The sequence below is a fragment of the Quercus lobata genome, chromosome 1 (genome assembly GCF_001633185.2).
Source record: "Quercus lobata isolate SW786 chromosome 1, ValleyOak3.0 Primary Assembly, whole genome shotgun sequence".
NCBI lineage: Eukaryota > Viridiplantae > Streptophyta > Magnoliopsida > Fagales > Fagaceae > Quercus > Quercus lobata.
In genome coordinates this window covers 49,200,238-49,272,326 of record NC_044904.1, presented here as the reverse complement: position 1 = coordinate 49,272,326, position 72,089 = coordinate 49,200,238, and the positions used below count along the sequence as shown (strand labels likewise).

The 72,089-nt window shown below is 38.0% G+C and overlaps 2 protein-coding genes across 2 annotated transcripts; one reads left to right on the top strand and one right to left on the bottom strand.

Moving 5' to 3' along the window:
- Positions 1 to 32,042: 32,042 nt before the first annotated feature.
- On the bottom strand, positions 32,043 to 33,628 carry LOC115958811. Its single transcript, XM_031077095.1, has 3 exons — positions 33,555 to 33,628; positions 32,647 to 33,478; positions 32,043 to 32,561 (listed from the first exon to the last, which is right to left on the bottom strand). The coding sequence occupies exons 2-3, from the start codon at positions 32,692 to 32,694 to the stop codon at positions 32,280 to 32,282; spliced, it is 330 nt and encodes a 109-aa protein (XP_030932955.1). The 5' UTR covers positions 32,695 to 33,478; positions 33,555 to 33,628; the 3' UTR covers positions 32,043 to 32,279.
- A 2,812-nt stretch (positions 33,629 to 36,440) lies between these two features.
- Positions 36,441 to 54,883, top strand: LOC115991550 (CBS domain-containing protein CBSX6). The gene is made up of 3 exons (XM_031115332.1): positions 36,441 to 37,041; positions 37,133 to 37,503; positions 53,751 to 54,883. Exons 2-3 carry the CDS (start codon positions 37,154 to 37,156, stop codon positions 54,691 to 54,693), a joined length of 1,293 nt encoding a protein of 430 aa, XP_030971192.1. The 5' UTR covers positions 36,441 to 37,041; positions 37,133 to 37,153; the 3' UTR covers positions 54,694 to 54,883.
- The last annotated feature ends 17,206 nt before the right edge of the window (positions 54,884 to 72,089 follow it).

The following is a 72,089-nucleotide window of genomic DNA, read 5'->3' as shown; positions in this document are numbered from 1 at the left end:
CATTTCAAGAGCTAAGACAGAGGAAACAAGGATGCTAAGGATGGCAGTCGATACACTATTCCCTTTAGACCAAAGTGCTTTGAATGTCAAGATTTTGGACACATGAAACAAGAATGTCCAACATATCTTAAGTCAGTTGGTAAAAGCAAGGCTCTTGCTACTACCTTGAGTGACAGCGAGCCTGAGATTGAGTCAGGTGACAGTGATGATGAGGGAATTTTAAATGCCTTCACTGCTATAGTTGATCCTACTAAAGGGGTTACAAAAATGGTAGATGATGAAAAGGACTTGGCGGATTCTAAGTTTGAGAAAATGGACGATCAAGATAACATTCATACAGCCTATGCAAAATTGTAAAAGGTTTCTGAGAAGCATGAGAAACTGCATAGGATAGCCACCAAAAAGCTGAGTGATATTGAGCTAGATTGAGAGGAGCTTTACCAAGGTTGATAAAGCCAATCAAACCATTAAAGCACTGCAGTTTGAAAACAACTTCCTTGCTAAAAGGACAAAGAAGCTTGAAGCAGAACTATTCCAGGTCAGAGGACTTCCAGTGCAAAGCTCAATTAGATGCTAAGCTTTTAGAAAGCTGCTTCTGATAAAACCGGTTTGGGGTATGATTTCTCTTCTCCTAATATTGCCTCATTTAGTACAATTGTGTTTGTCTCATCTGTTGATAATGATAATTCTAAGAATGATGAAGCTAAAAATGAAATAGCTAATGAGAACATAGATAAAGACAAATCTATTTTAGGAGCACCCCCTAAGGTTGAAAAGAAAGAGGATAGAAACCCTAGGAAAAAAAGAGAAAACAATAAAAAGTCTCAACAAAAGAAGCCACATTTCTGTCATCACTGTGGAGCTTCAGGACATACTCGTCCAAATAGCTACAAGTGGTTAGCCACTCAACAAAGCAATAGTATGCTTTCGTCTGGAAATCAGAATTAGTTTCCATCCTCTTTTGCTCCTCTTAGAGATCTTCTCAAGGCCCTCATGTTCCTTTCGAACTTGAATGGTTTCTTACCCCTCACCATTGCATCAAAGGTTCGCTCAAAGGAAAGGTTCTTCCAAGGTGTGGAAGGAAAAAGGCTCAAAGTGATTTAGTCACTTTTTCTCTCTCTCCCCTTATGGTTATGCATTACTTGTTTGTTTTGTTTTTTGGTTTTTTTTTTAGTTAGTCTAGTTTTATGATTTGTTTTGTTTAACATGTTTTTGTTTGTTTGTTTTTCAGTTTTGCTATATTTTGTTTTTCAAAAAAATAAATAAATAAATTGAAAAATTAGAAAAATACAAAACAGTGTGTGTTTGTGTATATTGGTACTTGTGTACCTTGGATGGCCATTGAAACAAAGTTTTCTAAACTTTGAATCTCTTGTAGCTCAGATGAGCATCTCAATGCACAACTAACCAAGTGAGCTTTATAGCTCGTGTTTGTGATGAGTATAATTAAGTAATCTCTTATACTTAACACTCATATCACTCTTTTTTACGGGAATGAATAAAAAGGTCCTAAGAGAAAGACATAAATAACCATCACACCACTAAAACCCGCCAATCATGAATAACATCTATGTGCTTCGGCATAGCATAATAGTGATGTTTAAGCTTACATAATTAGGTATTCCTTCTCTCTCCCTTATAAGCCCATACATGATATGCTCAAAAAGAAAAATATGCAAAGAAAATCAAAAGAAAAAAAGAATCAAAATGCTTTTAAATATGGTTGCAAGTGTGTTTCTAGGAGATGTGGGAGTTGTATGATGTATCTCAAAGGTGATAGTCCTCATCAAGTAGTTATGATTATGTGTGAATGTATTTGATTTTCTCATATCTCAAATTGTCATAATAGGAGACACCTATGCACTCTTGCTATGTTTTCACACACAACATGAAAATTCTTTGCTACTTTTGATACATATGCAGGTACAATATGATTTGGCCATCACAAGGAATACATGTGTTAATATATGCTCACTAAACTATCTTAACTTGTTTTTGAAATATAAAATTGGTTAGACTTGTTTTGTGTGTGTGTGTGTTTTGGATCTTGATTGCTTTGCATATATGTTAAGAGACGTTTTGGGAGCTACATATATTGATTAGATCTATGTTTGAGTACCTTGCTTGTTGCATTCATCTCTTTGTGTTTTTCCCCTTGAAAAACTCCTTTTCTTCAAGCTCGACAACTTCTCAACAAATCCTCGACAGATTCTCTTCTATCGAGCCTATCCTTCTTCTTGTCTTGACAGATCTTACCGCAATCTCAATCCATCGAGGTTTATGGATTTCTTCACAATAGATGCCCAACAGCTTCTTCGATCCATCAAGCAACTTTCTGTCTGGCCGATAGATTCTCAACAGCTTTTCGAACCATCGAGGTATTTTTGCCGTCGACAGATCCTTGACAACACCTTGACAGATTCACTTCTGTCAAGATTTAGTGCTCGACAGGTCTCGATAGCTCCTCGATCCATCGAGCTGCAATTTCTATTTAAAGTCAGAGCGCAAAATCAGATTTCATTTTCTCACCTCTCTCTCGATAGAAAACCTTTTCTCTTGCCCCAAACACTTCTCCCTCACTTAAAAGCTTCTTCCCTTGTGGTCTTTAGCCTAGATCAAGATCAAAACACTTGGTAACTGTTCTAATCTTCTCTCTTTTCATGCATTCATGCATTTTAGACCTAGGTTTTGGGATTTTTGAGTATTTCCTGAAATCTTTGGGTTGGGCTCTGTGAAATTATCATTATATGCTCATGCATTGCCTTCTCATTGCATTTTAACAATGTTTCATGCATTTAGATGTGTGCTTGATTATTAGAATGTGTGCTGGTAGGTTTGGATTAGGTTTTACCCATGATACAATTTATACTTTTGCACATCACATGTTCATGCATATTTCATGCATACTTATCCTTTCTTTTTCTCTTTTTCTAGTTATGATGTTGTTCTCTCTCTCTCTCTCTCTCTCTCTCTCTCTCTCTCTCACACACACACACACACACACGCACACACACACAGATAGACTACACATGGCACCTAAGTGCAAATCCACTCCGGCTCGGAACCCTCTTGGTTCTAGGTCTTCTTCTTCTGATCCTCCTATTCCCCCTTTTCATGTTTGGTTCCATGATGGGAAGGCCCAACAAGACTTCTTTGAGAACTTTCAGAAATGTGGCGTTCATTCGGAGCGTCATGTTATTCTGTCGGACTTTTCCGACACTCCTCTCTGTGCAGTCATTCGGACTCGAGGCTGGGAATCTCTTTGTGAGAGACCCTTGAGGTGTCCCGTTGTGTTTATACAAGAGTTTTACTCCAACATACACGGCAATGATACCTCTATACCTTGTTTTGCCACGACATTTCAAGGTACATGTATCATAGTTACCTCGGATCTTATATCCAAGGTACTACATGTCCTGAGGGTATCGCATCTTGATTACCCCGATTGTCAGTGTCTTCGGACTGTGTCCAAAGACAAGCTTCTATCTCACTTCTATGAGACATCTTCCATATGGGGTAGGAAGCAAAACACCCCATGCTCGGGCTTTGCAAGAGGTCCAAGATTCCTAAACATGGTGATGACTTTTGTTCTTACTCCACTGTCTCACTATAACTCTATCACTGAGCCTCGTGCTTGCTTTCTTTTGTCCCTCTTAGAGGACCTCTCATAGACTTCCCCTCTCACTTCATCACTTCTATCCTTGATGTCTATCAGGATACGGCGACCCGTGATAAGCTCATCTTTCCTTCAGCTATCGTGCGGATCCTTCACCATTTTTCCATCCCCATTCCTGATTTTCCCTACTTCACCACCATGGGTGCCATCGACGCCAATTTCATTCAATGGGTGAGGCTCAACTTCAACCACAATGGCCACATGTGGAGTCTACTGGTCCTACAACTTCAGCTGTTCCTTCCTCTTCCACTCCTTCTTCCTCGGCTGGTGATGTGACCCTCAAGGCAATCATGGTGTAACTTCAGTGCATGGATGCTCGCCTTGACACTCTTTCTGATGAGTTATGTCAGGTGAACACCCATGTCAGTTGTATTGCATGACAACAAGCTTACCTTGGTGGTTTTACCACTTCTCCCTCTCCTTTTCCAAAGGCTTCGGCAGATAAGGATGGTGAGGATAGTGATGATGGTGATGATGCGAATACTAGCTCCTTCAGTAATGATGAGATGACGACCTCTCGGTGACTCACCCTTTGTCATTCATGACAAAAAGAGGGAGTAGTTTTGGGTTAAGAGTAGTCTTGTATTTAGGGGGAAAGGTAGTATAGGACTTTTTTTTTGTTAGAGGGAGTGTTTATATTCTTAAGGGATGTAGTGAGGATTTTATGTATTTTTCTTTTCTTTCTTTTTTAGTTACATTATCCTCTTGTACACTGGTCTTGTGACCATTTATTTATGACATACATTGTATTTATTTTCATTTATATGTGATAATGTATGCTGTTCTTCACCTATCTCTCCATGTGTTGTTTATTTTCCCTCTTTATACACATGTTTCATTATGTATGCATTCTTTATTTTTGCTTCACACTAAGATGCCTTGATGAGTTTTGTTTAAAGTGTTTCAAAAAAACAAGTTGTGGAAACCTATTATGTCATGAACTCTCTTCTTGCAAAGTTTTTCAAGAGTTTATGTTAGGATTAGATTTGTTTTGTATTCCAACAAGTGGTTATGAGTTTAGTGATTTAAGACTTCTCTCATGGTTCATTTATTTGTTATGGTTTTGTCACGAATTACCAAAGGGGGAGATTGTTAGGACATATATGGGAATTGTTAGAAACATATGTGATGTTAATTGGTTAATCCTTTAACAAAATGCACTTTACTTGTAATTGGATAGATCTATAATGGGTTTAGTACTTCAAGAAACAAGTGTTCAAGTTTAGTATTGAAACCATGCAAGTCTGACCAAGAAACAAGTGAAGAAGTGCTATTCATTAAAGCTCGACAGATGTCTTGATAGAATCATATCTATCAAGGATTAATGTTGAAGCTCAACAGAAGCTATATCTATCAAGAATTATGAAATTAGAATTTCTAGATCTGATTTCATGCATATATATGAGTATTTGTGTAGGGTTTCTTTTTTCACAACCCTAGACATATATAAGGATTATTTTAAGGGCCATCACATGGGATGCAACTTGATGCAAAATGATTATACATGCATATTGTGACCGGAAACAATTTGCCCTAGCTCATCATATTCACTCTAGAAGCACATCTTTGGGCCAAGGGTTTTGTAACCAACGAGCTTCCTAATCTTCATTGTTGGATGAACTGAAGAACTTTGCAGCCAACATCTTCCTCAATTTAGTGTGTTAGCCACGTACTGGGATTTGTGCATCATTGGTTAGTCATGTACTAGGAGCCGTGCATTAAAAGGAGAGATTGCCACTACAATACAAGTCCAATTGGATATTGGGGTAAGGATTCAACTATAGGTTGGTATTAGGTATTAAGATTACCTTTACTTGTAACCGCTTATTTTGATAATAGTGGATTCTTGAGAGTGGTGACCTTAAATTCACCTTGTGGAGTTTTGCCTCGGTGGTTTTCCCCATTCATAAACAAATCACCTATGTCAAATTTAATTTCTGCTGCATTTAGTTATTTGGAGCTTTATTTGTGCTACCACACTATTGCATGTTGAATTGACTTAATTAATTCACTTAGGTAATTAATTAATTAATTTGCCAAAGGGGACAATATATTTTTGGCCTATCAATGGCCTGTAATATGCCAACCTTAGCAATGCCAACCCTTAGTGCCTTCTCCTTCTTTGCTAGCTCAGCCTAGAGATGATGAAATGCCAATTGTAGCTCACTGGGTTCGTCAATCGGCCAATAATCAAAACTCAAGGCAAAATGAATGTAGGTTGTGGCCTGCACTAGTCTTACTGCAAGATCATTAGCTCTGCAACTTACCTCAGCACAGCTAGCCTCTACTATAGGCTAGTCCTTATCTCTAGTTTGGCTTAGAGTAGTAAACCGCTGGCTAAGATCTGCAAGCTCACACTTCAAGCTAGTAACTCGAGACCTCAACTAAGTATACTTAACCTCTATAGTTGAAGGGCGCTAACACCTCTATGAGAGCTCTGCTCAAAGTACGACTAGCTCAACCTTATATGTCACTCCCATCTTGTCGAAATCCTTTAAGACGACATCGAATGCCCCCTTACAATAGTCCCTGTCTCTAACCACCTCTACCAGGCACTCCCTCAAACTTCTAAGAGCACTCTCAACTCTAACCTCAAACTCGAAGGTATAATCCCTCAGTACATCAACTGGAAGCCTAAGATTAAGTGGGTTAGATAATGATAAGTCAATGATGAAGCATGGGTATATATTAGCCCTCCACTCTTTGAACTCAACAATAGACCACTCATAGTCATATCCAAGACAAGTGTGATAATCAATAGACGACTTGTGAGTCACCCATAAGCTAGAAGCATGCCTTATCATTTTTGTGTCTCTACTCCTATCTCTATACTCACAAGTGATTTTAGAAAGGTCACTAAGATGAGGAACAAGCTGAGTACCTCCAAATTGCCTCATGGCCATGCTTAGGTAGTATCCTGTACACCCCTAGATGCCCCATTAATGGAATGCCAAGTAAACTGGTGTAGTGAGTCCAACACTGCCCTCTGGTAATCCCCCACTTGACTCTCCATACCTAGTCAGTAGGGCCCAAGCCAAACAAGTACCCTATCCAAGCGGTAATATCACCTATAAAAGGAAGGTTAATGGATATAGTAATCTTAACCCTATTTCTATTCATGAACCTTATGGGCTGAACCCTAAAGAACGCACCCATATGATTGAAAAACCACAACTATAGCATGTGCACATAGAAGCAAAGCCTACCTCTACCCACCTCCTGACACAAAAAACAAAAACAAAAAAAACAAACAAAAAAAAAAACAAAAAAACAAAAAAACAAACAAAAAAAAAAAAAAAAAAAAAAAAAAAAAAAAAAAAAAACAAACAAACAAACAAACAAACAAACAAATAAACAAACAAACAATCTCAAAGAGAAAAGCAGGGATAAAGGAAATATTATGGGGAAGAGTATTTGTAGACACTGCATTTTGTACCCCTTACAACTCGGCCCCCGTTCCTTAATGATGTTGGAATTCTAAAACCCAAGTTTGGTTTAGGGCCTAATCAGATTGAAATTGACTTGAGGAAAGTGTTTTTAGAAAAAAATATAACTCTTTTATAAACTTAATAAGCTATTTTTGGAAAAGAAATGCCACAAAAACTCTAAGGCATGTGTACGCATACACAAGCATGCGTGCGTATTCTAGGATTCCAGAAACTATGAAATGCAAGTTTTCTACATTAAAGATTGGCTTGGAATGAATCCTACATCATTTGGAAGCCGTACCAAACCCCTATTTTCTGACTATAAAAAGCCATACATTGTACCCTTTCAAAAGAGACAAAATATCCAAAGGGAAAAAACAAGATTCATTAGAAACAGTTGTTTGTTTTTAGAACCCTTAAAACATAACTAAATTAACCTAGTAAATTAGCCAAGTGATTACTTAGTCCAAATTTCAAATTTAGGTTAACATAATCATATAATCATATCAATGTAAAGTGCGGAATATAAAGAACACAAAGATATGATGACCTAGGAAACTAAATCGGTAAAAACCTAGGGAGGATTTAACCTAGCTATCCTCAAGGTAAACTTGAATCCACTATGAAATAATCGAAGTTTTACAATAGGACTTAGACCACTAACATCCTATTGCTACCCACCAGTAGAAACTTACTGACACGACCATGTGCAAGCTCCGAGACCACGGACTCCTTCTTTCTTGGATTCTCCAACAAATACAAGCACACCCACTTGTGTTTCTTTAAGCTCTTTAATGCAGCAACTGAATCGATCACCAAGTTCTTGACATAGTCTTGAATCTTGGAAACCCTAAGTATGTGTAAAGTCACCCACCTTTTGATCTCACAAAAGACTCACACACACAGCATAATGGACAACCAAAAGCGTGGCTAGGGTTTTCCCTTTTATACTTAAGACAAAACATAAAACCCTACACGTCAAACAGGCTTGGGCTGAGTTGGAAGAATTCTGCAGAAAAACATTATGTCCAAGTTTCGATCGATCGAGTCTAATTCTCGATCGATCGAGCCAGATAGAATTGCACAATAAATTCTGCATTATCTCGATTCCAACTTTACATAAAATGCATACACTTAGAGCAAGTCTAAACAAGACTAAAACTTGTTTTGATCATGGTTTGCCAACAATACAAATTAGAGTTCTAATACATTAGTTCCTAATCCTTAGAACCTAACAACAGTGAATCAAAGAGGGAGTTTTTCAAAAAAATCCTCAAGTCAATATTTTTCGTATTAAGACCATTTCTATTCTTGATCTTTGAATTTCAGGGTTTAACTAACCTATTTTAGTTTTGTTGTGACTAGATTAACTGAGAGGGACGTTCAAAATCAAGCCTTGGAGCCTTTGTTTTGGAGGTAAAGGTTCTAGCTCTTATTGTCTCCTTTTCTTTGAATAAATCAATTTTTCTCTTGTTTCTTTTGTTTTATATATGTTTAATATGTTTGTTTAGCTTAGGTTTGTTTTGTTTTATTGTTTTAAGCATGCTAGGCTACTAAATTTAGTTTCTGTGTTGCGATGTTCTTGTTTTCGAGATTAGGATTTAGGGTGTGATTGCATACACATGCTTATTGCATGCGCACGCATACTTGAAGTATGCGTAGGCATACTACTGGGCTACATACACAGGCCCTCTATTTCTTTGTTTTATTTGTTTAATATGTCTCAGTTTTGTCCTAGTTTTCTATATGTATATGGCTCTACCTCCATTTTTATATTTTTATTTTTTGTTCTTTACATGCTAGACTAGGGTTTAGTTTCAATCTTGTTGATGTGCCATGAACGTGCATATAACATGATCATTCATTAATGTATAGGTGCTATGGTGCAATGAGAGGTAAGTCATGCATTCATATAAACATGCATTTGTTTGGAATATGATTTTCTCTTAGGTTAATGAACATGAATAAGCTTGCTTGGATGCCATATTTTTTATGCTTAAAGTGCAATCACATGTTTGTTCGATGCTACCACGTCTATGTTTCTACCTTGGATGTAATACGATGCTATGTGTGATAGATGTCTGTTAGGATTTGGGATTAAAAATGTCATGTCGTTTGCTTAGATGTATGCTGGCTTGTGTGTGAGTCTAGAATGATGAATGTTAAATGTGCCTTTAATGAGATTAAGACGTAAGACACAATGAGTGGAAGCTGACCCACAGGTCAGGTGGGGTTGGCTGCCTAACACCTTTCAATCCCCATACCTAAACTTCGAACACGTACTCTGTACTAAAAGCCAAGCATGTGGCTCGATTCATAGAGAATAACATCATTTGCCGGTTTAGGGTACCACAAGAAATCATCTCAAACAATGGTTCCCATTTTAAGGAAGAGGTTCGAAGGATTATGGAGTCATACAACATTGAGCATCATAAGTCTTCACCATATCGACCACAAACCAATAGGATCGCAAAAGCAGCCAAAAAAAAACATCAAGAATATCCTAGCCAAGAAGGTAGGGACACAAAGGAATGTGGGGAGTCGCCACCTAGTTTTTGCAATGGTCTAGGAACCATATATATAACGTCCTCTCGAGGAAGGACCATTAATCTTACTACCAGAGATATGGATTTAGAGTTAAGGTACGGTCTTGGAAAGGTGTTGGGTACCCAAAACTGCCCTACCCTAAAGTTGGCTTCTTCTCATTATGTCTTATGTCTTAACACTACTAAAGGCACACTCAATATTGCATTTATAACCACACACACACTAGCATTCATCTAACAATCAACTATTAGGATTAGTGCCCTAAAATCCTATTGTATGCTATGTATGACATTATGTTATATGTAATAAAGTTATTTTATTATTATCTAAAATAATGGTAACATGAATATTTGGATATCATCATATAGTCCTTGAGATGCATAGTATGTGATTTATGTGATTTAGTCACAGAAGATATAAATCACAAGTTCTTTGTAAACTCAAAATCATAGTTCGTAGTCGGTGATGAAATTAGGCATTTCATCTGTGAAAATTATAACATGTCAATTAAGATGATTTGTCTTGATCATGGAAGTAAAGACTTCCAATTGATATGTTAATATGTTTTACGTGTATAAGACATATTGAACTGGACTGCTGTGAGATTTATTATTCTATTAACGACTGTCGAATGAATAATAAATCTCACAACTTTCATTTACATAAACTCTCAATCTTGAGGGAATAGTGAACCCGATCATGAAATGTAGGTTGCTTTAATATATCAAGAGTGAGATCTAAACATACGATCAAAATCTCAATATGTTTGGCAACCATAGGTAATGTTGAAAGAACACATATTCTCAAGATGAAATTCGTAGTCTCTTTATAGAGATGTAAAATATTCCCTTGAGATACGTTTAATGGGTTTAGTTATTCGGAGTGTTAGGCCTAACCACTTTAGTAAAGAGTTACCAAAGTTTATATTTTATAAAATTAGATTTCATAAAATATATATGAATAACTTAAAGGATTAAACCGGGTACTCAAAAATCAAGATGTAGTAATCTTCAAAGTGACAGTTATATATTATTACCTTGTACTACTACGAATATTTTCATGAAGGGGTTAAATGTTTAATAAAGTCCTGGGATATAATTTATTAATAATGTCTAGAATGCAATTATATTTATACAGTGGTATTAAATATAATTAATGGTAACTTTAAACTTGTCAAGAGTTGACAGATAAGTCCAAAACCCATTGGAGTTAGAGCTTTATTTGTCCCTTTTGGTCCCACTCCAAGCCACACACTAAAGCCCAATTGGGCTAGCCCAAAAGGGTAATTCAATTAAATAATCAGTTATTTATTTAATAAGAGTTATAAAATAAAGTAATTGCCAAGTGCAGAAAAATATACGTATGATTAAAAAGAGAAATATTAAGGTTTTTCTCAAGACACTTGGTTATTCTCTTGAACAAGTACATATAGAACTGATTGAGAGACTACACATCTTGGGCACATTGTGGAATTGGAGTGAAGATTGAAAGTCATCCTAAGTTCAATCTTCATTTGTTTTGAATTTCGCTGCACCATGGTACGCCTTCTTACTCTTTGTTTCTAAATTCAAATGTTGCATGTTATCTAACATGAATGAAGTAGATCCGTTTATACTCCGCTGTGTGTTTTTGTATAAGATATAGAACTGTATTTTTTCCATGTGTTTTTCCAACATCAACATGGCATCAATCACCCCCAAAAGACCAAAGCCTAACATTCCTTTATCATGACAATCAACCAAAGCCTAACATTCATCTGGTACAGCATATCCCAACCCAAACATACATGTCAAATAAACCTAGAATTCATCTAGCATGGCATCTCATGTCAACCTAACATTCACCTAATCATGCATATCATCACATCACAACCCCTAGCATACATCTAATCATGGCATCTCCTAACATATTACATCATCCAAGGCAGCAACAAAACAAGGCATAAAGATAGGCATGACAAACAAACATAGATCATCACATGTATTCCAGACTTTAGACATGAAATTAAACATCAAACAAATATATTACATCATTAAAATACATGTTCATACCAATGCATATGTGCACAAGAATCTGCCTACATGGGCATGATCATGGCTACGAGTGCAGGCTGATTCCTGTGTGCGCATGCTAAGGGTTTCCTTAGTTTATTTATCCAAAAATAGATTTATTTGCTCATAAGCCCCCAACTCCAAGAATTTCGTTATGTCATAATACCAAGGAACCCCTTCCTCTTCAATAACCAAGACTGAGGCTTCGACTTTCTCTTTGTGAACCATCCCATAACTTCGTTCAATCTCTAAGGGTTATGTCCATACTCCTTCAGGTATTTCAACCATGGAAGCTAAAGTAGCCAAGGCATCTGTAAACTAATTCTGAACTCTAGGGATGACTACATATTTAATCTTGTCAAAGGTTTTGGTCAACTCCTCTAAATATTGTTGATAGGGCTTTAAGTTCTCTTCCTTCACTTTCCACAACCTCTGTGCTTGAGCTATAACCAAAGTTGAATTTCCAAAGATCTCGGCCACTTTTACCCCCAATTCTCAGAGAACTTCCATTCCGATGGTACAAGCCTTATATTCTACCATGTTATTAGTTGCTTCGAAGTTCAACTTAACTGCAAAGGGTATGTGAGATCATTCGGGAGTGATCAAGAGTACTCCTATCTCATTTCCATATTAGTTCACGGCTTCATCGAAATACATCTTCAATGCCCCTAGCTCAATGTCTAAAATATCCTCATCCAGAAAATTTTCTCTACCATCCTGTCCTTCCATGGGGTTCTCGGCACAAAAATCTGATATGGTACTCCCTGTGATAGTTTTCCTTGCCACATACTTCAAGTCAAATTCTGCCAATAGGATCAACAATCTTGATAGTCTTCCACTCAATGCAGGTTTCTTAAACAAGTACTTCAATGGATCCATTCTGGCCACTACCCATATCTAGAAAGGTAGGATAATATGTCTCAACTTCTGTACGGCCCATAAGAGAGCAAAGCATGATTTTTCTATGGGTGTGTACCTAGTCTCGTAATCATGGAACCTTTTGCTCAAATAGTATATAACTCTCTCATTCTTATCATCGTCTTCTTGTGCTAGCATACTTCCAACCGCATCTTCCATGATGGAGAGATAAAGGAGTAATGGTTTTCCAAGCATCAAGGGTACCAAGATAGGTGGATGGAGGAAATATTCCTTAATGAGTTCATAATCTTTCTGACATTCATCATTCCATTCATGAGGTACATTCTTTCTTAGGAGCTTGAAGATGGGCTCACAAGTGGAAGTGAGTTTGGCAATGAATCGGCTAATGTATTGTATTCGGCCCAAAAATCTCCTTATCTCTTTCTCGCTCTGGGGTGGAGCATTTCTAATATGGCCTTGATCTTTAATAGGTCAACTTCTATTCCTCTATCACTTACCAAAAAGCCTAACAACTTCCCTGCGGTTACCCCAAAGGTGCATTTTTGTGGGTTCAATCTTAGCCTGTACTCTTTGATTCTCTCGAAGAAGTTCCTCAAGTTAACGATGTGACCCTCTTTCTCCTTGAATTTCACAATCATATCATCAACATACACTTCGGCCTCATTATGCATCATATCATGTAACAAGGCTGTGGCCATTCTTTAGTAAGTCCCTCCCACATTCTTGAGCCCAAATGGCATCATGGTGTAATAATAAATTCCCTATTCTATGGTGAAGGTAGTTTTAGTCATATTCTTAGAAGCCATCTTGATTGGTTATACCCCGAGAAACCATCCATGAAAGACATCAAGGCACTACCAGTTATCCACTAAAACATATAGGTGAGGAAGAGGGAAATCATCATTAGGGCAAGCTTTGTTCAAATCCCTAAAATCCATGCACATTCTTACCTTCCTATCTTTCTTGGGTACGAGCACAACATTGGCTATCCACTTGGCTTGGTGTACGGGTTTAATGAACCTTACCATCAATTGCTTGGTGACCTCTTCTTTGATCTTTAGAAGCCATTCGGTTCTCATACGTCTCAACTTCTGCTTGATGGATACCATGTGAGCATAAGTGTCAATGTGATGTTAGGCTATCTTGGGGTCAATGCTGGGCATGTCTTTATAGGACCATCCAAACACTTCTTGAAATTCTATGAGTAACCCTTTAAGATCTCTTCTTTCTTTTTCATTTAGGGTTGAACCAATTTTAATTAAGTGTGGATTCTCATCATTGCCCAAATTAAGAGTGTCAAAAGTTAGTTCCATAGGTTTAATTTTCCTTTCCAATTGTTTATTAATTTCATTTTCAAATTCATTAGAATCATTTAAGTTCAGAATTTCAATATTATGGAACACATCAAAATAAGCCAAATCAGAATTCATCTTATTAAAAAATTTGAAAAGTACATTGGGACTTGCATTACAATCTTTCTTTCCCACAGATTATCAAAAAAAAACTTTCTTTCCCACATTTATAGAAAACCTAACCCAAGTCCAATTATTAAGCTACCCTACAACAGGCACAATGAATTCTGTCTTTTTTCTTCTTGAGGGCTTGTCACTCTTCTTCTCGTCGTCCTTTACAAACAAAGTCTTCAGCTCAGTGGACCAATCCTCATCTTTCAAGGGTCCCCATATGCGCATAACCTTGGTTATGTCATACAGCACCTCACCCTCATTAGGGAAAACTCTCCCCCCCTAATGGTCGAAAAACCAGTCGCCATCATCTTCACTCCAATAGCTAATCACTTCATCATCTCCTTCTTCTTCTTTTTCATCTTGAGTCAGCACGAGGTACTGATCATCGTCGGAAGAAGGATCCATGTCGCGTTCAAGCATGAAGTGAGCTAGGGTGACTTAGGTTGCCCCTACTGTCGAGGTCCATTCTGGCTAGTCATGATCTTCCCAAGATCCCACATCTTCTGATTTAGAGAAGTTGTTGATGTAGGCTCTCTTGAAAGTCCATGTCTGGGGATGCTCCTTTGTTACGGCACGAATTTGGGTAGAAGTAGGTAGATCTTTCCTTTTGTCATCATCCGGTCGATGTCTTCTTGATTTAGCTTGCTTTGTTCATAGTCAGCCTTATCCTTTTCATCCCATTCTTCTCCTTCCTTTAGCTTATCTACTTACATCTTGGAGAGGCGGCTTATTATCTTCTTAAGGACTTCAACTTGTGCCTCCACATTCTCGAGTAGCTTTTACATGAGGGGCCTCTTCACTTGAAGCATTCATCCTTTCTTGGAATGTCTTGCCTTCCATTCTTCTCTTGGACTTGGATTGGAGTAGGGACTTAACCTTGACCTTGGTAGTGCAATGTTGCCTAAAAAAGAAGTCCCATCTTCATTAAGTCCATGTCCTAATTAAAGGATCCTTTTAGCTGTTCTTAGAAAGCCTTTAAGTCCATTTTAATGAAGGCCCAATTACAAAATCACTCCTTTTACTCTCATGAACCTTGCCCCTTATTTCATTGGACTTTGGTTCATTTACAATAATGCTCTCATCTTACCCTCATGGGCTTTCATTAGAATGTACTTTAGAGATTTTCAACCCTTCGTCTCAAACATGGGCTTGCAATGTATTCATCACTTTTGGGCTCTTCTCTTTTTCACTTCATCATCATTTTTTTTTTTTTTGAAATAGCCCTCTAGCTAGAATATATTGTAGTCTTCCTCTCAAGGTCCATGATGTTCTCATCATTTTGGATCTAGGCATACAACAAAGAGGCCTAAGATTAGGGAAATTCATATTGACTTTGTAGGATTTTGGATGCTAAATTCATAGCATAATTCTTATCTTAGGCCTAAAGTCCTCTTTTTCAAAAGGGCTTTTTGATTTGGGCTTATGATAGTAATTAGGCTATGATCTTATGAACATTTCAAGTTAAGATATACCTTTGGATTTAGGGACAAGCCTCTTACATTTGAGCAATTCTTTCCTTTTATCCCAATTGTCTTAAGGTATGCCATAACTTTAGGGTCATACTTCCACTTTTACATCTTTTATTCGTCCTTCAGAATTAGGTGATCACAAGATATATGGTTCAACAAACAAGAGATATATAAAAGTTATCCTCTTTTGATAGGATCTAGGATCTCTCTAAATGTAGGTAAGCTCCTTAAGGCTAAAGGGATAGATAAGTAGGTCACTCACAACTAGGTGGGCCATGATTCCAACTGAGGGCTTAAGAGGACCTTTGTGGATTGGTGGCAAACCTTTAACGTACTTATAGCCCATCATAAGCAATGGCACCGATTATGAGTTGGTGGGTTGAACTTTGAAAGACTTTGGCCCAAATGGAGCCTTCCATCTTTCCACTCATCACCAACCAAGGTAAAGGGACAAACGAACCAAATGATGTGTGTGCAAACAAGTATTGGATAGGCCTTTATTAAGGTTAAGACATAGGACACATAGGAATTAAACTCATAATCCCCAATGAAGTCGGCACTGTGGACATAATGGTGTGTGGAGAGTCGCCACCTAGATTTTGCAATGATCTAGGAACCACATAAATAGCATCCTCTCGAGGAAGGACCATTGATCTTACTACTAGAGGTATGGGTTCGAAGTTAAGGTATGGTCTTAGGAAGGTGTTAAGCACCAAAAACTACCCAACCTTAAGGTTGGCTTCCTCTCATTTTGTCTTATGTCTTAACCCTATTAAAGGCACACTCAATATTGCATATATACCTACACAAATACTAGCATTCATCTAACAATCAACATGGCATCAATCATCACAAAACGACTTAATCATACATCTATCATGGCAATCAACCAAAGCCTAACATTCATCTAGCATGGCATATCCCAACCCAAACATACATGTCATATTAACCTAGCATTCATCTAGCATGACATCTCTTGTCAACTTAACATTCATCTAATCATGCATATCTTCACATCACAAACCCTAGCATGCATCTAATCATGACATCTCCTAACATATTACATCAACCAAGGCAGCAACAAAACAAGGCATAAAGATAGGCATAATGGCAAACAAACATAGATTATCACATGTATTCCAAACTTTTAGACATGAAATCAAACATCAAACAAACATATTACATTATTAAAATGCATGTTCATACCAATGCATAACTTACCTCACTTATCTTGCAGCAACTCAGCACTTATAGCATTATGCATGGACATGTGAATGTGTGTTTATAGCATTGAAGCAAGAAAATACAAAATAAACCCTAATTCTAACATGTGAAAGGCAAACAAGCAATTAAACATGTGAAACAGAAGCTTAAAACCATAAATATATGAAAAAAGGGATCTAAAACAGAAGCAATACATGTGATAGAAGAAGCAAAATTAGATGAAATAAAATTAGGGTTTCTGGGGAGGACCATGCATACGTATGAACAACCTTGCGTGCGCATAATCAAGCCTGTGTGCATAGGCAAGATTATGCATATGTGGGTTTCGGCCTAGAAACCCTAGAAACACAACAAAACTTCAAAACACTAAATCTAACATCCTAACATGCTTTAAAACATACAACTATGTAAACCTAGACTACATAAACATATTAAAACATATAATAACTAAGAAACTAAAACAAACAGAAAGATTAAAGCACAAAAAGGAAAAGAAAGGAGAAAGAAAGTTAGACAAATACCTCAAACAAAAAGCTCTTTAAGCTTGATTTTGACCATTCCCATCAGTCAAATCTATTCATAATCAATAAGAAACATGATTAGTAATCTTAAACTCAAAGATTAAGGCTAGAAAATGCCATAATCAAAAGAAAATTGACTTAAAGATGTTTTGTGAAAAACTCCATCTTTGATTCACTATTTCAAATGAATCTTAGTGTTTTCCCATGGGATTTCTATGTGTTTTGAAAATATACCATGTAAGGCTACTTATATTGTGAAAATAGGGGTTTGGAATGACTCCTAGACGATGTGGGATTCATTCCAAACCTCAGCATTAATGTAGAAAACTTGTCTTATTTATGTTTCTGAAATCTGCCATGCGTGCACAAGATTATGCTTGCGTGCGCATGATCATGGCTGCGTGCCCATGCTGGTGCATGCCGAAGGTTCCCTTAGTTTATTTTTTCAAAAATAGGTTTATTTACTCATTATAAGTCATATTTTTCATTTTAACATTTCTTAACTCAATTTAACATCTAATTGGGCCCTAAACCAACCTTGGGACTCAGAATTTCAGCATCATTGGGGAACGAGGGCCCAAGTCATAAGGGGTACAAAATGCGGTGTCTACAAATGGTAGTGACATACAAGGATTGGGCTGAAAAGCTTCCATTTGCTTTATGGGGTTATAAAACTTCTATTCATGCATCAACTGAGGCAACCCCCTACACTTTGGTTTATGGGAGTGAAGAGATACTTCCCATTAAGGTGCAGATACAATCTTCGAGGGTGCTGGTAGAAATCAAGGTCCTAAAAGAAGACTGGATGAGAGAAAGATATGAACAGTTGGCTTTGATAAACGAGAAAAGAGCTAGAGCACAGAACCATGCATAAGGTTATCAAAAGAGGATTGCTAGAGCATTTAACAAAAAGGTGAATCTTAGAAATCTTAGGAAGGAGATCTATTCCTAATGGTACTTAGATATGAGACTTTCGATCTAAGAGGAAAGATGAAGCCAAGATGGTTTGGGCCTTTTATTATCAAGAAGATCATGTTAGGATGTACTACAAGAATTACAGATTTGGAAGGAGAAAAGATGCTTCACCCAATCAACATGGATTGTCACGACCCAAATCCATGAAATATGAATTTAGATACATGACTAACTTGCTAAACTTATATAACTTACTAAACATAATTAATCCAAAATAAATTAAAACTCCGAAGAAACAATACTCTTAAAAACCTCTTACAAAAATCCAAACTCCACAAATCTAGAATAATCTCCAAAATACAGTAAAATCTAAAGTGGAATAAAAAAAAAAAAAAAAAACTAATAATCTTTTAAGACTTTAAGTATTATTGACTTCGCCTAAAACTCCCACGCTCTACCTTGCACCTTACAAAGCAATCCAAAGGTTCCGTTCCCCAACCAAACTTTAATATGAAATTTGTAATTGATGGGGTGAGCCACACATCCAGTAAGTAATTATACAGAATACACAACGGAATAGAGTCAAGCAAAGCACAAGTATTTTGACTTTTCACAAACTCATTCAATGGTATCAAAATAATTATTCCAAAACATAAAATGAATCATGTAATACTTATGTAATCACATCTTAAAGTCATTTGAAATCACATACATATAATTGATCAGAGCACAATGTCACATATACACATTACATATTCTCACATACAATCCTGTGAGCGGATACGAACATCTAACCCCTGCTAGTGAGGGATCAACACATATTCTCACATACAATCTTGTGAGCGGATTTATACATATATCTGATATATCTAATCAATTCTAAAAACACTTATTTTGAGTCACATATCACAAAGCAAAGTTTATACAAAATATAATAATTTACTTGTTTTCAACAATTTCTTTTCAAATACAAAGACATATCAAAGATCACAATATCGAATAGAACATAAATCAAAGGATGCTTGACTCTCATGGGGAATGAATAGAATTTAAGGAGTTTATATAAATATATTACAATTCTTGAGTAAACCTAAAAATTCAATTTACTAAAAGAAATATTTTAAATACCATTTGGAGAATAGGAATATGACCTTGAAATGACTTGGTTTTAACAAATCTAAAGAACAAGGACCTTTTTAGAAAACTTACATTGAAACTCAATTATTTATGGAAAATAGTTTAGTTTAGAAATCATCTTTTAAATGAGGTTTGGACATTCAAAACTTATTTAAAATTCGAAGTATCTCTTTAAAACATTATTTAATAGTCGAAATTTCTCTTTCAATGATACAAAAATACTTTTGACAAACTTTAGAAAATATAAGTTTGAAATACAAAACTTTTGAAAACTTTTAACTTCTATGAACCTAATGAACAAAACTTGTGCATATTATGCATAATTACTTACAGCACTTGAATCACTCTGAAAGTCTAGCCGAAACAACCTCCAAAAAGCCTCAAAACACACTTAAATAGGACCTATAATCAATCATGGAAATTACTAAATATCCTCCACACTTTTAACCTTAAATTAAAGTTTCTCTACCCAAGGATATGTTTCCTTGAATTTATCAAAACTCCGGGGCAGCAGCTAATACTTTAGGATTTAAGTTAATATACATAACCTAAAAACATTAAAGCCACCTAATATATATATATATAACCACAATAGAAAACCTTACAGCCATCCTAATACATATATAACTACAATTGAAAAGGTGAAAGCCTCATGCTTGAAGATTTGATCGGTGACTTGCTCATGGATATACACAGTGGCCAATTCTATAATTTAGTGTATATATATATATAAACCAATGAAGACGTAAAGCTATATAAATGGATTGAGTTTCATAATCCGTGGCTTTGTTCTAAAATACACAGTGGCTACCTACGATTTAATATACATATAACCAAAAAGAGATGTAAAGCCATATACATAACCTTTCTCAATTCACGGCTTCTACTAGAATGCACACAGTGGGCAACATGGGGTTTAATACATATTAATCCTATTGAAAACATGAAAGTTCTATACATGTATTAAGATTGTAATCCATGATAAAATTATAAACCTTTGATTCTTTGATTCTAACAATTGAAAAAATCTTACCTGGAATCCTTTGGTTGCCTCTTTAATTAACTCCAAGGAAAAAAAATACACCTTTTAGCCTCCTTAGTGATGAAACCCTAGCCTCCTTAGTGATGAAAACCTTCTTATCCCAAAACCCTAATTATCTTTTCCTCCAACTTATATTTTAACACATCAGAGATGTGGGCTTGGTGGGGTAGTGGGCTGGAGTTTAAAATCCACTTGAGCTTATCTCTTTAGTCTCCAAGAAGCCCATAAAACATCTTCATCTTTTATTTATTTATTTATTAGTTTAATTGCCACACTAAATTGTATGCACTAAAACTTTGATTTTTCTCACCTATTTGTAGCACCACAAAATTGTCTACTTCCATCTTACTATGCACACACATACAGTACATCAACTCTATATTAAAATGGTAAGGTACGGTGATAATCATAAAAAAAAATAAAAAAATAAAAAAAAATAAAAATTGGGGTATTACATGGATAGACTCCAGAAGTATAACATTTGAAAAGAGAAAGACTACTAGGTTGAAATCCCAAAAGGGCGGCCTAGGAAAAAGTTAAGGCAAAAGAACCCCACTAGGTTGAAAACCCAAAAGGGCTATCTAGGCAAAAGATAGGGGAAAAGACCATGGACATGGCAAAAATTCCCACAAGGACGTCATGGGAAAAAGTTACATGGCACAGAAAAAAGAAAAGAAAAAGAAAGAAAAGCAAAATAAAGACAATAAGCAATGATAATAAAATGGTTGATTATCTAATTGCTCAAATTAAAAGAAAACAAATTGTTTCCATAGGGGATTTGGAACATTTCCATCCTTTATTAAACTCAAACGAAAGACATGAGAATCATAAAGTGTAGAAAAGTAAAATTTTGGGCGTATAATGGTAGTCAGTCAGTACTTCCCCTCTATGAACGGCATCCTAGCCATTGAGAGTTTCAGCCAAGATGATGATAATTGGACTTCCCCTCCCTAGATTGTTGACCACATGAAGAATTCTTGGGTCCACATGAGGTGTCTCATGCACCAAGAAGTACCTCGAAAGGATGCAAAGACAAAAAGCATTGAGATATTGAAAGTGCTTCACCCCAGCTAAAGGGACATCCTGCTGAGAAAAATACTTGAAAACCATGTGAACATTCAACTTATCAAGTGTGCACCATCTTTTGGCCATAGCTAGAGGAACCATCAAGAATTGATGAGCTAAGTTAGAGAGATATTCCTCATCGATGGGAAGAATAATAGCACCAAGGTCAGGCTCACCCATGATTGTACCAAATTCTTCTAGAGTGGGGCATAATTCCATGCCATTGAATTGGAAGACATATCGGGTAAGGATCCAAAATTCAGTGGCAGCAGGGAGAAGAGGCTCGTTCACTCTAATTTGGTGATAGAAAGGAACACAAAAGAGACCAAAAGGAGTGAGAGCGTCTTTGAAATTGGGACTAAGCTTCTTAATCCATGCCGAAACCTCTAAAGGAGTGAATTCTATCATTTGGGGACCTTACAGGGTGTTTCCTAGGTTTAGAATAAATTTTGTGAAGGTTTGGAGGCCCTCTACAGCTATTTTATACAAAGGAAAGTCGACTAGGGTTTCTTTGCCTGGCGGCATGCATGCGCATGGTCAACACCTATGTATGCACATGCGTGCAAGCAGGCATACTGATTCGAATTCCTTTTCCTATTTGAAGAGTGGTTCCTCCCCCAAGGCTTCCCTCATGATTCCTATGACCTACAGGATTACTCAAGACATACTTAAGCTCAGATTTTCAAGCATCAAAGACAAAAAGAAAAGGGAAAAGCAAGACAAAATAAAAAATTCCCATGAGTTGTAAAATAAGTACATGTCCTAAATAAAAGCAAAAATATAAAGATGTTCTTAAAACACAACCTAATGTCTCAAATAAAAATTTTTAAGTGCAAAGATACATGCTAATAAAAAAAAAAAAGGAAATAAAATAGGAAATATGTTGTGTGTCTATGTCTATGTCAATATCTGTCTGTTTAAATAGCAGGATCATCACTGGTATTGCCTCTTCCTTGGCCGATAGCTCAGAGTCATCTCAGGGTCATCACCATCATCATCACCCGGATAGGCATACCCTCAAGGACCATAGATCTACCTAGAATACTCAGTCACCTCTAGCTTGAGGTTCCTAGCAAGCCAAACAAGTTCCTCATGCTCCTCCACGATGGGTTAGATTAGAAAAGAAGACAGTGTTAAAAAAAATTTTGAGAGATGCAAGAAAAGAAGAGACAAGGCAAGGATGAAAGAGCGCTTATCACTAGTGTACCTTTAGGAAAAGGGTAACCCATGACATTCGGGTTATGTTCCACAAGATGCTCTTGAGCAAAGCCATCAAGTCCATAAGCATAGACCAACAAGGTAAATGAGAAGGGTCAATAGGACTGCCAGCAGCAGGACCAACCGCACCCTAACCCAATCATCATAATTAAGTATCAGGAAAATGCAAAAGAAGAGAAAGGAAAGTGAAAGAGAAAGAATACATACTTCTGTAGAAATGGAAGGCATGAGACAAGTCTCACTGAACTCGTCATTGTCCAAGTCATCCATGAGCTGCTCAGTATAGGGAATGATGCTCCTCCATAGTTGGTACTCAGCATTAGTCATTGAAAGTGGGGCAAGCATGAAATGTGAAGGATACATCCAAACCCGTGGTGCATCTACACCCACTAGCTAGTAACAGACCCTCTCAGCCAGGTAGAGGAACCTCAGACCAGCACCCTCCAAAGGCTGGGTGGTCCCAGAAGTAATGATGGTAGCCACTTCCAAATTAGGGTTCACAACAAGAAGAACACTTGGCCAAGGACTCCGTATGACCTGTGACAAAACATAGAGTTAGAAGGAAAATCCTAAAAAATATGCAAAAGAAAGTAATGAGAAAAAGTAGGATCTCTACTCACATCTTCAGAAGAAAGCTCATTGAAATGAGCCTTGATTGAAGGAAGGCTCCTTAAGTCCATCCCTGCTCCATGAGTAATGAGATCGTATTTCATGGCCCAACGCTGACAAGAGAAGGCACAATTTACAAGAAAATAGGTGACAATTTGCTAGAAAATAGATGACAGTTTGCAAGATAAACAAGATACAGTTTGTAAGATGACAGTTTGCAAGATGATAGTTTGCAAGATAAAAACATGAACACAGTTTGTAAAAGCATGAGATGCGGTTTTGTAAACCTAGATGACATATGGATGAACATAGTTTGCAAAGGTACAAAGTATAGGTTTGTAAGATGCTAGAAAAGAAAAAGAAAGAAAGAACTTACCTCAAAGAGCTTCCAAGGCCTTACCAATTGGTGTACAGTCCCCCAGTTGAGTGTGTTCAGGGATGAGTATAGGTAGGTGAGAAAAGCCTAGCCCCAGTTAGCCTCTCAAGCTTCCTCGAAGTCACGAAAGAGATCTAACCACCTCAAGGACACCGTTTACCCACTATTGGCGAAAAGGTATGCCCCTAATTTATACAGTAAGAATGCCCTAGCCATCCGGCTCAATCCTCAGGCGTCTCTTATGGAAGAGGTCTGTGGTCCATCTCAAGATCGAGGTGACGGACTGTCTCTATCATGTGCCTCCACCCCAGTAGCTCTATGCTTAGTTGTATACTTGACTCGCCATTTAGGTTAATGAGCGCCTCATCACACCTAAGATCGGTCATCTAGTGGAAGTCATAGGGAGTCACTGTCATCTCCCTTTTAGTAATGTGAAAGGTGTAGGTAGTATCCCACCACCTCTCAGCCAGTGTCTACACCAATATGGCATTGGTAGAACTCTCTAGAAGCAAATGGAGGATGGGCTTGAAGCCAACTTCATCCACCAAGGCCTGTATGTCGTCAGCTAAGGCCCTATACCAAGAAGAGATGTGACTAGTACAACCCCTTCTTAAGAAAGGGGGGAAGACCTACAAAATGATGAAAGGAGAACATAAGAATTGCCATTAGATAAGGAAATAGGTGAAAGGGAGTTAAAATAATGAAAATTGAGGTTTTTGAATGCCAGCATGCGCATGCAGGCTAGTGTATGTGTGTATAGGGTCTTTGCATGCATATGCATGTTGGATCCTGTGTTCGTATGAACTGATGAACATGGATGTATGCATGAATGGAACATGTGCACGCATGAATACAAGCTACGTATGCATACTCGACACATGCGCACTCATGAACACAGACAAAGAGGGCTTCATGATATTTCGGCCAACTTTTAATCAAAACTTATCCTAAACATGTTCCTACCCTTCCTAGCACATCAGGTTTTTATCTAAACCCATCCTACAACAAAACCTATGCATTTACAAGTCTAAATACGGATTAAAATAGAAGATCAAAGCAAAACTTGAAAATGAGAAAAGTTTGAAAAACTTACCAATCTGGCCCTCACACCCTCTGAGAGATAATTTTGTGGCCTGTATGTCAATGGAGGAGACTCAGTTAGCCTTATAGCCCCATTCCAATGGGTAAGGTTGAAGACATCACCGAAAATCAAGTAGGAGGTTTGCTTAGTTTTGGACTTAGGTGCCATTGGAGAGGATGAGAGACTTTGGGAGAGAAAGAGATAATCAGATTGTGAGAAACAAAGAAATGAGAGAGAGGCAGAATATTTTTTTACAGGGAAGATGGAAGTTGGAGAGTTGGAGAGAATATAAAGAGTTGAAGAAAATGAAGAAGAATAAGAAGAAAATGAAACTGTTGTAACCGTTAAAGAAAAATGAAGAGGCGGGAAGGTCTAATGACTAAACTACATGTAGTTTAGGCCTCCCACTAAACTACGTGTAATTTAGCCACACAAAAAAAAAAAAAAAAAAAAAAAAAAAAAAAAACACTTAACTTTCAAAATATCCCTAGTGGACTCCCAGAAGGTGGGAAATACATAGAAAAATTCAAGAATGCATCCAAAGATGATAGAAATACCCTTAGCTGGGTGGAAGACACAAGGACTCTCAAAGCACCTCCAACGGATTGAAAGGATCAAGAACATCCCTCAGCCAATCAAAAATCACTTAGGAAACTCCCTCGTGAGTTAAAACCATCAACCAAATCCCCAGTAAGTTATAGAATGCACAATTTTTCCAAGTATCATAGAGGACTCCCTCATAAGTCCAAGGCACAAGGACAACTCCCTCAAGAGTTGTGAAGAAAAGAATTTTCCCTAGAGAGTTAAGGAAACTCCCTCATGAGTGGAGTCAACATAAGTTCCCCAGTAAGTCATGAAGAAGAAGAAAAGAATTTTCCTCCAATGGACTACACACCATCAAAGACTTCCTCGCAGGTCAAAATTACCCAGAAGGGTACCCCGTAGGCCACTTACACACTCTTCAGTGAGTTATTCTCCCCAGTGGATCTTACACCATGGACTTCCTCCAAAGTTAAAACTACCAAGGCCACTTGTGCACATATCCACAGGAATTGAATATGCAGGCACAGTCCATATACAAGTGAGAAGAGAAGAATACAAAACTTATGCACATATCTCGAGGGAATTGAATATACAGGCACAAGCCCCATACAAACCAGAATGGAAGAAATAGAGATAGAGATAAATACAAAAGTCACTTAGAGGCAGAGACTTACCAAAATAGAAGAGATAGAGATGGAGACAAAAGACAAGTATTACCTAAAGGCACAAGCCACCCAGAGAAGTTTGAGGCAAGAGCCCTAGATGGACACCACAGATATATATATATATATATATATATATATATATCCTTTTAAGCTCGTGAGAGAACCTTGTTTGTTTGGTTGATGGTTGAGGCTGTTGGCCATGTTTGTTTTCCTTTTTAGTGACTCTAGGATAGTGACTCGCTTGCCTTTTGCTTGCAATTGGTAAAACAAGTTATGGGATAGTAAACCTATCATTGCACATTTCCTAAGTAACAAAGGTGGGACTTCAAACATACGAATCTCATGAAACTTTGCGGAGTTGCACCCCACCCTATGTATGCGTATTGTTTGCCGTGTGTGTGTGTTGGGCCCAAGTTGTACGTCGAAATAAAATGTTTTATCTCTTATTCTTTTGATTCCACTAGCAAAGCTCACGAATCAAAAGTAGGACATCTGTAGACATCGCATTTTGTACCTCTTACGACTCGAGCCCCCATTCCCCAATGAAGTTGGAATTCTAAAGCCCAAAGTTGGTTTAAGGCCCGATTAGATTGAAATTGACTTGAGGAAAGTGTTTTCAGAAAAATATAACTCTTTTATGTACTAAATAAGCTATTTTTTGAAAGGAAAGACCACAGAAACCCTAAGGCATGCATATGCATACAAGCATATATGCACACATGCTCAAGCTTTGCATGCGCAAGCTTCATGCATGTGTATGCAAACACGAGCATGGGTGCACATGCTAGGGTTCCAAAAACTATAAAAGACAAGTTTTTCTACATTAAAGATTGTCTTGGAATGAATCTCACATCGTTTGGGAGCCATTCCAAACCCCTATTTTTTTACTATAAAAAGCTATACATGATACCTTTTCAAAAGAGACAAAAAATCTGAAGGGAAAACACAAGATTCACTAGAAATAGTGAATCAAAGAGGGAGTTTTTCACAAAACATCTTCAAGTCAATATTTTTCTGATTAAGACCTTTTTTGGTCTTGATCTTTGAGTTCAAGGTTTAACTAACTTATTTTAGTTTGGTTGTGATTGGATTGACTGAAGGGAATGGTCAAAATCAAGCCAAGGAGCCTTTGTTTTGGAGGTTAAAGTTCTAACTCTTCTTGCCACCTTTTCTTTGATTAGATATGTTTTTCTTTTTTTTTTTTTTTTTTTTTTTTTTTTTTTGTTTTATATATGTTTAATATGTTTGTTTAGTTTAGGTTTGCTTTGTTTTATTGTTTTAAGCATGCTAGGCTGCTAGATTTAGTTTTTGTGCTGCTATGTTCTTGTTTTCGGAATTAGGGTTTAGGGTGTGTATGCATACGTATGCTTATTGCATGCACACACATACTTGAAGTATGTGTACGCATAAAACTGGGTTGCGTACGTAGGCCTTATGTATACGCACACATACTCGTGCCAATAAAACCCTAATTCAAACCTCTTGGCTTCTGTTTCTTTGTATTATTTGTTTAATATGTCTTAGTTTGTCCTAGTTTTCTATATGTATATGTCTCTGCCTCCATGTTTTGTTTGTTGTCTGTTCTTTACATGTTAGATTAGGGTTTATCTTCAATCTTGTTGATGTGCCATGAACATGCATATAACATGATCATGCATTGATGCATAGGTGTTGTGGTGTAGTGAGAGGTAAGTCATGCATTCATATGAACATTCATTTGTTTGGAATATGATTTTCTCTTTGGTTGATGAACATGAATAAGCTTCCTTGGATGCCATATTTTTTATGTTTAAAGTGCAATCACATGTTTGTTTGATGCTACCACATCTGTGTTTCCGCCTTGGATGTTATACGATGCTATGTGTGATAGATGTATGTTAGGGTCTAGGATGAAATATGCCATGTTGTTTGCTTAGATGTATGCTAGCGTGTGTGTGAGACTAGAATGATGAATGTTGAATGTGCCTTTAATGAGATTAAGACATAACACACAATGAGTGGAAGCCAACCCACGGGTGGGGTGGGGTTGGATGCCTAACACCTTTTCATCCCCATACCTAAACTCCGGACATGTGCTCTGGTAATAGATCAGTCCTTTCATGAAGGGCGCTATATTTATGGTTCCTAGACCTAATCTAGGTGGCGACTCCATTTCCTTCTCTACTGCGGTCCACTTGGCTAAGGCATTCTCTCCCCTGTTGCACCCACAATATTCACCAGGGGTAACACCGCAAAGCTAATAAAGCTTGACTGAGAAGGAAAGAGTATCAAGCCAAAGAAAGCCATCACAAAAGCTTGGCATCTTTAAGAAGTCCAGCACTCCTTCAAATCCACAAAGTCCTCCCGGTAATTTGTTGGACACCCAGCTAAGTTGAATCGACAAGTCAAAAAGTTGAAGGGTAAGCTACCTCCTAAGCTACTCCCATGTTGAGTCAGAGCACTCATAACAGGTGTCTTTGAGCCCAATAAGTCCACCAATCGATTGGGATAGCGAGGCCGGTTAGTTGGCTAATAGACCCGAACCAAAGGAGTAGTCAAAAAGAAAGAGCGGTCATACTCCTCTATGGTAGGAACTAAGTCCACATCTCTGATGGTGACACACCTCAAAGAAGGTCCCAACAAATAGCTATGGCCTCTAGTAGACTCCAATCAAGAGAAGTGCGAAATAGTGCATTGGCATCTCCTATAAACCCTTTGATGAAATCTTGGTCCTTGGAAGAGAATGAAGACCACCATCTCTTGAGTTCCCTCTTAGGGAACATGTCGATGCCTAGCAGTGGTTGACCGCCCTATGCGGCGACACTCGCGCCTTGTTATGGAGCTCGGGTGCAATGAAAAAGGGTTAGAAAAAGGGTGAGCCTCTATCATGTGACTAAATTAAGTCAATTTTAATCTATTATTACCAAAGGTAGTGAAGTCGCCACTAATCATTGAGTTTTTTCTAAGGTGTGACTGGTCACCTGACTCTATTTTATTTTATTACCAGTCCTAGTCTAAGAAAAAATGGTCATTTTTCCTAATCTAATACGGATGGTAAAAAAATCTTGATTTTTGAGTTTGAAAGTCTAGTTATGGGTGGGGAAAGTGTTAGGCATGGACATATAGTTTCCATAACACTTGACATTTTGGAAATCCAACGGTCGGATTAAAAGTTATGGCCTCGAGAAGCAAGCTAATGCGCCCAGCATGATTTTCAAGATATCTCAACTGTTTTAACTTCAATTTTCAAGGAAATTTAATAGTCTTCATAATGACATTGGTTCCAACCCATTCTAACAATTGGATCAAAATTAGGTTTTCAGGTCAAACTTGGTCAAAGTTAACAAAAAACTATAATAATCTCGAGTTTGATGTAAAAACATGGAAAACATTGCTTTGGAGTGTTTCTAACCAATTTTGATCTTTAGTTAGCCCCGGGTTGATTAAGGGCATTTTGGTCATTTTCACCTAAAATGGCACCTTAAATTCTCCAATGTCCAAACGGATTGTATCATGTCAATCTAGATGTTCCCACAGTCCTCTAGTGAGAATTTGATATTTTTGGAATTTTCGGAATCCAACACTCAAATCAAGGGTCGACAAAATACAGTATCTATAGCTACCCCTTCTTTATCTAGCATCTCAATTGCAATGAAAGGTGTTGGATAAATAACATAATTCCAAATTTTGTTGCCCCTAAATTTCTTGTGGAAAACTGCACTATTATAGGCCAAAACCGGTCTTACCTTGATAAGGCTGAGCTACTACAAAGGATTTGAAAATCTTTTTCTTGATCTAGCATCTTTGGCACTGAGAAAAACTTCCTCCTTTTTTATTTATTTATTTATTATTATTATTTTTTTGGCCGGTCAACATTGACCCGATTAGCCAGGCTGCCCTTGAAGGTGTGCTAGCCAGCCCGTCCGTATGGATAGCTATAAATGGGCCCTAAACTCTCATTTTGATAATTTCAAACTCATTTCTCACTTTCTCAACAATAATCCTCTCTTCTTGGAGGCGAGTCTTGTTCTAGTGGGTCCAATTCCCAGCTTCAGACTCCTACTATGCATTTGAGGTGAGTGTCCATTTCTTTTTCTTTCTCATTAATTCCTGCAAATATGTAAGTAGCAATGCAACTAGGAAATAATGCTAGAATTATTATTTTATTTTTGGTTTTTATTTTTGGCATTTGTATTTTTTGTTTTTATCATTTACACTATGATGATGCTAGAAAATATTTTTGTTCCTATGCATAAGTAGATTTGTAAACATAAACATACTTGTATGCTTTCATATGTGCATACGTGCATGCACAAAGATGTACATTGATATATATACATGTGAATTGCATACATGTATATCTAGGTTTATGCAACTCATATGCTTGGGCAAATTTTAATTTTAGGCAACCTAGATGAACATGTAAATGCAATATGCTATGAAAACATGGGTAAAAGCTATGAAAACTATGAAAAATGTTAGGTAAACATAATTAATGCTATGCATGATGAAACAGAATATTTAGAAAATTCAAAACATGATGATTAGAATACTTTTGATTTAAAGGGGAGACTTTTAAACGGGAGTAGTTTTGAAAATGTAGATTAAATGAACATGGCTGAATTAAATCCTGAGAGAGAAATTTTGGATAAAGATAGGATTAAACTAGCATGGCTGAATCAAATCTTAGGAAAATAAAGTTTTTAGAGGGGTTCCTACACGATGGAAGTGTGGAAAGATTGCTACACCGAGAAAGTGTGGAGAGGTTCTTACACCATGGAAATGTGGAAAAGGTTTCTATGTCGGGAAAGCGTGTAAAGGTTCCTACACTATGGAAATATGGAAAGGTTCCTACGCTAGGAAAGCTTGGAGAGGCTCCTACACTGTGGAAGTTTGGAAATGGCCCTACACTGTGGAAGTAAGGAGGGTTATACTAAGCATGTTAGGGTGCGTCAAGTACCATAAAATATTCCTATGTTATGGAAGTGTGGAGAGGTTCCTACATCATGGAAGTGTGGATAAAGTTCCTACACTATGAAAATGTAGAGGGGTTTCTATTTGTTATTTAAAGATCGATGGTCATACACTTTGTATGATGGATACACATGGTTAGAAGGGCAACCTCCACGTAATCATGGGCACTCTTAACCTTGGAGTGTGGGTATGCATTTAAGGCTTATATTGTAGATGCATATTCATGCTACATTGTGTGCATGATTGTCGCGGTGTGATTGCCTTTGATCCATGTCAGCTAGTGACATTGGTTTCCCCGTGTATGCGATATACATCAAAATGTTGATACTTCCATGAGCCCTGGCTTGCCTTAGTATGAACATACTAACACATGCCGTATACACAGGTACAAAACCTTGTCGTGCGCCATAGCGCACCTAATGTGAAACTCTGCCAAATTTTTATCGTGAAAATAGGGCATCCATTTGTCGTATTCTCACAGTGAAAGCTTGGTGAGAATAGTGTTTTGTGTGCTATGACGCACCTAATTTAAAATGCTGTTGGATTTTTGCCATGAAAATAAGGCAAAATGCTGCTAGATTTTCATTGTGGAAATTTGGTAATAATTCCAAATGTGCTAGCAAAACATTGATAAAGGCCACACCCCTTTCCAAAATTAAACCTCAAAGCTTAATTCTTTTAAAGCCCAAAAAACTAATACCAATAGCTTGTTTTTAACTACTAATAACCTAAAATTAAGATTTTAACAAAACAAAGGACCGTCTCTAGACAGGGGTTATGGGGTGCCTAACACCTTCCCCACACATAACAAGACTTCATCAAAATATTTTACCATCCACATTAGATTAGGAAAAAAAAAAACCATTTTTCTTAACTTAAGACTAGTAATAAAATCAAATATAGTCAGATGACCAATCACACCTTAGAAAAAACTCAATGATTGGTGGCGACTTCATTACCTTTAGTAATAATAGATTAAAATTGACTTAACTTAGTCACACACCAAAGGTTACCCTTTTTTCACCCTCTTTCACAGCACCCGAGCCCATGCCTTCTCCTCTTTTAGACAGCAAGTGATGAGAGAACCGCCCCACCTCCGAGAGGCGACAGGAGGCATGAGCATTGCTGTGATGGGTGGTCGTCTGCCGTGAGGCATCGACACCCCATCAGTCTTTTCTCTTTCAAGAATCTCCACCAAAGACCCTTCCATATCAGCTTTTATAGCAGTTGGCTCCTCTGGAAGGTAATTGCTAAGAATGGGCATCTCTTCCTCATTCCGAAGCGTTGAAAAAGCTTTCACATGCAGGGCATCCAACGCACTCACCCAGCCATCCACAAAAGCCAAGTAACAAGACTTCCTCACTTGGGGCCTAAGGTAATCCTTGGCGTCCTCATGGCCTTCGTTATACGCCTTTTAGAGCCTCTCGCTAAGATTTGCGTCTTTCTTCTCCAACTCGAAAGTTTTCTCTTTCAAGGCCTCTGAAGACTCTGCCAACTTCTTCATAGCCTCTTCCAGGCTAGCCTTCAAGGTCGATACTTCATCTTCAGCCTTAGTACAGTGGGTCTCGGACTTATTCACTTTGGCCATGAGGTCCTTGATCTTGCTTATCAACCTCTCATACTCGGACTCGACCTCCTTAGGCTTTGCGTTGGCCTTAGAGAGCCTCTTGTCCATGTCCACCAAGCCCCTATAGCTCTACAAACGAGAATAAGAGTAGTGGTGTCAAGGGAAGAGTAAGTAAAATGAAAACTCGAAATGCAATGATGAAATCAAGACTCACCAAGACCACGTTCCTTTTCAAGGCATAGAGCATCCCATCATCTTCCATCCTTTCCTAGAGCGCCATGTCTTAAAGAAGAAGCAGAGCTTTACCCACGCACTTAGCTACTTCACCCTTATACTCATATGCACATGGTCTGACCCCTTCTGTGAACGGTAGTAAAGCACCTTTAGGCATGAACTCACAGGAGTAAGGATGAGGGGGAGGTTTCGAAGACCCCATGGTCGCTTCGGGAACAGGAGAAGGCGACACTTGGCTTGGAGTTGTGGAGGTCGGAATAGTGGCCGTAAGCACCTCAGCTCGGGCAGTTTTATTTCTTTTCCTTGGTCTTTCTCTCGTCTAGGCAGTCGAAGGAGGCTAAGCTAAGGATGGGGTCTGTTGAGAGGCTCTGAAATGTCTGGCCATATCCTCTGGAAAGACATGTCTAGATCAAGAACCTTTGAACGAATGACTTCACGAACTTCAAGAACCTTACCGAGGGGAATGCTCGAAACCATTAGTTCAGTGCTCAGAATCGCTACCGAAACTCCAAGATCAGCGTTCGTAAAAGGTGGCAGAGAGTTTCCTCGATGCCAACGAAAATGGAGTTGCTCGATTGGCAACGGAGATGGAATGAACCCTTTTAGGTAGACGTTAATATAGGGCAGACACTAGTCAATAACCTTGATCAAGTCTTGGCCTTTTTGGAAGCAGGGATATGAGGGCCAATACTCGAGGATAATATGGGTCGCTTGAAGTTAACCGTCCTTGTGTACGTAGGTCTCAGAGTAGAGGAGCTTGTTGAGATTTGTCACCTCTATAAGGCTCTCTTGTTTCTGAATTGTGCTCAGATCTACAAAAGCACATACCTTATGTTAGAATCCCATTAATAAACAAAGGTAAATAAGCACAAGTTAAACCTTATGGACCTGGGTAACCCACGGTTGTGGAACAAAGGCGGATGCCATTTTCTTTAGACTATGAGGTAGCCCCCATCCGTCACCTTGTTGGAGTCAGGAAGACAGGAGATGAGCCTCACAAGTCCATGACGGGCTTTTAGGTACCAGCTCGATTTATGGCTGGTTTGGTGTTATATATGAAATTGATGTCATGATAGGTAAGGTTTAGCCCTATCCTTTTGTTCAACTTATCCACATAACTCACTATGCAGAAAATATTTTGGGAACACTGGTCAGAGCACAATTTAAAGTGTTTAAGGAATCCCATGAGCAAGTCGCTCATCGAAATCTGAACTCAGCCCTCTAAAAAGGCAATTAAAGGGATAACGACTCTTATGTGGCCCCTATTTTCTGCTACCTCCTTATCCCCATGGTGTCTTATGTCTACATCGTTTGGAATCCTATATTTAGCCGTAAAAGATGCTAGCCTGCGGGGGGGTGTTAACTAAACTAAAGAACTTCCCCATGGTATTTTTTGAATTAGTAAGAAGCAAAGGAACAGAAGGAAGAAGAAAAAGAACCTAAGAAGATAAATGGGCACTTGGGGAAAGCTTCAAAGGGTAGCAAGTCTTCAAAGTGAATAGAGAAACAGGGTAAAGAAAAAGCCAGGGAACCCAAAGCACCTTAAGTAGTGGAAGAGATGGGCAGGAAAGGTAACTCCACCCTTTTTAACACTATCTCAAGGCAATCATCACCTTCGGTGCTAGAAGTGTCGTCGTTGCTTGGAAGTCTAAGAGTCATACCCCTTCCATTAAATGGCCTGACGTCCACTCTCCCATCAATGTCAAGAAAATACGGCTTTGAAGTGGCTCCTTGGAACTCTACCACAATCCCCTCCCACGAAGTAAGTGGGCTTTAGATCGTGGGGGCTATGTGGGGGGGGGGAATGACCATAATTTAGGGAAGTGTTAGGCTCTATGAGGGGATAGGCCCATTTCTTGCTAGACCAAGCCTAATGATGGGCCCCTTTGAAAGAATTTGACCTCGGAACATGGAAGATGATCAAATGCTTTCTTCCCTAGATGGGTCGGAGATTCATTAGCCAAGGACATGATTGCTTCCAAGCTTCTAAGGAAGAACATAGAGAAATGTAGAAGTGTCCGAGGAGACATGCTGAAGCTTCTTGATAAAGTAATAATTACCTCCGCATTAATTAGATTTATCTGTTAGCACAATCCCATTTATTGATGAATGATTGGCCTGAACAATGCTTATGGCCCCAAAAATCTTCCTTTGTCATGAAAATAGTGAAGCAAATGCCTGATAGGACAATCAACCTGTCAACTGTGTAAAGATAGTACATTTTAGAGAATAAGGGCAGAGGAAGTATAAAAGAATACCAGAAAAGAATAGAGGGGGGCACACAGAAAAACATAGAGAGAAATAGAGGGAGTAAAGCAAGAGAGTGTTTGTAAACTTGTCCTTTAGCACTTGGCTTCAATACAATACATTTAAATCTAATTGTTTGAGACTAATTTTTGTTTTGTTCAAATCTCCCATTGTGGAACCTTAGTAACTCATATCAATCAAATTTTAGGTTTTTTGACTCCCACAATAATCATAGTTAAATTTGATTAACTCAAAGAGTTTTTTACTTAATTAACACATTTTGGTATTTGATGTCTATAATCAAATCTATTCCTCTATATGTTTTTTCTTTAAAAAAAAAAGAAAAAGAAAACTCTTCCCCTATGGAATTCCTTAAAAAAAAAAAAAAAAACACAAATATGGAAATAATAGGGGAAAATGGGCTCTTGCTCTTAATTTTTAAATCATGCAGCAATTTGTCTCTATTTTTAAACTATTTAGTTGTATGTCCCTATTTTGGAACTTGATTTTCTGAGAATCGAGTTCCCCTTATAACTCAATTTTCTAAAAATCGAGTTCCACTTATAACTCGAGTTTTCTTATTACTGATCCCCAATTATTACCGATCAATATTTCGAGTATTCTTATTAGTGCCGATTGGTATTAATTGGGAAATTATTAGTACTAATCAATACTAATTGAAATATGATTAATACCGATCGGTATTAATATGATCTCCCTTTAGAAGATGCTAAAAAATCGTTACAATTTTTCAACAGCAACTTGAATCACATTTTTGGCCTTGCAAATATTGAAATTTGGTTTTCTCTATTTTTGGAAAAGTTGTAGAGAATTAAATTTTCATTTGAAAGATACTAATCCTAAATCAATTAGAATTATGAGTAGAAAGTTTAGCTAGAATACCAGATAAGTGTAGAAGATAACTCAAAAATGGTAAAGCCAAAGTTATAAAGGGAACTCGATTTCAAGTTTCAAAAAAGGGATACGCTATTATATAGTTTTAAAATAGAAATAAATTGCTACATAATTTAAAAACTAATTTTCTCCAAAAATACCAAATCACATACTTCTTTTTTTGTTTTCGATGAATAATTAGGTGAAAATAGCCAAATAGCATCTTTCTGCAAAGTATATTGCAATTTACCACTGTTTCAGAAATATATAAAGATTTATTACTTTTTGAATACTTGAGTTTGACGAAATTGAGTTTTTTATGGTACTCGAGTACCATGGAAAAATTTTAAAAGTATTTCATAGTACTCGAGTTCTATAAACTCGAGTATCATAAAAATTTTTCAAAATTTTGTAGAGTATATTTTTTCAAAAAATTCAAATTTATGAAATTCGAATTTCACGGTAAACTCAACTTTTCTAAAAAAAAAAAAAAAAAAAAGTAGTAAATTTTTACCTATTTCTAAAACAGTAGTGGTAGTAAACTGTTAAATTTTTTGCCAAATAGTGATAGTGCGTCACTTTTGCTGAATAATCATATAAAAGTAGTCTAGTCCAACAAAATTTTGACTTCCCCACGTTTCATTCTCATCCACACTCTTCCCTTCCCCCTAGACGCCTCTCTCTCTCTCTCTCTCCCTCCCTCCCCAAAAAGCCACCTAAATTTCTTCATTTTGAGAGTCAAGACGCACACACGAAGATTGATAGATAGTTGGGTAGATAGATAGAGATTAAAGAGAGAGAGAGAGTGTTGGAGAGAGATCTCTTCGTTCATGGGCCTAAACCTTAGGGAGTTTGCTATTACTTTTCTTCAGTTACTCGTTGTTCATCAATGGCCAATCCTCACAGCCTCTTAGCTCCTCTGATCCTTCACAGACTTCTACCCATTACTGGCTTTCATCTTCTCCTCATCTTTCTTCATTCCCTTTTATAGCTCTTGCTCTCTTTACCGGTTCTTCCGGTACCCGATCTCTCTTCTCTCTCCTTCTCTCTCTGTGCTTGGTTCCTGAGAAAACTACACTCAGAGGAAAATAAATTAATAGCTTATTCCTGGATTTTCTCGAGCAAAACTCGAGCTTTTGTCTTGTTCTAGTATTTCATTGATACCAGTCAAATAAAAAATCTGCTAAAAGGGGTTTCTTATAACTGCCCATTATCCAAAACAGAGTGATTTCAGGTAAAATAACCTTTTGGTTTTTGAAAAAAAAAATTTATTTGATTTCACTCTCTATCTTATTCAACATTTTCTTTGCTTTTTTTCTTGGCAGCCAAACAAGGACTTATTGAGAATGGCATCGGTGTTTCTGTACCATGTGGTGGGGGATCTGACGGTGGGGAAGCCAGAGATGGTGGAGTTTCTGGAGACCGAGACGGTGGAATCTGCCATATGTGCTATTGGAGAGTCTACTGAAGGTGGAATACCTGTGTGGAAGAGGAGATCATCACAGCATGTTGGTGTGTTTGAGAATGGGGAGATGAGGCAACAGAGGTTTGTGGGTATTCTTAATTCTCTTGACATTGTTGCATTCTTGGCAAGGAGTGAGTGTTTGGAGGATCAGGACAAAGCCATGAAGACCCCTGTTTCTGAGGTTGTTGTGCCTAATAATACCTTGTTGAGGCAGGTTGATCCTGGGACAAGGTTAGTTATTCATTATCTTTTTTGCATTTTAGTATCATGGTTTTATTGTGAGCATAATTTGGCTAATCTTATGAAAACATTATCTCTTTTAGTTTGGTAAGATATGTAATCTTCCTTTCAAATAAGGAAGTAACAGAGAGCATGACTTCAGATCTAATAGAATGGTGGAAAAGAATACGTGGGTGATCCTGACTAGTTTATTGAGGATTAATAGCTCACTCCAAAATTTTTGAACTAAGACTTGGTTGTTGTTTGTTGTTTTTGTGTATTGGTAACTATTTGAACAGAATTTTAGATTTGATTGTCATAATGTTGCTATCTATTGGTAATGCTATAAGTTTAGAAGATCTTGTGCTGGAATGTAAAAGAATTATGATTAGTGCTGTTTAATTATTGTGTGTGGCGTACTTTACTTCCAATTTGGCTAATTGGATCTGAAGATTTTTGGATTACTTGTTTGATGGTTGTGTTGAATTTGGTAATATTTTTTGCGTCTTGTAAATTGTGATGTGTAGTTTTATGTGAAAAGTTCCCAATTGTTTCTAGAACCTATTTATGAAACATAGTTTTGTTATATTTGCTTACTTCATCTGTCCGTTCTTCATTGTTTTCTTATTGGTGGTCTTTATGATATTTATCATAAGTATTATAATAATTTTTACCCAAACAGTTCTCTTGGATGTGATTTCATTCGTTATTAATATTGTTGTGCAAGTGCGTGCACATCTTCTTCGTGTGTGATCATACATGCTTAACATCATGGAAGTGTAACATGTTCATTTGGCTGGAAATTTATTTTTGCTGTGCATCCTTATCTCCAATCGGAATATGTCATTTCTAATTTCCAAATTTAAAGAAGGCTTTTGTATGATAGAAGGCTTTTGGCTTAGGCACTTATTCTCTTTAGTGTCTGTTTGGCATCAACTTATTAGGTTTTCTGCTGAACATAGGCTAAAATATACTTGTACTTAAAAAAGTGAGGTTTTAAAAGCTCTGTGCATTAAACAAACTAGTGTTTAACCCGCGCAATGCGCGGGATCATTTTACATATCAATGAACTTTGTCTCCAATATAAACTTAGTTATCATACTTCTACTACATATATTCAAACTTAAATAACGTAATATATTTAAGCATATAGTGTCCAATATCCTCTAAAAATTTTAAAAATTAGTTTTTTCAAATCACATCTTGTGTGTACTTCCTTGTTATGAGAGACTAAGAAAAAGAATCTGACTTTAAGCAATTAAAACTTACATGACAATTTCAAATAGCAAATCTGCTATTCCTAGGAACCACAATAAATCACATCGAATTAAAACTTGCAACACCATTTCAAATACCAAATCTACCATTCCTAGGAACCACAATTAATTAAACCATGAGATTAGAGAAAATTTTACAACCAAAAAGCTTAAAAGAGAAAAATTGCTACAGTTTTATGAAATAGAAAGTCAAAAAAATATTAGTCAAATAATAATGCATAATTAATAGCACATTGGAATCTCAAATTCTAAAACCAAACCAATATATAACCCTTAAAAGGGACATTGAATCCAACTTTTTAATCGCAAAAGGAAAAAGAAAAAGCTGTAGTGAATAATTAAGCCACAACATATAAACAAAACAAAATTCCACCTACAACAAATAAAATGCATAATCAATAGTAGATGGGAATCTCAAATTCTAAAACCAAACCAATTCATAAGCCATAACCCATAAAAACGACATTGAATCTTCTTAATCTTGGCCCTAAATTTCAATTGCAAAACAAAAAAAGAAAAAGAAAAAGCTCACAATCACCAAAAAGCTGCAATTATATAGAGAAAATATGTTAACAACAACCCTTGTAGTGATAAACAAAACAAATATATTAGATTATACGCACACCCAAGTTTTGGAATTTATGAAACTTTTCACCCATTATTATGTAATCATCTATTCATAAAATAAATAAATAAAAGTAAATCATCTATAAGTACTCAAATCCAAAACACTAAGACACACAATAAAAACAATCATACTGTGGATTATTCTTTTGAAAGTAATCAATTTTTCTCTTATATTTCTCTATTGTGTAGTCGTATATATATTTTTGTTTTATTTCAATAATCTATAGGAAGTAAATCTTATGATTCACAGTATTCAATATTGTGGAATTTACTAATCTCTGTCTTATTTACACTAAATGTATCACTTTTTGAAACCACTCAATCTAAAATTTCATGCCCAATGTTGCTTGGTTTACTTTGCTAGGTGGTTTTATTTCCTTCCTCTGTGTTTGTAAATACAGGATTTTGAGTCCATTTCCTAATGTAACCTCTCTCAAGCCCATAGATATTAGAACCAAGTAGCCTAAAGATAGAACTATTTTTGTTAGTCCTACTCAAACTGTGGAAGCTTTCCCTCCAAAAAGTAGCTAATGTGAGGATTCTGCATCTAGGAACTTGCAAGATGGAAAAGCACATGGAACCTGTCCTCATCTTAACTCTAAAACTGTAGAAGAGCAAGGTTCCTATACAGTTGTAGATTCCACATAACACAATCAATCAGCTATGACCTGAGGAAGAAAAAAAAATTGATAAGAGAAAGATTGGAGGGAGAAAAAAAAAAGTTATCACAATGAACCAACTGCAAATTATCTACCACCTCAAGTCTTAGTGCTGCATAATGAAATATTGCAGATACTTGATTTTTTTTAGTATTCTCCCCAAAAAGATTCCAAATCTTCATTAAAGTAGAAGAGCCCAACAATGTGACATACATCATCCAAAATACGAAGCCTATCAAACTCTAAGATGCATACTATAAGCCAATTAATAATGTGTCTATTACCAAACCAAACTACCTTTCAAACCCAAGAAAAACCAGAATAAAAGGCTTCCAATCAGAAAGACCAAGGGTACATACAAAAAATGTACATAACTCTATAGTGGAGGAGAAGTCACTAAGAAAGTCCTCACAAATTTCGCACACAATCATACATTAATCCCACTTCTATCTTAACAAAAAATACTCCAATGCTAAATAACAAAATGATACCAAAAAAGTATAAAAATATGCCTTAATATAAAAACATAACTTAATGCTTATTCCAGTAGCAAAAGCCTTAAAAAATGGACTCAATACTAGGGGAGAGGGGGAATACTATCAATGAAATTTTAGACTTTATCCCTAGTAACATACCAACCCCTTTTATCAGCAACATTTTCAAACCAATCTTAGTTACATGATGTGATTTAGAATCATCCAAAAGTGGAGGTAATCCATAGCAACAAAAGAAGTATTAATGGAAAAAAAAAATAAATAAACCATACTTATTAATATGATTGACCCAACTTACAAAAGCCAGCAATCTTGAAGAAACAATCCAGCTTTATTTACAATGTAATTTTCCAGAAAAATTCATGGCAATATGTACAAAGAAGATGACATACAATAACTTAACAATACATTTAGTTTACTCTTCTTAAAAATAAAAAATAAAAAACTTAACAACACAATGAAATTCATTAAAATTCATAGGGTAATGTAGTACGTCCATTTGTTTGTCTTGCTTGTAAGAGTATGTTATTTATAAAATACATTGAGACATTAGACTTCAAATTGTATTCTTCTTTGATGCAATCTGCTTAGTACCCTTTTGACGTTTTTGAAGCATAATTTCTATAAAATTGGCTAAGCCACAATCAAACTATCAAATATGCTAAAACTCTTAACATTAATTAAGAATTTAAGAACAACAATAAAAGCCTCATGTCACCCCAATTCTTATTACCATTTACCAAAACCTCGAGTCCTTATGATTAGGGGAAAATAGAAAACAAAAGGGATTGAACCCACATAGGGTAACATGAGAATTGTAGAGAGTAAATGGCAAAAAAGCAAAACCAACACAGAGCAATGCAACTAAACAGAAAAGCAATTCAGAGCAACCCCAATGAAACCAAACGGCACACAGAGGCAGAGCAAGAGTAATAGCAAAATCGAAAACAAAAGCCAACACACCGTATCATCTACCCGACGCCGATATGATTCTGGCCAAAACCCATTAAGCAAATACAACATAGCATCTCCCCAATGAAACTGTCTTAGTCCTTGACACTTGATTCGTCTCAATCGCCAATTTGTTGGCATGCCAAAAAATAGTGTATACCACCGATTCTCAGACATTGTGAACGCCAATCTAAACCTTGTAAACGGTTTAAGAGGCAAAATCTTGGGAATGGAAAACAGGCGGTGGTTGGGGATGTTGGAGATGCAGAGGAAGGCTCTGAGGGGAGATTTATGAGGCTTTGAAGGGTTTATTTGAGATTTGGGCGATGAAGAAGAAGAAATAGAAGACAGATTGGAGGATTTTGGGCTGCATTGTTTCAGATAAAATAAATAGAAGATGGGCATGAACAGTTTTGGGCTTTGTTCAGATTTTGTTTTTTGACGTGTGACTGTTTTTAAACAGTTTTTTTTTTTTTGGTAAAGAGTCCTTAAACAATGTGACGTGCGGGCCTTTAAACTTTAGACGTGGCAGCATTTGAAGGGGCCCTTTTTCCTAACGTGGCAGCACCTCGTTAAAGGCTTCTGCTATTATATATAGTATTAGATAAGCTAAAAGCTAAACAAAAAAGCTGCCGGTGTTTGGATGAGTTCATTTCATTGGCTTATTTTGTATAAAAAATGTGATCATGTTATGCTATTGTTTTTCTAGTCTTATACTCTTATACAAAAACAAAAAAGAAGAAAAAAAATCTGTTATAGAGCACATTTGTTATTAAAAGCACAATAAAACAGATCAAATGAAGCTCATATGATTGGGCACATGAAGTTTAGTTGTATCTTCTATAATTACGTATGTACATAATCTAAAGGGTCTTCTACATGTGTACATAACCTAAAAATGTCTTAGTTTTGATTATTATTTTTATATATATTCTTTACTCTATTAGAGTGGATGGAACTGTTAAACTGTGGAATTGTAGGAGTTTAACTGGCTTGAGATAGTTTCTATAAAACGGCATGCTTCATGTTGTTTTGTATCTATGTTAGAGGAAATTATTGTGGAAGGAAATCTATATGTTGAAGGCTAGTATTAGAACAAAGGCCTGTATCTATAAGTTATAAATATCTATAATTAATACTACCTTCTATTTTATAATCTGAGGGCCTTCTGTATTTCTTTGCTACATATAATATGGAAAAGAAGAGTATGCAAATTTCTATTTTTGGTTTGTGAGTGCTAGAGCTGCATCTGGAAAGCTCTTAATACGATCTGTTGAGTTCTTGGCAAGAACCAGAAATCAATTTATTTCAATCAACCTGTTAATGAAGCTAAATCTGAAATTGATAAAAAGAAAATGGTTCTAGTGGTTATAAATAAATTTCTTGGTTTTTTTTAATATTTTCTTATATATATATTTTTTATTTAAAAAAAAAAAAATCCTTTTACTTGTATTGGATTTGGCTAATTTACTAGAATCTTGTGATCTACAGTCTCTCTCTGTAGAATCTTGACAGTTACTATTTGAATAATATACAAGTGAATTAAATTTCAGATCTGATTTGTTTTGAGGGTTTGAAAGATCAAGTTACCATTTTAAAGGAACTAAAGAATTGCTCATTAAACTATGCTCTCATGATGAGATTTTTCTAGTTTAAGCTTGTCCTTGAATGTAAGTGTAATTATGTGGATTGCAGCAATGATGGAGACCTTATTTGTTGCTATACGGAGATACAATTTATTTAACTTCATATAACTGCAATTAGAGTGAGCAATCTATGTTGGATTAGCTTTGATGCATATTAGGCATTGTGTGCTTCAAATGGCCTTTTGAAAAAATAGTAGACAGAATAACATTGCAGTACCAAAAAACGAGAGAACAATAATGTGATAACCGATAATTAAATATAATTTTCTGCCCTTTTATTTATTTTTGGAGAAGTTGGAGATTTAGAGTGCATTTGGGAAGCGCGTTTTGCGCTTCCTAGGCGCACGTTTACGTTTCAGAAATTTTTTTTTTTTTTTTGGTCAAGCCGTAACTTTTTGACTTTTCTCTTGTGAACAGTGCTTTTATGCACTGTTTATGGGTCCCACAAAATACACTTTTCAGCAATTTTTTCATTAAAAATGGGTCCTACGATACTATTCACATATTTAAAAATTATTTTGCTACAGTGTTTTTCAGTTTTCAGTTTCAGTTTTCAGTTTTCAGCTGTATCCAAACGGACTCTTAAGTTGATTAGATGATACTGGATCCAGCCTGAAATATTTTATTTGTCCATGTAGCAGAAAACAAAACTGCAAATCTTGCAATTTTTGTTTGAAACAGAGATGAACCCAGCCTCATAACGTTAGAGGCAATTACATGGATCTTAATTTGTGCTCCCCCCACCCCCCCTCTCCCCTTTCCAAAAGAAACTCTCCCCAATATATTAGAAAGGATTAGGAGAATTCCTTTGGCTGAAAAGTAAGCGTAATTTTATGGTTTTATGTTGTTTTCTATATTTCATACTTGTTTTACATATTAGAAGATGTGAAGTAATTATTAGTTGGTAAAAGAAGTTATATATAAAATTCTTGTGAATCCTGTGGATGTGGGCGTTGCTTTGAAAATGTAGAGGGATCAGTAGTTAAGCTTGAAGTTTGTGTATTGTCTTTCTTCATGTTTACTTCAAAGAATACTATGCAAGTATGCATTTGTATGCATAATAGGAAGTTTGACCCTAATATAACATGCATTTAAGTACAATTAACTACCATCAAAATGCAAAAATTCCCAATGATAATCATAATATATTAACTTTTGATTTGGAAGACAATAACAAGTACCTTTATAAAAAAAATTAAAACTAATATTCAACCAATTATAGATCAATGAATGAAAATAAAAATATCGGTAGATGGTGAAGGATTTATTTTGCGCTTGTTAAAAAGCATTCATCCTGCAAGATTTTAATTTGGTCTACATTTGGCAATGTATTTAGCTTTGCAGATATGTCTTGAGGCTTGGCTACCTCGAATTAGTCACAAAACTTGTGGTTTTTCTCTATTGTTATTGGAGGTTCAATTTTCTTTTTCATTGAGTCCAAGACTTTCGAATTCTCAGTTGAGGAGAGAGGTACTTATTTCATGTTATGCATTTTTGAGTGAAATCGGGACTCACTCTGATTAGTTTTCATGGGCAAATAGGGTGCAAAGCATTTGCTAGCTATTGTGGAGGATCTAATGTCTAATACAACTCCTGGTAACTTTGCACGAACCTTCAAGGATGGTGAGAAAGTTTTTATTTTGCAATTGGGTTCCAATGCACACGGCAGTTTTTTAATGATCTCGGAACTTATCCATGGCCGTCGGAAAGGCTTTCTCGTGGTGCTAGAAGGGAAATCGGGTAGTGGGTGGTGAGGTTTTGGATTTCATCTACGGAAAGCAATTGCTCTTGGGTCGCTTGCCATCAAACAACCATTTAGTTCTGTCTTGAAACCGATAGTGGCGGAGGGTGATCGGAGAGAGGGTAGCGGTAACAGAAAAGGAAAGCAATTAATGTCGAATTTTCAAATTTCAACCAAGTCAAATTTGAGCAATCAAAGCCTCGATATGCGCGACTTGAATGTTGGGAAGAAACAAGCAATGTCTAAGGCTAAATTGTCGGTTGAGATTACAAAGAGCATTAGTGGTGTCAATGGTTCGCTCTTAACGTTGGATGTTGGCCTGAGATTGGAGCGTGGGCCGGATGGTGGGTGGGAGGTAAAGTGGTCCAAAGTCCAGGAAGTGGGCCGCATAGAAAAACCCAAAGATAATAACAATATGCCTGAAGATAAAACCATATTTTTAAACCCAAAGCTCCCTTCAATGCAAAGCCCAAAATTAATCCCAAGCCCATCACAATCTAGCGGCCCAAACCAAAACAACCACTTCCAAATGGCGAGACCTAGAACCCAGGAAACTTGCCTTCGGCTTTGACGAGCTCAATGCGTGATTCTAGAAGATGCGATGTGGTTGCACAACCTCAAGCTGATTCTTGAAGCTCGTTGAGGCTAGCCCAGTTGATGAAAGTCCCTAATGATGCCGATATTGACTTTATCGATGCCGATGAGCCTGATAATGAGATCCTCGGCTCTGATGAGACCAATACAGAGTTTCTCTGCTCTTATGAGCTCGATGAGTCAGCTAACACCTCCGATGGTGAAGAGAACTTGCAGCGAGACATTCGTTTAATCCTTCAAGAGCATTCCGGCAATGTTAGCAAGAAATGGGGGAATTCAAAGGAGTGGGTGCTTGAACTCCGAGATGGAAGAACAGTGGCTGTTCCAATTTAGATTTCTCTGCCTCCAAGTGAAGTCACAAAGGTTTTGGAAGAGCAAACCCAATTGACCTTGGTCCCATTGAAGTCTTCAGACGTTTTGGAGGTGTCATCAGCCCAATTTGATGGGAATGAAGTACTCGTGGAGGATTGGGTCTCGGACACCTGTTCAGAGTTTGTTGAGCTACCTAATGAAGGGGGTTTGTCGCCTCTAGTTGTGGAACCACTGGCCTTTTTCTCTACTATTGGCAATGGAAGGATAGGAAGTGGTGGGTGTGGAGAATCCAGTGAGGGAAGAAGCTTACTCTAAGTGGTTCCAAACCAGATTTAATGGGTTTGATAACTTCCTGGGCACGTCCCTAAAAGGTTTGGAAAATCAAGCAACCACCTTTTTATTGGTTGTTGAGGCTGAATTACACCGTAGGGTTGCTTTGGAAAAAAAAGCACGTGACTTGAAGAGTTCTGGAGTGAAAGGTTTGAGAGAGCTAAAGGGTCTATTCAGCTCGATTAATTATGGTTCTACTTCAACTAGGCGTAGTGGTATTAATAGGGAGCAGGCTCTTTTTGTTCTTAAATGAACTTGAAGATGCTTTCCTGGAATGTTAGAGGATTGAATGAGGTTGAGAAGAGGCTTCAGATTTGTAATTTGTTGCATGCATGGTGGCTTGATATTGTATGTTTGTAGGAGACTAAACTTGAATGGATTACTAGAGGAATTGTCAAAAGTATATGGAGCTGTCCATATGTAAACTGGTTGTACTTGGGTTTAGAAGATGCTTCTGGAGGTATTGTCTTGATGTGGGATTGAAGGGCAGTGGAAAAGGTGGAGGAAGCAGCAGGGCGTTTTTCTGTTTCATGCAGATTTAAAAATGTAGGCGATCAATTTGAGTCGGCATTTACAGGTTTATATGGGCCAAATTTGAACAAGAGGCGTAGGAAAATGTGGGAGGAGCTAACAGGGCTGATTAGTTGGTGGGATGTGCCATGGTGTCTAAGAGGTGACTTTAATATAATCTGCTTCCCATCGGAAAGATTAGGAGCTACAACTTGTACTCGGGCCATGTATGGATTTTCTAACTTTATCTCTCTTCATGGGTTGATGGATATACCTATGGAAGGAGGCCTTTATACTTGGTCCAATACTTCCTCCGCTTCTAGATTAGATTGGTTTCTTTTCTCTCTGCTCTTGGCGGATCACTTTACTCTATTTGCACAGAGAAGGCTGTCGAGGGTACTTTCAGACCACTACCCAATTCTGTTGGAGGGGGGGAGTCATCAAAAAGGTAGAACTCTTTTCGTTTTAAAAATATGTGGTTGAGGGTGGAGAATTATGTTGATAAAGTGAAAGCTTGGTGGGCATCTTATTTGTTCCAAGGAAATCCCAGTTTTATACTTGCTAAGAAGTTGGATCTAAAAAAATGGAACAAAGCAGAGTTTGGCAATGTCACTTTTAAGAAACAGCAACTCTGGAACAAATTGAATGATTTGGATGTTCGAGAGGAGACTTAGCCTTTAATAGCTGAGGAAAAGTTAGAACAAGTTAATCTCCGTACTGAGATTGAAAAGCTCACTCTTTTAGAAGAGATTAGTTGGAGGCAGAAGTCGAGGGTGCTACATTTGAGGGAGGGGGACGCAAATACCAATTTTTTTCATAGAATGGCTAATTCCAATAGAAGAAATAATGGTATCGAGAGCCTTATGGTTGATGGAATCTTGTCTTCCGATTAAGGTAGGATTGCTGATTGTATTACTCAATTCTTTATGAATTTATACTCTGAGCAGCAAGTTGTTCGACCATTTTCAGAAGTCTTGGTATTTCCAAGGATATCTGGTGATAATGCAGATTGGCTAGATAGATCCTTTAAGGAGGTAGAAATTTTTGATGTCATACAGAAATTTAATGGGGATAAATTGCCTGGAGCGGATGGGTTTCCAAAGGCTTTCTTCCAAGCATGTTGGGGTATTCTCAAAACTGATCTTATGGCTGTATTTCATCATTGTTTTGCTATAGGTCAATTTGAGAAAAGTTTGAATGCAACGTTCATTATTCTCATCCCTAAAAAAAATTCATACAATTGAAGTCAAGGATTTTCGCCCCATTAGTCCTGTTGGGGAGGTTGGAAATATAGATGCTTTGGCTACCATACCTTGATATAGGGTGGGTAGTCTGCCTATAAAATACTTGGGAATGTCGTTGGGTACTTCTTACAAAACAACATCTGTTTGGAATCCTATCTTGGAAAGGATGGAGAAGAAACTCTCAGGTTGGAAGCTTCTTTATTTATCAAAGGGGGGTAGACTTACTCTGTTGAATAGGACTCTTTCTAGCCTTCCTATGTACTATCTATCCTTATTTGTCATCCCTGTAGTTGTGGCTGATAGGTTGGAGCGTATTCAGAGAAATTTTTTATGGGGATCTTTAGAGGAGTGTTTCAAAGATCCTTTGGTGGCTTGGGAGAAGGTGTGTTTACCGTTAGAAATGGGTGGTTTGGGGATCTGGAAGTTAGTGCATTTTAATAAAGCCCTGTTAGGGAAATGGTTATGGAGGCTTGGACAAGAAGGCACTCATCTTTGGAGGAGGGTTATTGCAACTAAATATGGAGAGGGTCAAGGGGGGTGGACTACTAAAGCATGTAGAAGGGCCCACAAATGTGGTTTGTGGCGTGGTATTCATGATGGATGGGAGAGTTTCTCCAAACATGTGGCCCTAGTGGTGGGTGATGGCACTCGTATTTTTTTTTGGCATGATAAGTGGGTTGGAGATAGCACACTTAAAATGCTCTATCCTCAGTTGTATGTGTGTTCTAATGACAAGGAAGCTTGCATTTCTGATGTATTATGCTACCAGGAGGGTGGAAACGATAGAATTTGGAATTTTAGATTTTATAGGGATTTTCATGAAAGGAAATTAGAAGCTGCCTTCTCTTTCCTTGAGTTCATTCAATCTCGGATCCCTAGGGGTGTTGGGGGTGACTTCTCATTGGTGTCTCAATGGGAATGGCAAGTTTGATACTTGGTCCTATTAGAATAACATTCAGGGTGCATTTGACTCCAATTTTTCGTGGAAGGATGTTTGGAAAGTTAAGATTCCTAAGAGGGTGGCATTTTTTGTGTGGACAGTGGTTCATGGGCAGATCCTTACATTGGATAATCTTATACTTAGGGGGTGCATTTTGGTGAATCGGTGTTGTATGTGCCATCGTAATGAGGAAACTGTGGATCATCTCCTCCTCCATTGTTTGGTAGCTCACTCACTGTGGGTATATATGTTTTAGATCTTTGGGATCCAATGGGTCATGCCAGGCTCTGTGGAAAGCTTGGTGTATTGTTAGAGCTATTGGTTGGGAAAATTTAATTTAGACATATGGAGTATGGTTTTTGGCTGTTTGATGTGGATTGTTTGGATAGGAAGAAACCGGCGCTCTTTTGAGGATACTGAAAAATCCTTGGTTCAATTACAAGCTCATGCCAAAAGACTTTGATTGGTCTAGGTGTTGGGGCTTCTCGGATTGTTCTACTATCTTGGAGTGTATTTCTTCTCTTAGCATTGCACTTTAAGTTTTTCCTTCTTATTTGATGCTGATTGTTTGTTTGTTGCATTTCCTTATGGTCACCATCATGAACACCTTGTATTTTCTTTCTTTAGTTGTATAGTTTATTTAATAATACTCATTACCTATAAAAATAAATAAATAAATAAAAAAATAAAATCATTGCTAAGGTCTTAGCCACCAGACTTCGCACGGTCATGGAAGATATAACTTCATTTGCACAGAATGCTTTTGTGAGGAATCGGCAGATTCTTGACTCTATGCTTATTGCTAATGAATGCCTTGACAGTAGGGTGAAAATTGGTTTGCCTGGGATACTTTGCAAATTAGATGTTGAGAAGGCTTTTGATCATGTCAACTAAGGATTTCTTATGCAGTTACTAGAATGGAGTGGGTTCTCTGCTAAATGTAGGTAGTGGATTTTCTTTTGTATATCTACAGTTCGCTTCTCTATTCTGATAAATGGCTCTCCTTGTGGGTTTTTTGAGAGCTCCAAGGGGTTGAGACAAGATGACCCATTGTCCTCTTTGCTGTTTGTCTTGGTTATGGAAGTCCTTGGAAGAATGTTGGATAAAGTTGTCCATGATGGTCACATGTTAGGCTTTGGTGTGGGTCGTTTAGAGGGAAGATCTTTGGCAGTGTCTCATCTTCATTTTGTGGATGACACTTTAATTTTTTGTGATGCTGATCTGGATCAGGTTTTGTTTCTCCGTATGATTCTCATTTGGTTTGAGGCGGTTTCTAGTCTAAAGTTAAACTTGGGCAAGTCAGAGTTGGTTCCTGTTGGTATGGTGCATAATTTTGACTTTGTTGAATGTCCTTAGCTGTAAACAAGGTACTCTTCCAATGAAATATTTAGGCCTTCCTTTGGGAGCTAAATTCAAGGATAAGACAATATGGAATCCAATTCTGGATAAGACAGAATGTAGATTAGCAAGATGGAAATGTTTGTACTTATCCAAGGGAGGTAGAGTCACTTTAATTAAAAGCACTTTATCTAATTTACCTACTTATTTTCTATCTTTATCTCCTATTCATGCTTCTGTGGCTAACTAAATTGAGAAACTTTAGAGGAATTTCTTATGGGGTGGCATTGGTGATGAACCAAAATTCCATTTGGTTAAATGGGCTACTGTCTGCACTCCCATTGCTTCGAGTGGTTTGGGGATAAGGTAAGACTTTTTAATGAAGCTTTGCTTGGGAAGTGGCTATGGAGATTTGGGATGGAGAGGGCTGCCCTTTGGAGGCAAGTGATAGCGGTGAAATATGGTTGTGGATGGGGTAACTGGTGTACTAGGCCTATTAATGGTCCATATGGTGTTGGCTTGTGGAAAAATATTAGTTGGGGCTAGCCTTCTTTTTCTCGCCACATTTTATATGATATTGGGGATGGGTCTAGGGTGAAATTTTGGCAAGACCGTTGGTGTGGTGAAACATCTCTTGCAGTCAGCTATCTTGAATTGTTTAGATTTTGCCGAGATCTGGAGGTTAGTGTGGCTGAGATTATGAAATTTGATAATGGAATTCTGTTTTGGGATGTAAGTTTCTGTAGGGGTGTGCATGCTCGGGAACTAGAGGCACTTGCCAGTTTCATGGATACCATATATGGTGCTTCGGTGAGAGGGTTTGGTGAGAATAAGATGTGCTGGAAATTTGATAGAAAGAGGGCTTCACGGTTAAGGATTATTACAATCTCTTAGTGGGCTCTAATGACTATTGCTTTCCTTGAAAAAGCATTTGGAAACAGAAGATTCCCTCTCGAGTAGCTTTATTTGTTTGGACTGCTGCTTTAGGGAAATGCTTAACGATTGACAATTTACGGAAAAGGAAGGTTTGGATATTGGATTGGTGCTACATGTGCAAATGTAATGGTGAATTGGTTGATCATCTTTTTCTTCATTGTCTGGTTGTAATGGATATGTGGGGCTATGGTGTTTGGTTTGTTTGGAGTGAGTTGGGTTATGCCGCAATCTGTAGTGGGGCTTCTAGCATGTTGGCAAGGCAGATTTGGCCGTCATCAAAATGGGCATATATGGTTGATGGTTTCCCATTGCTTATTGTGGTGCCTTTCGAGGGAGAGAAATAGTTGGTGCTTTGAAGATAAGGAGAGATCCATATTAGACTTGAAGCTATTTTTCTTTAGAACTTTAATGGATTGGTTGGCTGCTTTGCGGAACCAATCATTTTTATCTTTTCTTGATTTCTTAGATACTTGTAAATTTTTTTCTTGATTGTTTGACCCCTTGTACACTCCCTGTGCACTAGGGTGTTCCCCTTTTTTGATATCAATAAACTTTTACTTATCAAAAAAAAAAAAAAAAAAATATTCAAGCAATTATAGATATGAAATTAGCATATATGTAAGAGTATAAAGTAACTATCTCCGATGTTTAGCGCAGGGGGTACTTAAGCACAAAGGCCTCTTGGAGCCTAGGCACAAAGCACAGGCATGTCTAATGAAATGAAGCACGTATTTTTAAAAGCATAATATGATAAATTTGAAATTAACTATTAATTGATATATATAACAATCAAGTAATCAGCTCCTCAACAGCGTTAAAATTAAGATCTGACTGCTAAATATCACATTTGGTTTATTATTAGTATTATCTTTAAAAAGCTCCAAAAAGTGCGCTTTAAGCTTGTTGAAAAAACTACAAAAAAAAAAGTGTGCCTAAGGCGTGTTCCTGCAAATGCACCTTGCTTTATGTGCAAAAAGCGCTGAGCTTCTTGTACTGTACCTAAAGTGCACTTTTAGCAACAGTTCCTTAATGTACTTTATTCCTAAATCCCTAAAGTAACATTAATCAATTTGCTATTTTGTCCTTCAAATGTAATACAACTTCAGATTCCTTTTTATGAGATTTTACCCCAGATAGTTTTAAAATAGCATTAAGTTTTTATTAAGAGAATTTTATTTCTACCTTAGCCATGTCCCAACCGTATACCAGCTGTGTCCCAACATATCTGATTTTAAAATTTAATATTTTTTAAATTCATGGACGCATATCCCTGCTGTATGGTATCTGTATCAGACCCAGATATATGAGCATTTCTGAAGTATCTGTGATTCCTAGATCTGGACTTTGAGGATCATGCTCTAGTAACTCTGTTCTTCACGCTTAAAATCATGATTTTTTCCCCTCCAGTTTACATGTTCATTGGTGAGTTTGCCTGTCACAGAACTACCAATTTTAATGTAGAGGCTTTGTTTCTGGATGTTATTTACTTCTGTCAAATGTGGTTCAAGTCATGGTTAATTGAACAAAGGAATTCCTCTGGTTTATATTTGAGATTGTTTTCATTTTTTTGTTAATGTAGTGGTACACCATTACTATCATTGGATGCTATATGGAGAATATGTAGTAATCATACCAATGGTTTGATGTGACAGAACATTGGGAAAAAGGTTCTTTCGTGTTTGGCATCTACCAAACAATGGAGATTTTGTGGAAATCTAAAATGTACTGAAATTATTATTATGTTTTTACAAGTTATGCTTAATTTATTAATTGAAGAGACATCCCTAGTACACAGGCAGGGTACATAAGGTTTTTCTAAGGAATTACAATCTGTTGAAAGAATCAATGAAGTTTACAAAAGAATTGAAAGAAACATAACCAAAAGCCCATGCCCTCATGAACAGGGAACGTTGGAAAAGTGATTATTTACTAGTAGTTAGGAAGAATGTAGGTTCCCCCTTATTGTGATACCCAGATTATGCAGATTGGATTAAATAAGTGTGTGTTGTGCGGGTGTGTGCTGAGTGCCTGAGTCCCACATTGAGTGTTTACTAAGTTGAATGGAGGCTACGTAAGTGACTACGAGGAGTCCCAATTGTAAATTAAGTAGTTCTTTTAGGGTATAGTGTAGACGTGACCAACGCTTCCTTGGGTCATTACAAATAGTATTAGAGCAAACCTTGTACTTCCATGTGGTTTGGGGGTATGCTACACGTGGAACTTGCTGAGAACGTCAAGAATTTAAGTGGGAGAGATTGTGTCTGCATTATGTGGATTAGATTGAATAAATGTGTGTTGTGCGGGCATATGCTGAGTGTCAATTGTAACTTAACTCTTCCTTTTAAGGTATAATGCAAATGTGGCAGCGCTTCCTTGAGTCATTACACTTCTAATTTGTTATGTGAAAAAAATTTGGTGTGATATTCATCATGGGTATTTAACAAGCCTTTATTTTTAAATAACACCCGGAGCATATGCTTTTCTTTGATCTTGACATCTATGGGAACCTATTGCCTTTTAGTTGGATACTGACTAAATGAGAAACAAGAAAACACATTTTTTAAGTTTCTGTTTGTGATCCAGTTTTTCTTTAACATGTCAAATGATGCAACTTCTCTACCCGTATCTTGATTTCCCCCCCTTTTTATTTCTGATGCAAGATTGATTGACGCACTGGAGATGATGAAGCAAGGTGTGAAGCGTCTTCTTGTTGCGAAAAGTGTAGTATGGAAAGGCATGAGCAAGCGATTCTCTATTCTCTACAATGGTAAGTGGCTCAAGAATATTGATACTGCTACTGGTAGCTGTAATAACCTCAGTGCAAACACCAATCGGCCTTCCTCGTCTTCCACCCCCGTTCGTGATAAGTTTTGCTGTCTCTCAAGAGAAGATGTCATTCGTTTCCTTATTGGTTGCCTTGGTGCTCTCGCTCCTCTCCCTCTCTCCTCCATCTCCTCTCTTGGAGTCATTAACCCAAACTACTACTCTATTGAAGCCTCCCTGCCAGCCATTGAAGCAATTCAAAAACTTCCCAAAGACCCCAGTGCAGTTGCTGTTGTGGAGCGCATGCCAGATGGTCAGTATAAGATCATTGGGGATATTTCTGCCACAAAACTATGGAAATGTGATTACTTAGCAGCAGCATGGGCTTTAGCCAATCTTTCAGCTGGACAGTTTGTGATGGGAGTTGAAGATAATGTGAGCTCAAGGTCATTGCCTGATTTTGATGTAAATTCAACAGTTGGCGGCGATAGCAAGTTAGGTAACGGAGGTGGTGGGTCAGCAAGATTGAAGAAATTCAGTAGTAGGAGTATTGGGTTCTTTAGCAACAATACTAGCCCCGGTTTTGGTGTCAGTAGGAGCATATATAGGGGCAGAAGTGCACCCTTGACATGTAAGGTTACCAGTTCATTGGCTGCAGTCATGGCTCAGATGCTGTCTCACAGGGCTACTCATGTTTGGGTGATTGAGGATGAAAGTGATGATGTTTTAGTTGGGGTGTTGGGTTATGCCGACATTTTGGTTGCAGTGACCAAACTGCCTGCTGCACCTATTCCTTCCAATCGGTCATCTGAGGCATTTGGCAGTGAAATTCAAACTTGAAACTTGAATTCTTTAATTTATTATTATTATTATTATTATTATTATTATTTCATAGTAGTTGTATTCTCAGCAATAGTGTCCCTTTTGTAATTGTCCTCTCAGGATGTCTGAGACTTGGGCTTGCGAGACTCGTATGTTTGTCAAGATTTTGTATAATTTTGTTGTGAAAAATGAAAATGTAATAGTTTATCCAAAAAGAAAAAAAGAAAAAAAAAATGTAATAATGAAATCATTCAGTTGTGTTCCTGTAATATATATGCTTTAAATTTACTTTTGGGGTACACAAACAAGAGAATATTCAAATATATCTCAATCTTCATGAATGTTTCATCTTTTTGTACGAAACGACTTGATGTTCTCCCTGTGATATTCTTGATGGAGAAGCTTCATGTCGTTTATCATCATCCTTTAACAGTTTTCACTCCAATTTGGTTGCTGATTCCACCCTTCTCAAAATAAGAGCTGATGTAGGGACAACCAGAACAATTGGACTAGACTGGAGTTAGCACCAAACCAAAGATTATTTTTATCATTCATCAAAATATCAACTAATTCCAAAATGAATACAGTAGTTTACTTATAAAGGATTGTTAAATCCTAGTTCTAATTGGCGTAAGAAACTCTAATTGCATTATTACAAAAATAATATTACTTTCAAATATTAAAATACTAATAGCCTAATCAACTACTAGGATCTAAAATATGAAAGTAAAATTGACTAAATACCTCAGTAACACCAACTTGAACCCAAACCGGGAATTAGATGGTGATTTCAATGTTGTGATTTGATCAGGGAGCTCGGCTAGTATGGCTACAATTCATCTCATTAACCAAATGTGATGTGCTAAAACATCAAGTGAGCATCAAGTAATGGACATGGAGGATGAAATATGCACTAGTACTGTTAGATGAGTGGGTCATGAAGAAGAGCAGACGAGAGAGGAAAGGGAAGACAAGGAGTGGGGAAGAGAAAAAATAATAAAACATCAAATTGAAATTTAAATAGAATAAAAAAAATAGAGCTTTGTACATAACACCAACCAAGGCAAACTTGGGTGCTGACGTGGCTAGAATCGAACCCTACACGTGGCCTAACTGTGACAAAGGGGGGAAGAATGTTGGCTGAAGGAAGACCACTCTCAGCCCGTGCCAACGGCGTGACTATCTTAGGGAAGAGTGAAATATACTCTTGGAATGGACACTCAGTACCAGCGTAAAAGGGAGATAGCGACCTTCTATGGTTAGAAGCTATGAAACACCCCTTATTGGTTGAACTTGTGCTAGACCACTGCTAAGGACGCGTGCATCACTCCTAACCTCCTTGTCTATGCCTTTGCCCCCCACGTTGTAGCAGAGCCGCCCTTCGTCTCACTAACCTGAAATTGGCATGTCTTCTCTCTCCTCTAGCCGTAGTATACTACAACAGCTGTATTAGGGTTTAAATGGGCAAATGGGGGCTTGACACTTGTCCTAATGTACCTAACAACATTACTCATACTATAAGAGGAACATGTTGCTAAACAATGAGGGTAAAAACCTAGAAAGATAAAGAGAAAGAGGTAGAAGTTTGGGTAGGAAAGTGAGGTAAAAAGAGAGGCTTTCTTTAGGAAGAAGATGACCATTGTGTAAAAACATAAACTTTCATATAATAGAGAGCTTTAAGGAGTGAAGGATATCCCGTCCTTCACTCAATCATGGTTTTGCATCCCTTCTCAAGGGTTTCCATGTATGTTACACATCTTCTTTACTTTCTTTGCTTTTGCCTTTACATTTACCTAGACATTTAAGTGTTAAAGTTTCCAATTTTATTGTTCATGAGCTTTTGCACTTAAATGTACTGTTAGATCCATAGCTTATTTTCCTTTACAAGCTTGATAGCCTAACTTGCACGTACATTTTTGGCGACTCCACTAGGGAGAATCTCTAGTTGTTTTCCCTTTATTATATTTTGGTTATTCTCTCTTTGTTATATCTCTGGTTTTCTTTCTTTTTGGTTGTTCAATGCCTCTGAGAAAGAAGAACGCAATGGCATAAATAGGTTTGGGTGAAGAGCAATAGGTCAAAGTAAGCATGGATAATGTTTCTATCCACACTGAGGGTACAGAGTCCTTTGAAGAGGTCAGACAACCCAGCAACTGAGATCTCGTGGTAGCTATAGAGGATCTTCAATGTTCTCAAGCCACTATGTGGGCAGAGTTTCAATCATTGTGCCAGAGGACATCCACTCCTCATACCCCACAAGGAGGTCAACCACCTTAGGGAGGGAACGAGAGATCAAATGCGGTTCCACCTCTAAACCAAGAGCAGAGGGCACCACAATAGCCCAATGAGCCTTAAGCATCTCCATACTTTATTAGGGAGGATATTGCAGCCATTTTACTTTTGGCTCGAAAGGTGAAGAGTTCTGCTTACATTGATACAAGACCTCCTTATCTTGAAGAGATGGCTAGAAAGCCTTATCCCACTAACTACATGCCTCCTATCTTTCCTAAATATGATGGTATGATTGGAAATGCCAGAGATCATATCAGGAGGTATGTAGATGCTTTGACAACTCAGTCTCATGACCATGAGTTGAGACTCAGGGAGTTTTCTAAATCCTTGGAAGGTCGGGCTTTTACTTGGTATACCAGCCTTTTACCAGGGTTGGTCTTAAGCTCGAATGATATGGCTACTCAGCTCATGAAAAAGTTCTTTACTTTGGATGAAAAGCTTACTCTGCCAGATTTGCAGTGGGAGAGGTAGAGGATCTCTAAGGGGTTATTGGACTACATTTGTAGATTTGGGGACCTCTCTTTAATATGTTATGATCCCGTAGAGGAAGAAAGACTGGTGGATATTTGCATTGCTAGTATGTTGTATGAATACCACCCTTATTTGGAGAACTTGTAGATCCTAATTTTCACAAGGCTGGTGGAAGCTTCTAGAAGAACTAGCATGTTAGTGAGAAAGCCTTCTAAGCGCTCAACTTCATAGACCACAAGTGCTCCTAAACAATTTTGGAAGTGAGCGAGTAAAAAGATAGAAGAAGCTGTGGTAGAAAAAACAAAGAAGGTTACCAAAGGCAGAAAGAGGGAAAAAAAAGCAGTATTCCTCCCCCCTTCTCTGTCTCAGCAGAAGAACTATATAGCATCCTAGATGCCTGGGTGAAGGATGGTGTGGTGGTCTTACCTGACTGTAAACATGAGCCAATAGAGAAAGAAAAGCGAGGTGCGCTTTACTGTAGGTATCACAGAAGAAGTGATCACTACACCATGGATTGTTTCGCTCTAAGAAATATTTTCCATGAAAAAGTGGCCAAGGGTGATTTAGTCATAAAAAATAGAAAGCGTATAGACCATAGGATGCATAAACCTAAGGTAGCTATGACCTTTTTCATAGGTTGTGAGGATCCTATGGAAGAAGAAGTTGGGAGTGCGGCCAGCAGTAGTTCTGCACCCTACCTTGGTAGGATGAAGAAATGGCGTTAAGGATCCAACAAGATGACAAAGTTCATTCCTTTCTTGAAGGGATAGGCCTCAAACCATTGGCTAGGAGGGAGGCAACATAGGCTTTGACCCAAGTGGTGGAAAGAAGCTAGGGAGTGGCTGCTTCTGAGGGAAGTTTATTGCAAGTAGCTTATCAAGAAACCAGGGAATCTATGACTTTCTCCTTAATGGACTTAGCCAATTGAGCAATTGATGGAGAAAAACCTTTATATGTCACCGCCTTCTTAGGAGTCTCTCAAATAAAATGGGCCTTGATGGATACCGGTGCTTCAACCAATATCTTGCCCCTCCTGGCATTGGATGCCTTGGGTATTCCACAAGAAAGAATCATCTAAGAGCCACTTCAAGTGGTAGGGATGAGGGCATTACAGTAATGCACTTTGGGGCATGTGTCCTTGGATTTGAGGGTAAGGCCTATCAAGGCACGTACTCTTGTGCATGTAATGGATGGTGATACTTCATACTATGTCATTTTGGGCCACCCTTGGCTTAAAGTACACAAAGCTGTAGATTCTACGTATCACCAATGTGTGAAGGCTATTTAGAGAGGCAAACTTGTAACTATTGAGGCCACTAGGATACCTTATGATAGGGCAGAACTTGGCAATGTAGAAGCAGCCTTGCACCAAGAGTTTGAACCTAAGGGAGAAAATAGGATCCTTCCTTTCAATGTCACTATATTAGAGAGGAGGAGGAAGATGTTGGAGAAGTCATAGAACCTGACAGGCCTCTTAAGATAAGGAGGATCACCAAGCCTAATGGCAAGGTCGTATACGAGTTCTGACGGTTAGAGAAAAGGGGTCCGGAGAATGGCGGGCCTAACCCCTTTAGCCTTACTCAATAGCTAGAAGGGGTGCATGTAGTTGAAGAACCCTTAAGAGAAACCCCTACATGAATGAACGATGTTGTCAAGAATGTTTAGGAAGAACTCATTGAGGTCAACATGAATGATGGGGGAGAAGCAAGGCCAGTCAAGGTAAGCAAAAGCCTACCAAAGGGAGAAAGGAGAATGCTGGTAGCTTTGTTGAAGGAATACAAAGATGTTTTTGCTTGGAATTATGAAGAAATATTAGGCTTGAATCCTAAGTCAGTGACATATAAGCTGAATGTCAATCCCAAAGTCAAGCCTGTGAAGCAACCAACTAGGAAATGCCGCTTGGATATTGAAGAAAAGATCAAGGTTGAAGTGAACAAACTTTTTAAAGTAGGGTTCCTAGAGGAAATTAAATGCTTAGAATGGTTAGCCAACATAGTTCTTGTAAAGAAGAAAGGTAAGTAGCAGATAAGAATATGTGTGGACTTCAAAGATCATAACAAGGCCTGTCCTAAAGATGAGTTCCCACTGCCCAATGTCGACATTCTAGTGGATACAATTGCTGGTCACAAGCGCTTTTCCTTTATGGATGGTTATAGTGGTTACAACCAGATTTTCATAGAACCAGCAGATGCTTAGAAAACCGCCTTCAGGACACCCTTTAGGAATTATTACTATAAGATGATGCCCTTTGGGTTGAAGAATGCTAGTACTACTTACCAGAGAACCATGACCTTGATATTTCGTGATATGTTGCATAAATAGGTGGAAGATTATGTTGATGAGTTGGTGGTAAAAGCGAAAAACCCCGTTGAACATTTATTACACTTGAGATAGGTTTTTGAAAGATGCAAAGAGTACAATCTAAGGATGAACCCTTTAAAGTGCACCTTTGGGGTGTCATCAGGAAAGTTCTTAGGGTTCTTTGTTCATTAGAGAGGGATTGAATTAGATGCCGACTTTGAAAGAGTTAAGGTGCTTTGTGGGGAAGGTGTCTTACCTAAGAAGGTTTATCCTAGGGTTGGCCGAGATCTTAAAGCCCTTGGTTGAGCAAACCAAGAAAGGGACAACTTTTGTGTGGTGTAATCAATGTGAGAGAGCATTTAAGAAGATATAGTCTATTTTGATTGATCCTCATACCATGGTTGCTTCATCACCTAGCAAGCCTCTTTTGTTGTATATAGCCAGCATAGAGCAATCAATGGGGGCCCTCTTGGCCCAAGTGTAGGGAGGTGTGGGAAAGCTAGTGTACTACATCAACAGGCCCAAGAGTAGGGAGGTGTGGGAAAGCCAATGTACTACATCAACAGGCTTATGAAGGGACCAAAGTTGAGGTATTCCACGGTGGAAAAAGATATGCTTATCCCTAGCTTTTGTTGTGTCAAAGTTCAATCATTACTTTCTAGGGCATTGTATACAGCTGGTGACCAAGAGTAATCTAGTGAAGTACCTCCTAACCCGCCTTCAATTGTTGGGAAGAATGACTTAATGGGCCATCTTGACATTGTGCCATGATATTGAGTGCATAAGACCATCCGCTATTAGAGGGCAGGCAGTGGCTGACTTGTTAGCCAACTTCCTAGGGACGAGTGATTTCTCACTTCCCCAACAGGAAGTTCTAGTGACAAAGGAGCAAGAATGGTCTATGCACTTCGATGACTCATCTACATTCCAGGGAGGAGGAATAGGAGTGGTGTTGAAGTCATCATGGGAGGAACACATGTTTTCCTACAAGCTACGTTTCCCTTGTTCAAACAACGAAGCAGAGTGTGAAGCCCTAGTGGTGGGATTGAAGGTTGCCAAGAGACTTGGCATAAAGAGGTTAAAAGTATTTGGGGATTTCGAGTTAGTCAATATACAGGTAGAGGGACCTATGGGTTGAAGAATCCTAGCTTGGCTGCCTACAGGGCCACAACACAGGAACTCATGAAACATGTCACCTCCATAGAATGCAAAGTGATTAACGGGAGGGAGAACAAGTTGGTTGACTCACTGGCCACCCTAGCCACCAAATCTGTGATGAAGAAAGAGAAGATGACACTTCGAGTAAAGAAACAGCCTAGCCTGATAAAAGGCAGGTTGTGTCTCCCATAAGATTGGCAAGAACCTTTCTTGAAAGATATAACCCAAGGAAAGGATGTTGGGTCAAATTTATCACCTAATATGAAAGACTTCCTCAAGATCAATGGAGACTTGTTTTTAAAAGAAGCAAAAGGGTTACTGATGAAGTGTGTCTCAAGACAAGAAGGGATAACACAACTGCATAGGCTACACCATGATATTTGTGTGGTGAAGCTTGATGCCAGCATATGCAGAAAACTGTAGAGGCTAGGGGTCTTTTGGCTAGAGATGGCTAGTGATGCCAAAGAAGAGCAGAGAGATTGCAAGACTTGTTTTATGATACCCCCAGATCAAGCAGAAATTCTAAATGGTGAAATTCAAGAAGAATATTGGCAGGATCCATACCTGAGATACCTTTTAGAAGGTGTACTACCTGCTGATTGGTTGGAAAAGGAAAAACTGAAGAGATATGCAAGAAGATTCAAGATGTTGGATGGGAAGTTGTTTAAGAGAAGCTTCCAAGGGAAATGGTTGGTGTGCATTTCTAGCAAGGAAGTAAAGGGTATTCTCTCGGACTTGCATGAGGGAGGGCCAGCAGGATACCCTGGTGGCAGAAAGCTATGTCAAATGGCTTTGCACCAGGGATACTACTGGCCTAACATGCAAAGAGATGCCCAGGATTTCGCCAATAGATGTCAAGAATGCCAAAGGTGGCGAGATGAGATATATATTAGCCATCAAAGCCTCCACTCAACTATGGCTCCATATCCTTTTCACAACTGGAAGTTGGATTTCATTGGTCCTATAAATCCCCCTTTTGAAGGATGTATTTGGATTTTGGTAGCCACTGAGCTATTTACCAAATGAGTAGAAGCTGTGGCCGTGAAGAAAGTAATGGGTAGCTCAGTAGCTAATTTTCTGAGGGAGAATATAGTATGTCATTTTGGGGTACCAAACAGAGTGGCACACCATTCCTGAATAAGGATGCACGTCATTTAACAGAGTGGTACTCCATCACTCAAATGACATTTACACCTTATTATCCCAAAGGAAATGGATAGGCAGAGGCCTCCAACCAAAGGTTACTAAAGATATTGGGAAACATGATTAAGGAGAATGGAATAGGATGGAGAGAGCAACTTCCTACAACTCTATGGGCTCACAGAACAGTCAAATCACAAGCTATAAGAGCCTCACCCTTTTCCCTAGTCAATGGTCTGGAGGCTATCATCCCAATAGATTTAGTAAGGCCAGCAATGAAGCTAGCAAAGATAGCAGGAGTACCCCAAGAGGACCTATTGGATATTCTTAAAGAAAAGCGAGACATCTTTGCCATTCATAACTGCCTTTACTAGGCAAGTATGAAGGTGAGGCATGAAGGCGTAATTAAGGAAAGAAAGTTTCAAGTGGGAGAACTTGTCTAGAATATGGCCCCTCATGTGTGAGGTGTGTCTGGAGCCAATAGACACCAGTTTTCACCAAAATGGGAAGGACCCTAGATTGTGGAAGAAGCACACTAGACTGCACATTGTTGGCTAAAAAGGTGTATAGCCCCATTAGTGGAGCTCACCTTAAAAAGTATTATGCTTAAATTTTGTAACCTGATACTTTGCTCCATAAGACTTATATTACTATAAATAAGAGCCTTTCCATTCAATTACTTCATATTATACTGTTCATGATATGCATGCAAAGTTAAATATCCAAACTAAATAGAAACATAATAAAGTTTACAATAACTGGGTCTTCTGCAACCATAAAAAAATAATACAACTTGAAAATTAAATAATGTCTGTAAAACGTTAATATTTTCAAGAGAAAATCTATATAACTCAAAGCACCCAGCTCGCCTTCTAATTAATCTTCTTGTTCAAAGAATCTTGTTCTACTTCAATGCCTTTTAGCTGAGCTTGAAGGGTGGAACTGGCTTCCTGCTTGGATGACAAATCCTTTTGAAGTTTGGTTATGGACTCTTGGAGGTGGGTGATCGAAGTGCTGTGTGCCTCAATGGCCGACTTTGTCTCCTTCGCTTTGTTGATACAAGAGGTTCTCTTAACCCTCAACTCTTGAAGCAAGGACAAAGAAGCATGAATAGAAGGCCTTGCCCTTTTTAGGTCCCTCAATGCAATGACACTACTCTTTAGCCATTTGACATTGAAACCTGTGCTCTCAGCATCACCTAGTGTGGAAAGGAACTCATCAAAGGAAAGAGTCAGACTATCCTCTTTACTTTTAGACTGCAGTTGGGACATGACAAACCCAATTCACTCCAATATAAAGCTCTTAAGGGGTAGTGTCCATTTGTCAGTATCCCCCATCATCTTAGGATACTTTGAAAGTAGTTTGGAACATACTACTTTCAAAGGGGGAGAAAGCAATGAGAACAATGGATTGGGGTCTACCTCAATGCTTTCACTTTCTTGATCCTTGGAAGTGACTTCATCAAAATCCTCTTTCTCCTAGGTATTATCAATAGACATCCAGTTGGCCCCCTTTTAGCATCAGATTTTGTTTCCTCCTCAGAAACCCCTCCTGTATAAGGGTATCATGTGCCAAAGGAGTGGCTTTCACTTTTGCTTGAGTTTGAGGAGCAGTTTCTTTTACTTGTCAATGGTCAAAAGGGAGAAAGAAGGAAAGAAAGTCACATATGCCATTGATCAAGAACTTATTACAAAAGAGTAACTAGGGAAGGAGGGTACATACTCTTGGTTTCTTCACAGTGGGAACCTTGATTTTTTTCCCTTTCCTTTTGACGACTGAAGGTTTGGCTTTGGCAAAGAGTTTCAAAGTTAGATCACCTTGGAAGATAGGTGGAATATCCATATGTTGGGATCCATTTTCTCCAAAGTTCCTAACATGCTCCCTAATCCCAAGCCACCATATATTAAACTTGGGTGAAGGTAATCCAACTTTGGATGGGGAGGCAAGAGGAACTTCTGAACCAGGCACCAGCTCCTTGATAAGATTTCCACTCTTAAAGGCTAAAGATATGTCGATGCCTCACAGTCATTGACCACCCATCGCGGCAATGCTTACGCACCTTGAAGGCATAAATAGCCATGTATGTGTGGGCCTGAGAGCTCGGGTGCTATAAAAAAGGGTAGACCTCTGGTGTGTGACTAGAGATAAGTCAATTTTAATGAAATTACCAAAGGTAAGTGAAGTCGCCACCAATCATTGGGTTTTTTCTAAGGTGTGATTTGATTTTATTATCAATCTTAGGCTAAAAAGGCCATTTTTCCTAATTTAATACGGATGGATAAAATATCTTGATTCTTGAGTTTGGAAGTCTGGTTACGTGTGGAGAAGGTGTTAGGCACCCTACAACACCTGTCTGTAGACAGTTATTTGTTTTTGGTAAAATCTTAATTGAAGGATATTGACAATTAAAAATCAAGCTATTGGCGTTAACTTTCGGGGCTTTAAATGAATTGGGCTTTAAGGTTTGGTTTCGGAAAGGGTGTGGTCTTAATCGATGCTTCCCTAGTGTGTTTGGAGTAGTTGCCAAATTTCCATGATGAAAATCTGGTAGCATTTTGTCTTATTTTCGTGGCGGAAATCCGATAGCACTTTGCCTCAGGTGCATCATAGCACACCAAACACTATTCTCACCAGGCCTTCGCTGTAAGAATACGACAATGGAAGTGCTCCATTTTCATGACAAAAATCTGACAGAGTTTTGCGTTTGGTGTGCTATGGCGCATCGGCAGGGTTTCAAGCCTTTGCATATGATGCATGCCAACATGCTTATGCTGAGACAAGCTGGAGCCCCTCAAAGCATCAAACATATTGATGCGTGTCACATACACAGGGAAACCAATGTCACTCAAGTGACATAGATCGAGACAGTCACACCGCAATGATCACACACACAATATAGCATGAATATGCACCTATAGCAATTGCCTTGAGTTCATACCCACACTACAAGGTCAAGAGTACTCATGACTGGAGAGGGTCGCTCTCTTAGCCTCGAGAGTCCATCATACAAAGTGCATGATCACCCACAAAAAAGCACATATATAGATATACATACATCATGCATAATGTTATTACACAGAGTGGGAAAGTAAAGTAGACATTGCCAACGTTCCAAGGGTATGGCCCAGGAAGATACAGGAAATGTAAATCAAACATTGCCACACCTAAGGAACGTGGCTGAAGCAAAGTGCAGGAAATATATAGGATACATGCCTAAATCCATAAGGTATGGCCCAACAAGGTACAGGAAATGTAAAATAGACATATGCCATACCCTAGGAATGAGGCCTACAACTGGATACAAGGACGACAATCCGGATACAAGCCTTTAAAGAAAGGCTAAGAGAGAGAGAGAGAGAGAGAGAGAGAGAGAGAGAGAGAGAGATAACCACACAGGGAGGCTAAATCTCCTAATCTACTAAACATTGCCCTTTTTGGGCTTACATCTTCTTGCTTGCATCTTTGCCCTTTTTGCACGTGCCTAGGAAGTCTCATCCTCGCTCTAGGTTTCCTTGCTCCAAGCGTGTACATGCAACAATCAAAGAAAACAAGCCAGCAGACAAGAAAAGAAATAACTAGAAAGAAAGCATGCTAAAGGACAAAATATCAAAGAGAGCCAAACAAGGGCAAACAAGCATGTTGTCAAACAAAAGGGGGTGTCCTAGGAGGACAAATGTAGGTTTGGATCTAGTGTTCATAGTTCCATGAGATTGGATTATGGACGACATACATGCCATCAAACAAAATTCCTAAAAGGGACTCAGGGTCTCGTGTATCGAGGACGGGTGTGAACCCGCATGAGATTTGTAGGAATTTGGCTTGATGACACAAGCACACACAAGGATGCATGCATGAACATGTAGGTGAACGTGCAAAGATGCAAAGAAGTGAAGAAAGCCAAATGGGGCACAAAGAAAGCTAGGCAAGCATATCATCGTCTAGAGCGGAGAAAGGTGTGCATCAAGCAAACCAACATCATGGAGATGCATCTCACAAGCGGTTGCATCACAATAAGCCATAAGAGGGACGAATGCAACCATGCAAGCAAGTGGCCCCAAAGATCAACAAGCACAAGCCCACAGAGGGAACAAAGGATGGCAAAATCTATATCCTATATCTAGGCAGACATACATGGATATAAAGCATAGAAGCAAGTAGGTAAACACTAGTATAAAAGAAATGATCCAAATGCTTTGATGTAGGCCTAGGTTTACGGATGTAGGCCTAGACCACAAGATCTAGATCTACACCTTACGTAAGGGCCAAAACACAAGAAAAGGCATAGCAAGAGATAAAAGGCCTAAAAAGCACAAGGCATAGCATCCAACATGTAGATCTAGACACAAAGGCATGGCAAGGAGCACATATGCATATAGATCTAGGCATAAACATAGCAATGAGCACATAAACATGTAGATCTAAGCATAAGCATGGCAAGGAGATCTAAGCATAGATAAGGTATAAAGTATGGAAACATATAGATCTAAGCACAAACGTGGCAAAAAGCATGGAAACATGTAGATTTAAGCACAAACAAGGTATAAAACACCAAGCATGCAGATCTAAGCACAAATAAGGTATTTAGACATATCCTAGCCCAAGAAGACTAGGCCAACAACATCAAAGAAATTAAACATGTTATAAAGCAAGTAGACATGCTAAGAAAACTATAAAACATGTTATGAAGCAAGATAAAGCAATAAACATGCTAGGAAATTAAAAAAAAGCAATAAACATGTTAGGAAATTAAATGGGTGTAGATTGTAACTAAAAAGATACATCTACATCCCTAAACCTCAAATTCAAGGTACAAGGAACAGGGAGAGGAAGATGAGAGTAAAAACACTACCTCTTGATGTGTAGAAAAATGGAAGATCAAAGGTTTTTAGGTGTTTTTGGGAGAGAAATGTAGAGAAAAGAGGGAGAAAACTGCCTAGAAAAGATGCTGACCCCAAAATTCATCCCCATCAAAATTTCATCTGGAAGAGGACGTTTTGGGCATTTTATAGGCAAAAAAGTGCCTAGTGCACCTTTAAGGGTAGCTAGGCTGATGTCAGCAATTTTGTCCTTTTCCAGCTTTTTGGTTTTGAATTTGAGCGCATATTTGAAGGCCTTTCTGGACTCCGATTGAGCTTATCTTGGTGTTCCTGGAAAGTTCTAGATGTCTAGTTTCTAGAAAATAAAAAAAAAAAATGAAATTCCAACGGTTGGATCAAAATTTATGGCCTCAGGAAGTGAGCTGACGCACCTAGCATGCTTTTCAAGATATCTCAACTGTTTTAACTCTGATTTCGACCCATGAATAGTCGTTGGAAAGGGAATTTGATGCTTTTCACAATGAAGTTGGTTTCAACCTTTTCCAATAGTCGGAAAAAATTTGAGTCATTGGGGTCCTAGGGAGTCAACTCGAGGTCAAACTTGGTTAAAGTTGGTCAAAATTGATGAAAACCTCCGAATAGTTCAAGTTTGATGTAGAAATATGAAAAGTGTTTTTTTTGGGATGATTTTGACTATATTTGACTTTAGGTCAACCCATGGTCGACTAGGGGCATTTTGGTCAATTTGACCTGAAAAGGCACTATGAGTTACCCTAAGTCTATCTAGATGTTTCCATGGCCCTATGGAGAAACGTTAATGTTTTTGAAATTTTTGGGGCCTAGCATGCAAATCAAGGGCATAAAAAAAACTGTATCTACAACTGCCCCTTCTTTATTTGAAATCTTGATTGCAATGACAAGTGTTGATAAAGAACGTAATTCTGCATTTTGTTGCCCCAAAATTGTGTGCGACAACTGCATTGATCATGGGCCGAAACCGATCTTACCCTGATGAGATTGAGCCTTTAAAGAGGATCTAATCATCTCTGGGTCTTTTCTTCTTAATTTGACATTCTTTGGCACTAAGAAAACTCTCCTTTTTCTAACTTCCTGCAAGTATGCTAGTGGCAATGCAACTAAGAAATAATGCTAGATCTTTTTTTTTTTTTTTTGGAATTTATAAATCTTTTTTGTTTTGATTTGTTTTTGATTTTGTTTTCGTTGTTTTTTTTTTTAATTTTTTTATTTTGTTTTCGTTGTTTGTTTTTTTTGTTTTTGTTTTCGGGTAACATAGATGAAGATGCAGATGCTAGATACTATGAAAACACACTAAAAACTATGCAACAACTATGAGAAAATCTAGACAGACATGTGAAACTAAGAATGATAAAATAGAAGATTTTGGTAGATTTAAAACATGGTGATGATGCAACTTTGATTTAAAAGGGAAACCTTAAAGAAGGATAGTAGTTTTGAAAACGTGGGACTAAATGTGCGCTATTGAATTGAATTTTAGGAGAGATACTTTGAAAAACTTGACATTTTGAGATGAAAATTAGGACTAAACAATTGCCGTCGAATTGAATCCTGAGGGAGATATTTTGAAATAGTTGATATTTGAAATAAAAGATTCCTATGCCGCAAGAAGCGTGGAGAAGTTTCTACACCGTGAAAGCGAGGAGGGTTGTGCTGAGTCGGTTGTTGTGCATTGAGTACCATAAAAGATTCCTATACCGTGGAAGCGTGGAGAAGTTTCTACACCGTGGAAGCAAGGTTCTATTGAGCTAGTTGTTGTGCATCGAGTACCATAAAAGATTCATACATCATGGAAGCATGGAGAAGTTCCTACACCATGGAAGCACAGAAAAGTTCCTACACCGTGGAAGTGAGAAGGGTTGTATTGAGCATGTTGGGGTGCATTGAGTACCATCAAAGATCCCTACACCGTGGAGATGTTCCTACACTGTGGAAGTGTGGAAAGGGTTCCTACACCGTGGACGTGAGGGTTGTACTGAGCATGTTGGGGTGCATCGACTACATAAAAGATCCCTACAGGGTGGAAGCGTGGCAAAGTTCCTACACCATGAAAGTGAGGAGGGTTGTATAAAGAGAAATGAGTTCGGAGACTACCCAAAGGAGAAAGTGTTTGAAAGAGACTTTCTGGGGGCTACTTAAAGTTGAATGTGTTTTAATGAGAGAAATTGGTTTGAAGACTACTCGAAGGTAAAGGTGTTTGAGAGAGACCCTCTAGGGGCTACTTAAAGCTAAATATGTTTCGATGAGAGAAACGAGTTCGAAGACTACTTGAAGGTGAAGGTGTTTCAATGAGAGAAATGTGTTTGAAGACTACTCGAAGGTGAAGCTGTTTCAACAAGAGAAACATGTTCGAAGACTACTCAAAGGTGAAGGATTTAATTAATTGATATATGTTTAAAGACTACTCAAAGGTAAGGATTTGTTGGTTGTGTTGGATGATTGAGACACTAACCAAGGCTTAAAAGAATTGAAGGATTGCCCCATTGTGGGCTTTTTAGGTTCCTTGATTTGCTAAATTCTAGATTCAATGCTTAGGGAAGATCCCCTCTTAGAAATGCTGAAACTCTTGGTCACAACTACATAAAAAACTGCCTCGATGTTGAGTTTTGTGTGGTCTTGCTGAATTGTGCATGCTTGGCACCAATTCAGGCCCTTACGAGGAGAGATTTCTCCTTCTTCTAGTGAATATCTTGAATTGCACTAGATAAACAGAATACCATCCATGATTTGTGAAAGTTCAAATAGTATAAAAACACCTTTGAACGTTTAGACCCCTAATTTACAAATTAACCAATTCAAGCTTTATGTCAAACACTAGTGTGCGGAAAATGAACAAAAGCTATAAAACAGAATTGGAAAACTATCTAAACCAAATTAAAATCACAACCCACAGCAGATAATAAAAGGCGAAAATAAAAGGGAAGGAAGATGCAAACACAAAGACAACACGCGATGTGTTATCGAAGAGGAAACCGAAGCCCTCGGCGTAAAACCTCTCCGCCACCCTCCAAGCGGTAAACAATCCACTAGAAAATGTAGTTGGGATACATGGACAGCAATAGACCCTCCAAGCCTAATCTACCTAGTGCAACTAAGCCCTCCAAGCTTCTTGCTCCAACGAGGTTGCACCTAACCTTTTTCTTTTCTAGCTTCCCAGATTCCGCTACTTGACCATAGCATCAACCAATGTAAATTAGTTCCTTTCTAACTGCTTCCTAGAACACTAAACAACCCTCTCACAGTAATGAATATGGTGAGAACAAGGTTTTGGTAAAATGCCTCTCAAGGGTTTGACAATGGAGAGGAAGAGAGTTGAGGAATTTGAAGAGACTCTAATGTATAGATTGTAGGTGAATCAATCTTGTTTTACTCTAGGGTTTCTCTCTCAAAATTCTCTCTGGAAGCTCTCTTTCATTTGTGGGTATAAGGGGTATTTATACTGGGGTGAGAAGAGAATGTGAAACGTCAGGTTTTTCAAAACAGGGGTGGCTCGTGGCTTGGCCTCGCGACTTGACTGAGTCGTGAGATCCAGTTGCGAGATAACCGTATGGCCAGTTGTCCTGTTTTGTCCAGTAGTTCTCCAGCTAGCATGACTGTTCACCTTCTGGCATGCTTGACACGTGTGCTGCATCTGGCAGCTTGTAGCTGCGAGTCACCTGCGAGATCAAGCCGCGAGTCTCTTTTTTCTTGCACACTCTTGAGCATTCAACACTCTATCTCACTCACTACCCTTACAACAAACCCACCTAAATACAGGGTTACTAAATGCTGAAATACAAGCAAATTTGGCACGGAATAAAGCCAGTAAGATGGTTGATTAAATTCAACCTTATAATTTGAAAATATCAGAAATAAAACTCCCCAGTATCAAGATTGAGACTAGGGCCAACCTTTAAGGCATTGGGGGCCATGTTTGGAGTATGACTCAGGCATCCTCTGTTGGAATGAGTTCGAGAGGCTCGAAAAGTGTTTAGGGCAATGATGCTCGAATGGTATTTAAAACTTAGGGTTGAGCAATTGAATCTTTTGGGTTGAAGTCTTTTTGAAGACGTTTGGTAGTGATTGAGAAAGGCTTGCATAAGCTATTGCAATCTTAAGAACCCATTTTATTCGAAATTCATCAGGAAGAAATGAATAACCCTCAAGGAATTTTTGGACTTGAAAAGTTTGGAGGATCTAAAATCGTTGTCATTTGAAATCTTTGAGGGTCATCATTTATCCCTTCTATTTCAATTGGTTCTGAAAACCAGCTTCAAAAATTTTGGAAATTTGTTCATGATCCCAAAAATCTGGTTGAATGCATGTACCATAAGAAAGGCTCGATAAGGCCATGTTTCCTATGTGGTTTATGAGTGTATGTGCTCAATGGCTACCCTTTCCCCTAAATAGGGAACATGCTCCCAAGAAAGGATTTTTGCGCAAAGTGTTCATACTTATCAAATGCAAGGATGTCCCCTCTTTTATGATCTCATGAAGGGAGAACTTGAATGATGTGTTTGGCCTTTTTTTTTTTTTTTGAACTCTTCGGGTTTGAATTAGGGGTTGGGAGAGAACCCTACTCTTTTTGAGGCATGATGCCTTAGCATGTGCAGATAATTTTTCGTCATCAATGATTGACCAAATGTTCAATGTCCCATGACCAACCGATCCTCAATGATCAGCGAGGTCTTTTGTTAGGTTATAATGTGGCATTGGGGTTAATTGGGTGCTTGAAATGAAGGATATTGGGCTTAAAACTTTCACATGTGGGTGATTATTTGGCACAAGCTCCGTAGACTAAGTAGTCGCTTTCAATCAGGAAGGACTTTCTTAGGGCCATAATGTAAGGATATGGTTTTCTTAGGCTTACGGGAGGATATTTTTTGCAATGAAATTCTTTGAAGTGTTTCCTAAAATCAAGGATTGCACTTCGTCAAGAACCATTTTGGTTGTCTCTCATGCTTGTCTATATCCTTAATTTGAGTCCATCTTTTGAACTTGCCCATTTTCATATTTTTGGGGCTTTCATTTGATTTTCTTTGGCCCATGTCTCTTGACTGTTTTGGGCTGAATTTTTTCTTTTTCCCTCTCTTTACTTAGGAATTCTTTTGACTTGATTGGCCCGTGACTTTGTCATTTGTTTGATTTGGGCTCCTTTCTCATTTTTTCAACTGGGGACTCATTTGATGGACTCAAATATTAGAGGTCACCTAGCATGAG

Excerpts from the sequence above, each read along its gene's own strand:
- LOC115958811 (XM_031077095.1), bottom strand. The coding sequence starts at position 32,694 with ATGGAAGATGATGGGATGCTCTATGCCTTGAAAAGGAACGTGGTCTTG. Across the intron at positions 32,562-32,646 it reads TGAAAAGGAACGTGGTCTTG|AGCTATAGGGGCTTGGTGGA; the intron begins GTGAGTCTTGAT and ends TCTCGTTTGTAG.
- LOC115991550 (XM_031115332.1), top strand. The coding sequence starts at position 37,154 with ATGGCATCGGTGTTTCTGTACCATGTGGTGGGGGATCTGACGGTGGGG. Across the intron at positions 37,504-53,750 it reads CAGGTTGATCCTGGGACAAG|ATTGATTGACGCACTGGAGA; the intron begins GTTAGTTATTCA and ends TTCTGATGCAAG.